Source organism: Sylvia atricapilla, chromosome 6, assembly GCF_009819655.1.
Source record: "Sylvia atricapilla isolate bSylAtr1 chromosome 6, bSylAtr1.pri, whole genome shotgun sequence".
Taxonomy (NCBI): Eukaryota; Metazoa; Chordata; class Aves; order Passeriformes; family Sylviidae; genus Sylvia; species Sylvia atricapilla.
Window position 1 is genome coordinate 9,086,870 of NC_089145.1, and position 68,090 is coordinate 9,154,959.

Below are 68,090 nucleotides of genomic sequence, written 5' to 3' on the forward strand. Positions count from 1 at the left end.
CCCAAAGTGTCCATTCTGTTCCCCACAGGTACCCTGGTGATGCCAGGAAGGTTCCTTTGCCCACAGTGCCTTTCTCCTGCCCTTCTCCAGCCTGAGGCCTCTTCTCCTTCCCTGCCAGCTGCTGCCAAGGAAGGAGGACACAGTGAGTCCTGAGTTTACCTCAAAATAGTCAGTCCCTCACCTGAGATTTTACCCTCAAAATTTCCCTGTCTATCCCCTTCTGATTTCCTCATTTTTCACAAGAAAGCATTTTTTTTCTCCTCTCTGGGGATTACCACAAGCTTTACTCCCAAAATTTTCCCTACCTGTTTACTACCTATTACCTCATTTCCACCTGAATATTTTCACTCTTTACCCTACAGATGCTTTCCATTTTTACCCCCCAAGAACTTCCCTACCTGTCCATAACTGATTACCTCAGTTTGCTCCATGAAGCGCATTCTCTCTGCTACAGATCACCTCAGATTTTACCCCTAAAATTTTCCCTACCTCTCTACCACCAAGTGCCTCATTTTTCACCTCAAAACATTAATTTTCTGCTGTGGAGATTCCCTCAATTTTTACCCCCAGATTTACCCACCCGTCCACAGCAATTCCCTGTTTACCTCAGGATGTTCCTGCTCTCTCCTAGAGATAATCTCACATTTTACCCCCTTAATTTTCCCTAACTGCCCAATACTGATTACCTCATTTCTACCTCAAAATATCCATTGTTTCCTCTACAGATTAACTCAGATTTTATTACCAAAATGTCTCTTTTGTCTCCTGTATACTAACTAGATTTTAAAATTAAAACCATACAGGTTATGTCTCTCATCCCCAAAATGTTCATTCTGTCTTCTACAAATTATGTCAGAATTTTTCCCAAAAACAATTACTGTTCCTACTTAATTACCTCAGGGTTTGCCCCCCAAATTCTACCTAATGCCGACTACTGATCACCTCATTTCTACCTCAATATGTTCATTCTCTGCCCTACAGATCCTCCCAAGTTTTACCCCTAAATTTTCCTTAAATGTCCACAACTTATTACTTCATTTTTACCTAAAAGTATCCATTCTTAACCTTATTATTTCAAGTTTCCCCCTAAATATTCCTCTACCTGTTCACACCTGATTCCCTGATTTTTCCTTCAATATTACTTACTTTCTACCATGTAACTTCTGTCAAGATTTAGCCCCAAAATTTTCCCTACATGCCCACTACTCATCACTTCATTTTCCCTCAAAGTGTTTATTCTCTATGTCTGAGATTTTGTAAAGTTTTGCCTCCAATTTTTTCCTTACTTGTCTACTACTGAGTACCTCATTTTTACTCCAAAATATTCATTCTGTCCCTTACAGATTATATTGAGTTTTACCCCCAACATTTTCCTTCTGGTACAATATTGATCAACTCTTTTCTACTCCAAAAATGTGCATTCTCTCCTCTAAACCTCACCTCAGCTTTTCCCTCAAAAATGCCACCTTGCTCCCCTCAACATCCCCTCACATTTTCCTACACAAACAGTTCTTGTGTCCCCTGTCAATTGCCCCAGGTTTTCAGCTAAAAATGTCACCTCTGTCCCCTCTAAGTTATCCCAGGTTTTCCCTGTTAGGAGCTGCAAGGAATTCAGGCAAACAGCAGCAGGGAACAGCTGTAAATTGAAAGGCAGAAAGAGAAGATCTACCAGCAAAGGGTGAAGGTTTCAGGAAACATTTCTGCAATTAATAATTAATAATTATTCCCCAGTGAGAACTCACAGCCATTCAATCCTGGCAGTCCCCTGCAGAGAGCTCAGTGCACATCCACAGAGGCAATTCCAGCATCTGAAAGAAAGGAAGGAAGAAGAAAAATGGGATTTCTTCTGTTTCAAAGTTATTTCAAGTTCTCAGACCCAAACCAACCTTTGCTCTTGATTGTGGCTGGGTGAATCCTGAGCAGTGGGCACAGGTCCTGTCATTCATGCTGATGTGAGTGATGCTTTCTGGGGAAATCAGCTCATTTCCAAAGTTCCCTGCATGGCCCCTGCCTGAGCTGCACAGGAGAAAACCTCCTCCATGAAGGGATTTTGCTCCATCTAATCCCATCTGCCCAGGCTGCTCCAGGTGGATGGTGCCAGGCTGGGGCAGCACAGGCAGAGGCAGCTCTCAGCACTCTCTGCTCCAAACACAGCTCTGGGCTCCTCTGCAAACTGCCTCTGCCAGGAGGTTTTTCTCCAGGAGAACTCAAGGAATGGCTCATGGAAGGGTGGAGATGAAGTTATCACAAAGGGAAGTAAAGGATAAATATTCCTGTAAGAGCCTTTGGGATCTGCTGGGCTGGACTGGGAAGGGGATTTTCATTCCCTGCAGTACAAATACACAACAACCTCCAACACAAAGCAAACACAGCCAGGTGGGGTCTGAAAGCACCACTTTGACAAACTTCACTGTCATTCTTCTTTTCAGGGACGTTTCCCATCAAACTCCGAGGCTGAGGAGCCCAAAAGCTCTGTCCAGCTGCTCTGGAACAAAAGGACACTCGCAGGGATGAGGCACATTCCCAGCAAACCCTCCCAACAGGGCACAGAGGCACCACTGGAGCACTGTGTGGGGCTGGGCAGGGCTGCAGGAGGACACAGCCCCCAGCTGGGTGACAGTGACAGTGACAACAGCAGTTCCCACGGTCTGATGGCACCACAGAGACAAAGGCCAGCAGTGCCCATGGCAGGGGCAGGTTTAATTCTGCTCCTGCCCTGCCACATCCCAGCAGGAAATCTCCGGGGGGACAGAAACTCTCAGGGGGCACAAAATGCAGCATCTGTCACCCTGATCCTGGGTGAACTCAGCGTGTGGGGCCAATCCCCCCAGGTGAACCCTGACCTGACCTGGGTCAGTCCCAAACACTGCCCCAGGTCTCACCTCCAACCTGCTCCCGGGGCTGCCACCACATTCCTGACCAGGTGCCACAGGCAAAACTTTGCTGACATGAGCACAGGCTCATCACTCCATCCAGTTCCTCCCATTGCTCCAAATCCTCCCAAACCTCCCCCAGGTCTGTCACTGCTCCCAGGCTGCCACCCAGCCCTGCAATCCAGGAAGTTTTAATGCTGCAGTCTGCCACTTTTCCCCTTCGGTATTATTTTCAGGAAGTAAAAACCCATCAAAGTGCAAGGGAAAAAAAAAGGTGTTTTACTCTCACACTCCTCACTTTACCCCTCACAACCACCCAGCATGAAACAGACATTCAGGAATTAGTGTTCAGTAGCTGCCATTGGAATTTTAAGGGATATCAACAAAGCCTTTATAAATACACGGGGAATTGCACAACACATTTTCCTTCTCCATCTGTGTCAGCATCCAGCACAATTCCCTGTTCCTGTTTGGTCCCCAGGAGCTGCCAAAGGAATGTCAGTCATTAGCTTCACCTCCTCGGCGTCGCCTCGTTAGTCCAGGAGATAATTAATTCAAAGAGAAATAATCTGGTCAGTGGCAGATCATCACAGCAAAACACCATCTTTGCCACAGGATATTCTCACTCTTGTAACCTGTTCTCTGACCAAGAACTACTTCCCAAACTCAGTAAGTCCATCTAAACCACAGCAGCACAGTTTGGAGGGACAGAAGTTTTCAGCCTCGTGTGAGGGAAGACAGAAACATCACTGGGAGAAAATCCTGAAGTTTAAAATTCTATTCCTCACTTCTTTGACTAATGAACCTCTTAAAATCCAGTCTGGATTGTGCAGAAAAGTTCCTTGGTCCCACCTAGAAATTCATCTTCCCAAAACATCCACAAAAGGCATTTTTCAGTTATTACAACTGAGTCCATAATTACTACGGAAAAGGGAATACAAATAAATTGGAAAAAAATTTGGTTCAAGTTTTCCTCAGAAATTAATTGGGAGCTCAACAGCAAGGCTTTCCAACAGGCAGAGCTTGTGATATAAAATATATATGTGCATGCATATATATATATATATATAATATAAATATATATATTTATACACACATATATAAAAATATATAATACATATTTATATCACAAAGTATCTCACGTATATCTGCCATATATATATATATACATATAACCACAAATATTTTTATATCACTAACTCTACCTATAAACCCCCACATCCCCCCTTTTGTCAGGAATGTAACATTTTTAGGGATCCTAAAATCAAACACATGCAGTGCTGCACAAAGGTAAATAAACCACGATTTTATCCATTAAGTCCGAAATGTTTTCCTGGATGTGCTGCTGGGTGTTTTTCTGTAAGCTCTTGTTGCTTATCCATGAAGTGTACTTGGAATTGTCAGGATCATGAAATCCATTTGGAATTTTACTGTCTCTGCAAGTGGGATGAGTTTTTCCAAAATTATTCCTCCCAGCTCGAGCGCATCTCCTCAAGTTCCCTCTCACTTTCTGCATCCTGGAAATGCAAAAGGGAAATAGATAAATATATAACTCAATTAAAACAAATACAAAACACCATTTCCCTTCTTTTTCTCCAACCCCAAACCAGCTTTTAAGCTTATCACAGAGTCCTGGCATGGTTTGGGTCGAAAAGGACCTTAAAGCCCATCCAGTTCCTGGGCAGGGACACCTTTCACTAGCCCAGGTTGCTCCAAGCCCCATCTAACCTGGCCTTGAACACTTCCAGGGGTCCAGGGGCAGCCACAGCTGCTCTGAGCAACCTCAGTGCCAGAGCCTCCCCACCCTCAAAGGGAAGAACTTCCTCCTAATACCTGCTCCAAGCATAATCTCTCTCAGTTTGAAGCCATTCCCCCTTTTCCTGTCATTCCAGACCCATGTAAATTGTCTCTCTCCATCTTTCCTGTCACTGGAAGGCCACACTTAGGGCACCACAAAACTTATTGATTGCAGGCTGAACAATCCCAATCCTCTCAGCCTTTCCTCAACTCAGAGGTGCTCCATCCCTCCAACCAACTTGTTGTCCCTCCTCTGGGATCTCACAGGGGCAGAGCAGAGGGGCAGAATCCATTTTTGCTGAGTGTTACCTCTTTGGTGTTCCCTGGCAGCTCCGAGGCGAGGTCCATCCACAGCAACGCCGCCGAGGAATCCCCGAGGTCCCTGTAGCACTGGGAAGGGAAAATGCCAACAGGATATGGGTTAAATGGAAAAAAACAGGCAGCAAATGGAACTGGGAAACTGCTAAAAAGAGCTGTTTCTGCCTTTTAACCTTTTGCACTGGCATTTCCTGCAGTATCCCTCAGCCACAAGGCCTCAGAAGCACCACTGGATCTTAGAATATTAAATATAAATATTTGTCTCCCTTTCATATCGGGCAGGGAGATTGGGTTTTGCCTGAACATCTTAAGGTGTTTCTGTGGTTTTCACCCTTTTCAAAGCTCTACTTTGATTTTCAGTTGCTATTCCCCCTCTTCCTCACACCATTTTCTCCACAAAACCTCTCTCCTGGGAGCACACTGTTCCTCAGCCTGTTGAAAATGTAATAAATATTATCTACAGGAGTCTCAGATCCCAAAACGGGTATGAAATATTCTCCATGTGACGAGCAGCTGAGGCACTGTGATCCCTCTGGGAACAAGAGGATTTTGGGTGCCCATAGAGTCTTGAAGGTATTTGGAGACCATGAAATACACCCAGAAAAACGAAGTGGGTGCTAAAAATGCCTCAGCAAGAGGGCTCAAGTCTCCCCTGCTGGACAGGGAAAGAGAAATACTTTATCCTTTACTTCTCCCCATGATTCCCTGCCTGTATCACCACAGAAGTCATGGTGGGGAAGGATTAAACCTCCAGCCCATGGCTGCCAAGTCACCATTCCTGCTTTATACAAAATCTCATCTGTTAAATACCAGAGATGCTTCACTGGGTGACTCAAAGGCAAACCCTCTGAATTTTAAAGCCTCTGCACAAGGTGATTTGGCCTAGTAAGTTTTAAAATATAAAAGGAAATATTATCATCCTTTAAAGTTTTGCTCCTGCATGGAGTATTTTCTGCCTGGTCAGCACTTCATAGCCAAAGGGGATTTTTAAAACAAGTATTTCTTACCCTCTGAACAAACTAGAAGTGAGTGGTTACCTTGGCAATGTAAACTCTTCCTGCTTTGGAAAATCCTGGGCTCAGCTCCTCGACCTATAGGAAGAGAAGGAGAGAGTGACAAGGAAGAGCAGACATGAGGAAATGCAAGGACACAGTTAATTCTTACATCAGGCTCATGGCAGCTTTTAAAGGAAAAAAACAGATGGCAGGAAGGAGAATCCTAATAAATACATAAAGCACTTTGCCCCTGAAACCTTCAAACAGTTGTCTAGAAAAGTTTGAAATGGAAAAGTCAGCCAGGCTTTAAGTAAAATACTCTCAGGGAGGAGCTCCAAGCTCCCAGACCCTGGAAGCACAGCCCAGATATATCCAGTACTGAGCAAGGAATCGCTGTGCAGCCTTAGAAAGGAAAACCAACCCCCCCAAACCAATTCCCAACACTCTGGGCTGTAATTCTGACATCTTCGACATCTGACATCCCATTCTTTTGTCTGGCTATTCTGGAACTATTCTGGCTTCACAACTTTTCCTCTCACAAGCTTTCCTTCCACCCAGCTCCAGGCCATGGGGAAGCACCAGGGAGGCATCCGAGCACCCCACTGCCATCCCTGTGAGCTGTGCAGGTCAGTGCTGCCCTTCCCTGGCAGATTCCCAGATTTCCTTACCCTCAGGAAGTTCTGGAGCGCGTCCTGCACTGTGGCCGTCGGGGGCACCTCGAACAGCGCTGACACCGTCCTCTTCTCCAGCCAGCCCAGGTGGGCAACCTGCACAGAGAAAAGGGCAACCTGGCCCATCCAGCCGACGCCAGCACAGGAACAAGGGCCTGCCCACTCCCTGGCAGCTGCTCCTGCACCCGGGAAGAAGCCAAACCTCTCGGCAGTCGGAATATTCCAATGGAGTATCCAAGTCCGGCCACAGAACTCAACCTGATCTGCTTTCCTTTGTCCCAAGTCAGCTTTTGCAGTTCCATACATCTGGGATGTGGATGGTCCCAAATCCCAACCTGCCGTACTGCAGCCACACCAGTCTCCACCTGTGCCCTCCCTTCTCCCAGCCTAAACCTTCCACAAGAACCCGCTCCCTCCACCCTGAGATTCCTTGGGAGAGACAGGCTGAAGCCTTCCCACCAGATAATCGTGGGATCGTTTAAGTTGGAAAAGCCCTCCCAGCCCATGGAGACCAACCTGTGACAATCCCCACCTTGTCACCCAGCCCAGAGCACTGACTGCCACCTCCAGGCATTCTCTGAATGCCTCCAGGGATGGAGACTCCACCACCTGCCTCTGACAACACCTTGTTTAATCTTGTATAATTGTAACAATGCAGACTGGGTGAAGCACTACCATATTTCTCCAGCCATGGTTTTATTTCACAGCTTCAGCAGCTCCAGGCTGAGCATGAAGGAAGGCTCATTTCCTACCCAGGAAAAGAGCCAGGAGCTCCCAGCAGATCAGCTCAGGGCTGCTCTGTAATTCCCACTGTCAATTATCCCAGTTACAATCTCTGCACCGTGGCTCTATTCCCAACAAAGTGCTTTCCAATGGCACTAATGGAACAGCAACAGTCACTGCAGGTTTTTATTCCCTTTTTTAGGCTCTAAATCTGATTGATGGCATCTGACTCCAAGCTTTTCCCTGTCAGGAAGCATAAAGCAGCTGGCACGTGCTTCCATGCCTCCAATTCTGTGTGTGGCAGGAGCAGGGGGACACAGGGAACACATCACACACCAATACTGTGAGCAGAAGCTCCTCAGATGGCCTTGACCACATCCCTGTGTGCTCAGAGGACGGAAGGAAGGTTGTTTTTACCCAGAGGGTGGAAGGAAGGTTGTTTTTACCGAGTAAAGCACTGGGAACAGGAAAGGAGTTTGCAGCTCGGGCTCTTCCTGACCCACCCTTTGCCATTTCACCCCCAATGCCACCAGCAGTGACTAAAAATCCAAGGTTGGAGCTCTGAACCCTTCAGAGGCCTGCCCAGGAGGTGAAAACAAACTCTGTTACCTGGTAACACCACCTGCCCAGGAGATAGTAGAGCTGTGGATCCTGTGGCTTCAGGGCAATGGCTTTATCAATGTGTTCCTGTGAGAAAGCATCACCAGCACACGTCACATCTTTGTCAGAAGAAAATAAAATACCCACGAGAGCAGGTGGAGAAAGAGGAAAGGAAGAAATCCACAATTTAAGTGTCACAATCAGTAAAATTACACTTACAGATCCTGAGTTTTCTTAGAGTGGATTCAGTGAGCAAGAAAAAGCAGCATTTCTCCAGCCTCAGGGACAGGAATTACTGCACACACACACACAAAGAAGCTGCCCTGCATTTTATTCCTGCTCCAGGGCTTTGCCATAACCTCACTGATCACATCAAAGGCTGAGGGGGAAACAGTTACCTGTGGCCTGTTCCAGGTACATTGTTTTCCCCTGGAACATCCACAAGGCATCACAATAATAGCAATAATAATAGGAATAAAAAAAGGGAATCTGAGGCAAATGAAGTCTTCTTTGAGCAGTAACTGCTTCCTGGGAGAGTGAGGGTTGTTCACAGGCACGTACTGCAGACAAGCTGGTGCTGTGTCTTGTCACTACATAATAATTCCATGTTTAATAATTCCAAGCTCTAAGTCTCATCCTTTACCTAAATGCATTTGCAAGATTTCTTTTTTTTTTTTCTGCAACTACAGTGTGTAAAACTGCAGAGTCAGCCTGGTCACCCCCAAAAGGCATGGCTGGAATCAGCCTCCTCACCCCAAACCACCCAACTCATGATCTAGTGCTTCCCTAAGAAAAACTGGAGCAAATTTTCCCAATTTCCTGCTGCAGAAATGAGTGTTGTTTGATACTCACACAAAGCCCAGCACCTCCTGGCCACTCACCTTGAAAATATATCCAGCCTGGATGCGCTTGGGAATGCTCTCGTATTCCGACATCTGCCCACAAAGGATGGCAAACCTGCACGGGGAGACACCTGCATGAGCCAGCTGGGATTGAATCCACATTTACCTGCTGTCCATGGCTGCAAAAGGAAGATCTACAAGTGCTCAAAGCCAGGCTGGACAGAGCTTGGAGCAGCCTGGGATAGTGGAAGATGTCCCTGCCCATGGCAGGGGTGGAATGGGATGAGCTTTAAGGTTCCCTCCAACCCAAACCATCCCAGGATTCTGTGAAATGCATTAAAGCTTCACACCTTACTGAGGAAAACAAGGAATACAGCACATCCCTCACAGGGAAGAGACACAAGCAGCAAAAATGCAGCACCCAGGAAGGAATGAGCCTGAAGGATAAGGCAGCTGGAGGGGTTGGGTGTGACACAAACTCACTGCACGGATGGCTAAAAAGCAGGAGCAGTGCACTTCCACACCTGGAATTGCTTCTCTGAGCAGGGAGAACTGTGCCAGGACACAGAGCAGTGCAGAATGAAGTTACTGCAGCAAGAGGCAGACTACCAGCAGCTCTAATGAACTACAGGGCACAGCAACCTCCTAGCTGCAGCACAGAGGGTTCTACTTCCAGGGAAATACTTGGAAAACCTACCTACATCCTGCAGCTGGGAAACAAAATGACACATGTTCAGTGTTGAAAGTGCAAAGCCATTTAGTTTTGTCCAGTAAGAGACCATGAGGTGTGAGCCTGAGAAGCAAGGCCCCAGCAAAAGCAGTTATTGCACGAGCCGTGAAATTCAAGATTAATTCCCTGTGGATTTGCACCCTCTCATCTCACCTCCCTGCATCACAGTGGTTCAAAACCTCCCTCCCTGCATCACTTGCCAAGAAACAACAGCTCAGAGAGCTCTCAAATGGGACAGAACATGCAGATGGAAGTTTGGCCTCTCTTATCCTGCTCAGGAGAGAGCTCTGGGAGTGGAGAACATTTCCATCCCTTCTCCGATGGCTCATAAAATATCAGGTGGAACAGACAGACAAATAACATGGCTCATTCTTGCAAAAACTAAAGCTGAAAAGCAGGAAGATGCAAATAAAAATCCCCATTTCCTACACCCACACCCCAGTACTGCCACAGATACCAACATCAATTTCCCAAAGCATCCTTTGGGATGATTAACCACAGCAGATGTGCAGGAATCTGTCAGGAGACCTTTAAATCTCCAATTACACTTTCCTCAGAGTCACAAAATCCCACAAATCCCCCCACACCTCGCTGCTCCATTTCCAATGTGTAAGTTATAGCACAAAATTACATTTCCTGAACAATTTAGCATTTTGCCTTAAATCTCTTCCTTTAATTTGTTAACTTTCTTGTGGAAAAGCTGCAGATGAGCTCTAAAATACTTATTTTTCGTGGTAATGGCAAGGATTACCAAACCAGTGTATTATGGGACAAAAACCTTTTCCTGCCAGCTGGAAAAACAATCTTCTCCTGCTCCTGGGGCTCCATGGCCCCACTCTTGCGTGCAGATGATGGAGTAAGTGTTTTTAGGATCTTCTTCAGTTTGTTTCCTAACAAACACCAGCCTGGAATAAACATCCCTAACCACAACGTGACAGGGATTGAGAAATACAAGCCAATAAAAAGCTTATTTTCTAAGATCATGAGATAAAATATTCCTAGACAATAACTCACACAGTTGTCTCATGTCAAATATAAATTCCAGGGTTTCTTTAACAGCCTGATGAAAAACCCATAAAAGCAGCAGTAAATTAAATTTCAGTCCTATTTTGGTGTCATGAAGTAAACTAAAAAAATACATATAGGAAGAGATGCCTGATCTGGTTTTTCACTGTGTTCCCAGGAAAGATGATTCTTCCCAGCCCAATCTTTGCTGATCCCAGGTTCAGGGCCACAGGACTCTTGGGGATTTTCACACCCACAGCTCTGCACTTCTGGGATTTTGGGCTCTGCTTTCTGCTGCTCTCTCCCCTGCTTGCTGAGCTTGGCAGGATGGAGTCATTCATTCCAGCTCATTCGATGGGATGCCTCGGGATGAGCATCACCAGAGGCACTGTGGAGGTGCAGGACCAGGAGAGATTAAAAATAATGATTATGGGGATTTTCATCCCCTGTAACCAGTGGGTGCCCTATGCATTACTGCTTAGATCCATCCAGAGCTTTCCTTAGGATATCCCTTGATTAATTAATAGCCAGATTCCTCATTAAGCTGCTGATACACCAGTTCCCACTCTCAGCTCAGGATTTTCCCCATTTATTAGAAAATAAACTCTGTGGAAGCAGGAACCCCCACCTTAGAGAGTCTGATCTTCCAGTTTAAATCCCCAGGCTCAGGACTGTGAAGGACTTCTTGGGTTCTGCACTGTGACTGCCCTGGAAACAGGATTCTGCCATGGAATACAGAGCCCCCAGCACCCCTCCTCCACAGTCAGGGTGCTCTGCTAGCCCAAACACGGCTCTTTTAACCACTTCAAAGACAGTTTTCCCAATATTTTATGAGCATTCCCAGTTTTGCACCTTCCAGTGCATAGGGTAGATGTATGTATACAGAATGCCTGCACTTGAGCAAAGGGACAGGAAATTAACAGGCAGGTATTTAGACTCCAACAATCAAAAATTAAAACAAGAATTTACTTGGGAAGTAGTACTTTGGGAGGGAATTCCCAGTGACCAGCTGATCCTGAGGAGGATGGCAAAAAAAGCTTTGGCTTTTCCAAGAGGAGACAAGATGGAAGGAAAAAGTGGGAAAGGCTGATGTTTCCCTTCCTTAAAGCCCACAAAGATCCATATGGGAGAACTCCTGGATTCTGGACATTCCCATTTCTGAATTCACCTTCCAGGGCAGACAAGTCAGCAAGATACATTCAGACAGCTCTAATTCCGTGCTATTTTCCCTCCACTACATTCTGAGCTATCTCCTAACACCTATTCCTAGAGTGGCTCCAGTCCCATATCACACTGACAGCAAATTCCCTGTTGAATCTGCCTGCAGAACAGAAAATGCTTAGCTCATAAATCCAGAATCCAGCCCAGAATTGGCCAGATCTGGGCAGCGATGCACCAGGAGTTAAATCCTGAAGCACTGCCAGGTGTTAAATTAAAGCCATCTCCCAGGCATCTCCGGAATGCTGTGACTTTTCAAAAATCCAGGATCTGCCCACGGACAGCCAGATGTACGCACGGAACTGAAAAGGGCTGGTGATCAAGGCTGGTGATTTTGTTCCACCAAATTGCCAGACTGTCCTGAAGAAAGGGCACATTTTGGAGACTCATCCAACCCAATCCCACTTCTCCATAACACACAGGATAACTCCAAGGGGGCTGGAGCTTATTATCCCTTCCACAATGACAGCTTTCAGCAGGCAGTGCTTCATTTCCCGGGCAAAATGTTCAACTCAGATTACAGCTCCTGACACAGCACCTGCACTATTTTCCTCGGATTCCTCTGAAATCCCTCTGGTTGCACTTCCAGTATTACTTTTTCCAGGAATGGAAGCCAAGGCAAATCCACAGCTCACTCTCCTTTCCTGACGCCTAGAACTGCTGCCTCAAGCTTGCAGTTGTGCTGCAAACACCCACAGGGAATGAGCTGGGAATTCTAAAAGGCCACAGCTGTTTCTCAATTCATTCCTGAAAGGTCTGTGCAACCACTGATGCTCCATCCATCCATCCATCCTTCCTTCCACTCCTAAGGGCAAGAACAGACTTGGGAACTTGCTCTGTCCTCCTCAAGAGCTGAAATCAGCTCATGGAGAAATCAGTTTAAATGGACAAAATTTCTACCTGCTCAGGGATCTTTGACAATCAAAGCAGAGAATGACTCTGGTGTCTAAATCCAAGGTAAGAACCAGGTAATCGTAAGTGAGGAGCAGAGAGTCTCTAAGACCACTCCCTGTAAATCCCTCACTTCCCATACACAGATCTACTCTTAAAGCACTGAATGCATTTAACACAGCTCCCACATTTCCCAAGGGCAGCAGGGGCAGAGATCAGTCCCTCTGCACAAGGCTGGCTTGTCTGTGCAGCCCTGACCGAATTCCTGCTCCATTGTGCCCAGAGATGGCTCCCTTGGGACCGGCCGGCTTCCAACAGCAGTGACCACAAGGAGAGCTTTGTCCCACCCGCCACGGCCACAACAGAGCCATGAAAGGCCTCTCCTCTGTGCTGGGACAGATCCCAAAGCCAGGCCAGACACAGCTCCACACATTTACTGCTCTCCCTGTCGCTCCTGAGAAACCACTTTTCCTCCTGCTGCCAAATCCTTCCAGCCACTCAACCCCAAAAGGAGCTGCAGCCAGCACTGATTCCCCAGCAGAAATACTTCCCTCCCCCAGTTATTTTCTTTCTTTGTTTCTTTAAAATGTCAATGATGACTGAACAACAACGAGGCACTGAGGGGAGAAAGTTTCCTTGCAATGATAACTGCAGGCAAAGTACCTTTTGTCTTCCTTGCCACCTCAAAAACTAGGAATGACGTGGGCAGCAGGAGGAAATAATCAGCACAAAAGACAATGAATAAGCACCAAAAAACAGCACGATTTCATCTGAAGGAACCCAGAGACTTTTAAGAGGCAACTGATAAAAGAGAAAATCAACAGGAAATGATGCACACACGCACAAAAAACTCAGCCCAGGAGACCTGCACCATCAGGCTTCACACAGCCTGTGTGGAGAGGCAGCAAATAAATGGGAATACTTCTACTAAAATGGCAATTTTGGATGCAGTGGGAAAGAGAAAGATGGTATTGACTGCTGTGTGTAGAAGAAAGAATGCAAAGGACCAGCACACCAGCACAAAGCCCTGCCACTCCCACAGCTTGTGTCCTCCACTGAATTCCACCACTTTTGTCTGAAAAACTATAAGGAAGAGGGAGAAGAATATTGGAAAGACAACATGGGTGATGAGAGACAATAAATTATTCCCCTATGACAGAAGTTAATAAAGGATTAGGGTCTTCAGCAAGGGAATTAGTCACTGGAGAGAAATATGACAGAATAAAACTGTCAAACTGTTAAAAATTTGAATAAATGTGAACAACATTCTCTGATCACTTCTCCCAAGAGCTGGGGCATCAAATCCACCCCCAAAAAAAGCTTTAAAACCTCTGCTGTTTTTTTCTCCCCAGGGTAAATTCAATTAGCATAAAGAAAGACTGCAATTAAGCCAGCTTGTGACCACTTCAGAGCTGGGAAGGGAATAATTTCCTGCTCTATTCATGGCAGAAAATAGTAATTTGTGTGCTGATAAAGGGTGTTACATATTCATTCCCAAGAAACCCCACACCTCCCACATGCTGCTCTGCTGTTTCCTTTCTCCAGCTGCCCAGGAGAATTGGAAGCAAGATGTAGCTGTGCAGGAAGGAGCCTTATCCCTGTTTGGGAAAGGAGTCTGAGGGGGCAAGAATTGTCCCAAACTTGGAATTCCAAGGCAAACCTGTCAATATTTGGACACAGGAGTAGAACCTGGCTTTGTAAAACACAAATTTTAAGATTCACCCTGACAACTAAACCCCATTCATTCAAAGATGTTAAGCCAGCAGAGCAGACAGACACCACAATCTGCTGGAGATTTTCCTACTCCCAAATTCCTCCTTCCTATCAAAGCTTTAACTGAGAGCAGTAATTCATTACCAACAGATGAAATACAGTTTAGGATAATAAAGGCATTTATTCAGATGCCAGTAGTTAAAAACAATCCTTCAAGCAAATTTACTCATTGCAAAAGCACAAATCTTGTTTGGTAAAGACACTCAGCAACCTATTTTCCCAATAATTTTTATTAAAGAAGAAAAAAAAACACCCTTTTATTCTAATTTAAGTGTTATCAGTCCTTCAGGGCAACTGCTGACAAACACCATTCACAAGGGAATTCACTAGAGTCACAGAAAAGCACATTCCCTTATCTCCACAAATATCTGTGCCACTCCACAAACTCTCTTTTGGAGTAATTTTTTTATAAAGGACATTTAAAAATTCCACACACAAGCTGGAAGCACAGCCTGCTCATCCAGGCTGCTGAAGGGAGCAAGGTCCTTTCCCCTCTCCTGCCTCCTTCCTGAAACCCTGTGCAGAAATGTTGCTCACAACTGCTTGGCTGAACTGCAGATCATGTCTCCTTTTAGCACGGAACAAACATAAAAAATATCTTTGTTTAATTAAAAAAGAGCCACGTGCTGCTGTGTCCCTTCATTTCCAAGCCAAGGGCCTTGCAGGGTGATGAGAGCAGAGCCAGCAGTGCTAGAAAACACTTCCAGGAGACTCTAAAAGCCTTTCTGGTAAGAGTGATGGATCTCCTTCCTCCAGAATTAAGTGGAAAATAGGGAATTTGGCACAGCATCAAGCCCACACTCCCAGGCCTGGCTGATGAAGTAAAACGTGGAGCTTGCCTCCAAGCAGCTCCACTTAGGAGCTTTTCCTCCAGAACTCTTCAGAGAGAAATTCATAATTAAATTGGTGTAAGAAACCCAAATTTATTCCTACCATCACAACCAAACCTACTGTCTGTCAAGTTATTCCTTACACCAAGCAAGCAAAGCTGTTAAAAATGGCTTTTTATGGAAAAACACCACCAGTGTGTCACAGAGCATGTAACAGCAAGTAAGTTTGGGGGGGGTTGTATTTATTATTTTTTAACTGCAGCTCAGCTTACAAAATCCTCCAGGTCCTTTTAGGAAGTGTAGGAAAAACAAGAAGTAAAAAGTCACCTACCACTGGTGGCACTCAGCACTTTGGTCCCATTTCTGCAAGGCAAGTTCCAGCTCTTCCTTCCCTGGAACAGAAAAAGTAGTCAAGAGGTAAGAGATTCAGTTGCCTTCTCTCCCAGTTTCTTTCTCTGAGGCTGTCAGAGTAACAGAACAGCATAAAAGTCCTCTATTTGTTAATTTGATAATGCATTTGGCTTGAAAACATCTCATACATCACTGTATCCTCTGGCAGGTTCAAAAAGCTGAAAACCAGGCACTTATTGATGGCCAAAAAGACAACATAAAACACAGAATTCCATGTTTAAGTGGCTCAAATGATTCCCAGAAAAGCGTAATTATATTATCTCCAGTATTAACTAATTCTATTTAGTTATGTGCATAATAAACAAGACAAACTATTTAGATTAGTATCTTTTGTTACACATCTTAACTGTAATAAAATATGATTTTTGTTCTATTCTGACTCACCTAAAACCTTGTAGACACCTCTGAGGTGGTAAAGAAGAAGGAGGGAACAAAATTAAAGTGACTTCCCTAAGCATATTTAAAAATAGGTATTGTTTTTATATCTGCTCGTGCTGGCAACAGAGAAAATCCAATGTGCTACATCCAAAGCTTGTTTATTTTATATTTATTTTATGAGGTTTTTTAGTATCAAAGAGAAATGGATGACAGGCTTGGAAACAACTCTCCCATCTCTAAGTAGGTCTCGGTCTATTTAGACTCTTTTCGAAAGCTCCATTTTTAAACACAAAAATTTCGTTTAAAGCGCTGCTTCCCACTCCCCTAAAAACCAGATTCTAGGGAAAACCAACAAATCCAGGGCCCTGCTGGCAGGTGGAGAGGTTGCAGAGCCGAGTGCCAGCCTTCCTTTGGGAATTCCTTACCCCCAGCGGCGTAGGATCTCCGCTCGTCCGCGTCCTCCGTCAGCTCCCACATGTCGCTGTGTGCCCGCGCCAGGCGCCACAGGAATTCCTGCTGCCCCCCGTACTGCAGGGAACACAGACACACACAGGGAGTCAGCAACAGAGCCTGAGCAGGGCACTCACAGCTCAAGTCATGCAGGGATTTTTCTAAGCCTTAAAAAACGCCCCAGTCCCAAAGGAAATGAAGCGGAACCACAGCGGAGGGAAGTGAGGGCAAGTTTATAACCCAGTGTGGCCACAGGAGTGGGGCAGGGATTGTCCCACTGTCCTGGGAACTGCACGGACACCTCCAGTGCTGTGCCCAGCTCTGGGTTTCTCAAGTCAGGAAAGGCAGTGAGGGAGGGGATGGAGCATGTCCAGGGAAGGGAATGGAATTGGGAGGGGGACTCAGCCTGGAGAAAAGGAGGCTTGGGGGGGACCTTTTCCCTCTCCACAATTCTCTGACAGGAGGGGGCAGCCAGTGGGAACCAGGCTCTGCTCCCAGGGAGCAAGGGATAGACAAGAGAAAATGGCCTCAAGTTGTGCCAGGGCAGGTTCAGGTTGGACACCAGGAGGAATTTCTTCCTGGAAAGGGTGGTCAGGCAATGGAATGGGCTGCCCAGGCAGGTGGTGGAGTCCCTTATCTCTGGAGGTGTCCAAGGAATGACTGGATGTGGCACTAAGTGCTCTGGGCTGGATGACAAGGTGGGGATAAGTCACTGGTTGAACCTGGATTGAAGAAATCCCTCCTGACCCTCCCCCTGGTGCTGGAAAATACAACAAGGCACCTTTACCGCCAGCTTGTTGTTGAGGAGCAGCTGGAACCCCTCTCTCTTGTCCTGCTCATCCCCGCTGTGCAGGCGGTCAGCCTGCTCCAGGAGCTGCCCCAGCCCTTCCTCCAGTGAGGAATCCAGGAGCAGAGGGCTTTCATCCTCCGTGACCAGATCCAGGGAATCCCTGCGCACAGTCTTCACCGTGTCACAGCTCACGTCGTCCTCCCCTTCCTCGCTCTCCCGCTCCGACTCCCGGTCGTAATCGGACTCGGCATTGGCCGTGCTGTAACTTCAGGGGGAAAAGCAAGTTTGAGGAGCTATTCCTCAAGAGAGGAAGAGTATCTTAGCTCACCCCAGAGAAAACTGCACCACCCAAGTGTCTCACGCAACCTTATTTCTTGTATCACCCTCAGAAAGCTGAAGGATGAAGGTGACAACCAAGTTAAGTCCCAAGTCAGTTTGGAGCAATTTGGTCTATGGAAGGTGTCCCTGCCCAGGGCAGGGGGTGGCACTGGATGAGCTCTAAGGTCCCTTCCCACCCAAACCATCCCAGGATTCTAACTGCCCCCACCTCCCTTGCACACCCTGTCTCAGCCCTTCTAACTTCAGGATAATAGAATTAAACAGCTAAAACCAGAGCCAGGACAATGCAGGTAAATATACAGGTGATAAAAGGAAACTTCCACAATCCCTGTGCAAAATATAAGGGTTTTAGCCTGTTCCAGGGAATTTCAGACACAACAGCTGTCCTGGCAACACCTCACACCTCCATCACCCTGAACATTAAACACTACACAGCCCGGTTCCACTGCCACCTGGAAAGCTGCACAACAGCAGGAAAACCACCAGGACCATGTCCCACGAGCAAGGGATCACCACAAGTGCCAAAACCAAGGGAATGATCAGCAGCTGAAGTAGTCCAACAAACCAGGACATGAGGGATTATGGAGATGCTGCTGGGACTCCATGACTTTGGAGGTATCTCCCAACCTCAGTGATCCTGTAAAGCTCAGATCAGAACTCCTGAAAATGGTGAAAATTAAGCTCCTCCAGCAGCCAAGCTGGGAATTTAAAATTTAAACCAGTGTTACACAGTGGTAGCACAGCAGGACGGAGTCTACTTACAGAGCTGATTCCTTTTCAAACAAAACTATCTGTGCCCCTCACTTTTACCTGCAAACTCTTAGCTACAGAACAGGCACAAATCAGCCAGTCATTTCAAAACATGCATTTGAACCCAGGGACTCTGTTGATTTAAGTCAGTAACTGCCCAAGAAAACTTCAGCAGTTCTGCAACTGAGTTGCCTGCACTCTAGGAGCACTGGGTACTTCCAGCTGTCCTTCCTTCTGTTCCTGGCTGATTCCTCCTCCCAAGGACAGCCCTGTGGCCCTGCCTTTGTCTGGGGACACAGATATGTGACCACAGCCCCTATCTGAAGGAGGCAGTGACAGGGCTTTGCCCACACACAGATAACAAGACACGTTTGGCTATCAAAGCTTCCCGAGAACCATCCCTAATTCTCAAAAATTCCCCTCTCTGCTCCCTCACCACAGCCTCCAACCCTCACCCAGGCACCATGTTGTCCTGAAACATTTAAAGGCAAGAAATAAAGCATCAGCCTCACACTGCAATGCCAGGAAAGCAAGGCTGCCATGCCAGAGATGACACTGAATTAATGGATAACACACACTCAAGGGCAGGTGATACTGGAACAGCTGTCCCAGATTAAAACCCTCATTTATTTACATTTCTTAGTATTAATGACATTATTAGCTCTCTTGACCACCTCATTTCCAGTAATTAAACACAAACTCCTTGAATTCCCTGATTTCCCCATCCTAACCCCCAACATTTTACTGGCAGCTGCCAAGATTTCAGTCCTTCAGCTGAAAAAACAACCATGTTTTCTGCCAGACAGCCCCTAGGAGATTCTGCCAGTTCAAAACAACAAGGAAACCCCAAGCTTTCAGGGAGATTAGGGATTTAGGTGCTACCAGCCTGTTTTCCTGAGTTTACAATGATGGAAAGCTCTGGAACACATTAATACGGCAATCCTGAAGGAGAACAAAATCCATGGAAAGAGAACATGAAGAAGTACAAAACCCAAAGCCACACGTGGAAATTAAGCAGCACAACCCCCTGAAAACTCTTGGGAGATTTTTGGGAATTGTGTCTGAAATTGGAGAAGCTGCTCACGCCCCCATGGTTTACAAAATCAAGCTGAAATGGGAGTTCTTGGTTCTGAATTTCACTGAAAGAATTCGGCTGTCAGCAAGGAACGCCCGGCTGAAATCCATCTGTTGGCAGCAGGCCCACTCTTCCTCCCAGTGCCTGCCCCAAAGCTTCCATGGGTTTTTTTCCAAAATTTACATTTCTTGCCCTGAAAATGTTACTTTTCAAGCACAGTTACATCCCTAGCAGACAACACTGCACAGTACATACAGGCAGCTGGTCCTGACCTGACTGATATTTTTATACCTCTGTGTGGGACCAGAGTGAGGCATTACCTGAGATTCCAGTTTTAAATTAGGAGAGCAGCTAATCCACCAATCTCCACACTGATCATTACAGCTAATTACAGATGTTAATTAAATTGTAAGGACTCCACCAACCACCACTGGATTCCCAATAAATTAATGAGGTTTTGCCATAAAGTACACCCCTGCCCCCTCAGGAGGTGCCTTTCTGTAACTCTGAATTCTTGGCCTCTGTCACAATTCCCAATTTTCTGGGATCTGAGGACAGCCAGGGCTGGGATGTGTCAACAAAACTCCCTTTTCCAGCAGCTTTACACAAACCATTGTCCCCCTGGTGACTCAGTGCATCTGTTGTTACCCAAATACCCAAGTGCTGCCTTCAGAACCAACTCCACAGTTCTAAAATCTGTTCTGCAGCCTCATAACCTATTACACCACCGTGAATCACTCCCTCCCTAATTTCCCTCTCATTCCAACACCCACTTGAGCTGAATGAAGCTCTACAACCCCAATGAGATCACAGCAGCTCCCTGCTGCCTCACCAGCTCCAGTTATTAGAGATAAACACGAGTTTAGGGCAGTCACAGATCCCTGTCCTTTGTCCTGGGAGGACAAATCCCTGCTGAAATGCCAGCTGGCACCAGCCCCCACGTCATGTGGCTGCCCAAATTCTCCCTGAAAAGCTCCCACAGCTCTGAAATCCCTCTTTAAATGACATTCCATCCCAGTTGCTCTGGGAAAACATATACAGCAGCACTACCTGGTTTGGGACACACTTCCATACCCCAAAAGCTACAAAAGTGGTCAGATTCAGGCAGAGAAGAGCAGCATTTCCTCAGAAAATTAGCTATCACAGGTACAGGAGAGCTTGTTACCTGTCTAACAAGAATAAACCTGCAGCTATATTGGCTTTTTTTATGATGTTCTTACACCACACACAACTTTTCTGTCAAGTGCAGGGCCAGGAGTTGGACTTGGATGATCCTCCTGAGTCCCTTCTACCTCAGGACATTTGCTGATTCAATGATTTGATCATTTTAATATAATATGCATTTTAATATATTATGTCTGGAAATTTGATTTCCAAACTCTCTCTCCATTGCCAGGCTGAATTCATGCTTCCTTTCCTTCTGCAAGGTTCCCTAATCAAATTATTTCTTTAAAACCCCTCGAGATTTTATTTTTCCTTTCCCTAAAAGTCAGGATCACTTCAGATCTCTCAGTCTGGTCCTGGCAGTAACACACTTACTGCAATAAAAGGAAACTAGAACAGGCTATAAGGGGAAGAAAATTCCCTTCTTTATGTTCTAAACTGCCCAGATGTGGCACCAGATCCCCTTAAACATCTGTCCCAGTGGCTCTGCTTACCCCCCTTCACTCTCTCCATCATCTGTGTTGGCATTCCCTGAGCTGGCTGTGAAGTAAATGGAGCTGGAGCCTGTGGAGTCACTTCTCTCCCTGCAGAAGGGGAACTTTTTCCGGCGAGTCATGCGCTGGGTTTCTTCCAGGTGGGTCCTGGAGGGAAAGGAAGAGAAATAAAGATTTGGTAGTGAAATATCTGCTATTGGCCTTCTCCTGTCCAGCAGACTCTACCCAATTCCCTTAATATCCAAAGAGTTCACAAGGTGGTTTACTCCTGTTTATATGAACTCAAATGGAGCTAATGTTGTATTCTACAGGTAAAGCAAATCCTCCTCCATGGACAAGCCATATAGAATCCATATAGAATCCATAGATATGATGTTCATTCAGCCTCTGCATCAGGAACTGGAGTGACAGAACAGGTTCAGACTGGAAGACGGGAAATTTAGGTTGGGTATAGGGAGTAAATCTTTCCCTGTGAGGGTGCAGCACAGGAATGGATTCCCCAGAGGAGGCTGCCCCATCCCTTAAAAGTGTTCCAGGACAGGCTGAACGGGGCTTGGAGCAACCTGGGATAGTGGAAGGTGTCCCTGCCCATGGGTGGGTAGGCTTTGAGGTCCCTCCTAGCCCAGGCATTCCCAGACCCTGGGATCCTGTGGCTGTTTTCCCATGCCAGGGAGGGCCTGCTCCGAGCCCAGGGGAGAGGGGCAGTACCTGACTTCCCCCACGATCTCCACCGCCAGGTGCTGGAGGCTGTTCCGCAGCTCCTCCACCTCCTTCCTCAGCTCCACCACGTTCCTCACCACAAAGTCCAGGCGTTCCAGCACCTCCAGCTGCTCGTCCTGCCTCAGCAGGAGGCTGGACACGGCTCCATCGCCCGCTTCCGCCGGGAGCAGCGCTCCAGACACAGCCTGAGCTGAACCAGAGCACAACGAGGCAGTCAGATCCCAGTGGGAAAGGATTCCAGGGGGAGGGAAACCTGGCCACAGCTCTGGTGGCAGGGGATATGAGACTTGATCTTGATAGGGACAGCAAGGTGATCAGAGGGATGGAACAGCTGTGCTGCAGGGAAAGGCTGGAAGAATTGGGATTGTTCAGACTGGAAATGTGAAGGCTCTGCGGTGATCCAACTGCCCCTTCCAGGGCCTGAAGGAAAAATGGAAAGAGACTCTTTACAAGAGCCTGGAGTGACAGGCCACAGAGGAATACCTCCATACGAGACAATGGGAGACTTAGATGGGATATTGGCAAGGAATCTTTCCCTGTGAGAGTGGGGAGGCCCTGGCACAGTTTGCCCAGAGAAGCTGTGGCTGCCCCATGCCAGGAAGTGCCCAAGGCCAGTTTGGACGGGGCTTGGAGCAACCTGGGATAGTGGAAGATGTCCTTGTCCAAGGCAGGGAGGAGGACTGGATGAGCTTTAAATTCCCTTCCCACCCAAACCATTCTTGGATTCCGTTATTCCATGACCGTGAAAAACACCGTTTCACTTTCTGTTCCCGAAGTTTTGCACAGACATGGATGAAACCCAGCAAGTTCAGGATTCTGAACCAGCATTTCTAAAAGCCAAACACCCTAAACTCACTTCCCCCTATCCCAGCCCCATTCCCCCATTCCATCCCATTCCCCACATTCAATCCCTATTCTCTCCTACTCCAGCCCCATCTCCCCCATTCTTCTATTTCCAACCTCACTGCCCGCATTAGAACCCCATTCCCCCCGTTCCAACCCCATTCTTCCTACTCCCATCGCGTTTTCCCCTACTCTTCCTATTCCAACCCCATTCCATTTCCTCCATTCCAGCTCCATGCCTCCTTAACCCATTTTCCCCATCCCAGACCCATTCCCTCTATTCCAACGCCAACTCTAGCCACGTTCCTCTCTATTCCAGCCCCACCGCACATATTCCAACCCCACTGTCCCCATCCCCACCAGCTTTCCCCGCCGGCCGATTCCGCTCGTACCGTGGCGCGGCGGCCTCTCCGTCTCCTGGGAGCGGCGGCGCATGGCCCAGAGCACCCCGAGGCAGAGGCCGGCGCCCGCCGCCAGCCCCAGCGCCATCCCCAGGCGGGGCCCGGCCCGGGCCGGCTCCGCCACCGGCAGCGCCATGGCCGCTCCGGGCGCGCGGCACCGCCCGCGGCGCGGCGCGATGACGTCACGGAGAGGCGACAAAAGGCAGGGAAGAGGGTGGGCTATGGGCGTGTGACGTCAGCGGCGCGCGGGCCGGCGGGGCCACGCCCACAGCCGCGCGCTGTGGCGACATCTGGGTGTAGCCGGGGACACGGAGCTGGACCTGGAGCGGTGTCGCCTTCCGCGGGTGTCGCCGCCGGACCGCGGGCGCTGAATCCGCGGAATGTCCCGGGAAAAGCCCTGCAAGGCCGCCGGCTCCGCACCTGCTGTCACACCTCGGTGCCTGTCCCGTGGTGGTGACACCTCGGCCCGGTGTGAGGGGACAGGCCGGGTGTCTCCACACCGCCCGGCGCTCTGTGGGCGCTCCCACACGTGGGAGGAAAGCCCGCTGGGTTTCGTGGTCAGCGTCCAGCAGTGAGGGACAAACGTGGCCAAAAATATGGGAATTTGGGGTGCCCAAGGGAGCTGAGGGGGACAGGGTTACTGTGAGGGAGTTGGGCACGGGGCCGGCTGTGGGATTGTGGGCACAGAGCCACCCGTTTCTGGGATGAGAGAAAGGATTTTAGGTGGAATAGGCAAAGGAGACAGGAATGGCCGAACAATCATCCCAAGCATTTAGGGTTGGAATTCTCCCCTCTACAGGAAATGTGGTGGGCGGTTACATCCCCGGTGGGATGCCCCAGGAAAAACTTCTTTATCTCAGAATCACTGAAACTAGAAAAACCTTTTTCTGGAAGAGCCAAAGGATTCCTTAGGAAAAGGTGCCAGCCAGGAGAGGGAAAACCAAGCCCTTTGTGTGCTCCCGACTCCCAGGGGTTTGGGTGACAGCAGGATTAGGCCAGAGCCAAAGAACCTTTTGCTTCCCTTTATTTGAATTATTGGGAGCAATTCCATGCCAGTCCAGTCCAAGGAGAGCTGGGAGCAGCCAGCTCGGAGCCAGAGGGTGATAAGGTGCTTTGAGATGATGGATGAGATCCATCAGCTGCTGGGCTGCCTCCCAGATATTGGTATCTCCTCAAGAAATTCAATATTAAAATGTTACATATAGCTCTGGTCTCATTTCCCTCTTTTTTCCTTACTATCTTTTTTTCCTCAGGAAAGAGCCACATAAGAGTCAGACCCAGAGCTGGGCAGGCTGCCAGAACCCTGGCTAGTTTTCCTTTAATTTCTGGAAAGGTCTGGATTTCACATCCCTGTTATTCCCTGCGTAACCACAGACCACACGTGCCCAGCAGAGGTTCAAAGAGGTCATGGATCATGGGAATTCTGTCAAAATCCAACCCTACTGGGTGAAATGTGCCCTTGGTTCATTGGGCAACAGGTTTGCACTGGGACAGGAGAGCAATGAACAAACATTCCAGCTGTTCCAGGACTTGGGGAAGAGGCTCTGCTGAGGATGGGGATGATCAAAACAAGCTGATGTTTAACCCATGAGGGGGTGGGTATCCCACAGAGAACTCCAAACGGACACACTGGGATTTGTGGGACATGCTTTAGGAGGAGACCATCAGCCTCTGGGGTTCCTTGTATCTGACTAAACCCAACCAACGGGTCAATGACAATGTCAATAACAACAATTAACAACAATAATAATTATAAATATGACAACAATAGCACATTAATAATAGTGGATATGCAGCTCCTCTGCCGGTCCCAGTCCCAGGAAATGGGACTTCTCAAATTATGAAGGGATTTAAACCCCCCCCGTGCTCCCAGATGATAACAGCCAGTAGAAAAACAGATTGGTTTTACCAACAAAAAAACTTCGGTAATGCTGGACATTCTGTTTCAGGGGAAGGTTTGCTCAGACTGCGGGGTGAGAGTGGGACTGCTCTGCAGGGCCACGGCTCCCCACCTGCCTGGCTCCTGCTCCATCATCTCCCAGTCCTCATCTCCCTGCTGTTATTTCCTGGTCCTTTATCTCCCTGCTTTTAATTTCCGTTTTCTTCATCTCCCTTACCCATCATCTCCCTGTCCATCATCTCCTTGTTCATTGCCTCCCTGCTCCTCATCTCCTGTCCTACATCTCCCTGTCCTCCACGTCCCTGCATCTCATCTCCTGGTCCATCCTTTCCTTGCTCATCATCTCCTGTCCTTTGTTTCCCAGTCCATCATCTCCTGGTCCACCTTTTCCCTGCTCTTCACCTTCTGTCCCCTCCTGCTCCATCACCTTCCAGCCCGTCCCTTGTTGCGACGGCAGCGCCAGGATCCGAGGGATCGCTCGGAGCCGCCCGGCTGCGCCCCGACCCCTTTGGGAGCCTTTTCCCCGCAGTGCCCGGGGCGGTGGTGGCGGGGCGGGACCGGGGGCGGCCCCGGGCACGGTCCCCCTGCAGCGGCGGCGGGAGCGGCGCAGCGGAGATGCCGTACCTGCTCATTAGCACCCAAATCCGCCTGGTGAGTCCCGGCGGGACCCCCGGGGGTGGGGATTCCGGGGGGCGAGCACGGACCGACCGGGGCGAGCGGTGAGACCCGCGGTGCGGCCGTCACCGGTGCCTCCGTGCGACCCCGGGATGGGCTGGCCCTGCTGCGGGGTCGGGGGGCGATGCAGGTTTGGGGGACTCCCCAGCACGGCCAGGCTCTGCCCAGCGGCCGGTGGTCGATGTGGGGTGTCCGGCACAACTCCGTGAGCGCCCCCGGTGCCCCCGCCCCAGCTCTGCTGCCCCCAAACCCTCCCGTCCCAAACGGCGACTCACTCGGGAAACTTGCGGCGGGATCCCACGAACGCCAAAGGCACGGCTCCACTTGTCCTCGCAGCTGGTTTTCCCTCGTCCCCAAACAGCCATTCCAGGGCGGAAAACGCGGCCAGGGGAGTGGGCATGGCTGGGGGTGACAGAAGCCGGGCAGTGGTTGGGATCTCTGTCTGGGATCACCGTCCGGGAACACCGGTGGGATTGCTGGCTGTCACTATCAGATAAAGCCACAAAGCAAACGTTACCCCCCGGCACTGGCAGCACCCACATCCTGCGGGACTCTGTAGGAACTCTGTGTGTTTATCTGGGGTTTCCCTTTTCCCGACAATCATCCTTCCCGAAGCCTGGATCGGCCGGTGTGGTTTGGGGCAGGAAGCAGAACAGTGAAAACAGCAAATGAGCAAAGGGAGGGAGTTGTGATGGACTGCGACTGCTGCCACTGGAGATGTCCCAAAGGAAGCAGCAGTGGATTGGGAATGGGGAGGTGTGGGGATGCTACAGCACTAAAGCATCTGCTGGCAGTGGCATTTGGGATAGTACAAGTTGATTGAGTGATTATGCATGAGGTACATGATCATGGATCATGGCACTGGAGGGAACAGACTGGAGCAGTAGGGTTCAGTCTGCCCTCCAGAGACTTTGGAAACTCTGCTCTTTGCTCAAAGGGGCAAAGCAAACATTTCCAGCATGAAACTTGGCTTCGAGCTGAGGCTGGACACTTCTCATCCCGGCCTTGCACGGGTCAGCAACTGCACCTTCCTGGCAGTGGCTGGGACTGAGAGCCCCTCCCAGGATGGGCTGATGGCAATTCCCTTCCTTAAGGGCTCTCACTGGAGCCGTGCTGGGAACAGGGGGTGCCCATGTCACCACATGTCACTCACTACTCTGTGCTGTCCCACAGGAGGCTGGGCCCACCATGGTGGGTGACGAGAACTCAGATCCCCACCTGATGAGTATCCTGGGGGCCACAAAGAGGAACATGTTGGGGAACAACTTGTAAGTCCTCCTCTCCTTATTTTCCCAAGAAATGCAGAACATTTTCAGTCCTGGAATTCCCCACAGCACTTTCCAGCTGTACAGTTAATCCCGGGACTCGCATGTGTCCTGTTAATGAGGAAATGCTGCCTGATTTTTCACTTGGTTCTTTTTTTTCCCTTGCTCTGTTTTAGCACCCCCTTTTCCTCTCTCTGCCAATGGCCTTTCTTGGTGCAGAAACACCTGGAATGCTCCCCCAGTTCTGTCCATCCTGTCTGTTCCAGCTGCAGTCTGTCTGTCCATCCCATCCTGCTCTCCAGTGCAGCTCGAGGTTTCACCCTTCCCAACAGCTCACAAATCTTTTCCATGAGCAGCTGAGCCCTGAGGTTGGAGGTGCTTTCCCATTGTGTGCCCCTGATTCCAACCCCTCCACTGGCCCATTCCCAAGCCCTGGATATTTGACATTTCTCCATGTCTCCACCTCTGCCTACATCGATTTTGACCCCAGCCTTTGGCCAAGTGCCACTCAGAGATGTGACCAGTGTCTTCCTCATGGTTTGGCCCACTTTTTTTTTCCCCCTATTTTCCTCACTTGATATCCCACTTCTTGGTTTTTGCTGGGGGAAAAAAACAAAACAAAAAACCACAATGGCAAAGCAAAACAAACCCCCAAATGCAAAAGAACTTGACAGAGAGGAGCAGCTCAATTCCTGTTGTATCCCATGTGATGTGGTGTGGAGTATGAGGAGGAAAAGGAGGAGGAGGAGAAGGATGAGACACCAAAACAGAAGGTGAATCTCATCCCAAATGTTCATAAGCTTCCATCCATGGAGCTGGGAAAACCCTCCTACTCAGCATCAGCCTGGCCAACACCAAGGGCTGGATCCTCGGCTGCCGCAGGATTAAAAATCTAAATGGGGTGAGAATTTTAATAGTAAGGAGATAAAATATAAGTATTAAGGGCCTCCCCCCTCCATCCCAGCTGAATTCCTGGGGGGTTCGCCGGGCTGATCCGTCCCGGTGCTGCTATTTCCAAGCCCGTGGGTGGGCAGAGATTGGCAGCAGCGCCAGCGCTGTGCTGCCACCCGCCGTGCGGAGCCCGCAGTTACGCAACGGGATGGGAGACAACAGAGCGGGGAGAAACACAACAGGCTCCGAGGAGGAACTGGATCCTGAGAGATTTGGGCAAGGATCCCTGGGATTCGGGTGGAAAAGGAGTGCAAAGACAGATAAAAGCCTCTGTGGTGCCTACTCCAGCAGGTGGGGGAGCCACAGCACTGTAAGGAACCGAAGTTCCACCTGCTGCTTGTTTTGGCGAAGGGATATGAGCTTCCTGTGGGTTCTCCCTGGTGGATTCACCGCCTTTCTCTCCTCCCTGTGGCCCGGAGCGTTTTGAGCTCCTCTTGCCCCACCTGCTCCTTGGCATGGCCTGTGTCACAGCTGGGAACTCCGCTGTGTCCCTGCGGCACATCCCTGCGGCACAGCACGTCCTCCATGTGTGCCTGAGCAACAGGCAGTGGGGAAAGTCCCCTGGCTGGAATGTGGCTGCCTGAGAGCACAGCCACGTGCCAGTGGGGCAAGCCCACCCACCTCCTCCAGAATCCCAACCAGGGCTGGGAGCTCCAGGATCTGCACTGTGGCCAAGCAGGATTTTCCATTCAAAGTTCCTTCATGAGCAGAGCCTGGCTATGGATGCTGCAAACTGCTTTCCTGTAGCACCCTGGGCCCTAAAACTTTAGCCATGACATTGTAGGGAGCCTGAGGAACACAGACCTGCTAGGAAACTGGGATGTACAGGTGAAGGTGAAATCCCTGTAATGAGGGAGTGAACGGATCCTGTTCCACAGCTCTGCACAGACACATGGCCCCTCATTAAGTCCCACAAGGTGTGGGGAGCAGGGATGTGGTCCCTGCCCTCTTACTCGGGGTCAAAGCCCTTGGGGCAAGGGGTGGGGTGGGGTTTACCTGGAAGAGAAGGCTTGGCAGGTATCTCAGCTTCTCCATCCCAACTGGATGCACACGGAGATGGCAGCATATCCGATAGCCACAGTGTGCAACATTCATTTCCCTCCACACACAGCTGGGATAAAGTCCTGGGAACTCTTCCCTCCTGCTTTTAGCTCAGCTACTCCATTTTTTAGGTTCCTACAAATCCCTGCCTCTGCTACATCCTCTGAATAATGGGAATAATATTTACCAGCTCCACTGTGAATCTGAAGGGTATGTAGCAACCCTCCTGCAGAAAGAACAGACTTCAAAGACACTTATAATAATGCACATTATCTTTACACCACATCTATAATTACAGCCAAGTACTGTCTGTCTTGAGAAACTGGAAAAATCTCTTACATCTTGGGTATTTTGTGCTTTAAAGCACTCCCAGCTTCAGCAGAGCTCCGAAATCCAAGTAGGAGCAGCTTTGGAAAGGCTTTTGGATCTTTTTTTTATTATTATTAGCAGGAAAAGCAGGAGAGGCTTTGTTCAGGTGCCCAAACAGGATCCACAGTGATCCTGCAGCCCATCATTATCCACTTATCCAGCAGTGCCGAGTCAGCTACAGCTGAGCTGCTCTGGGCCTTATCCCAAAAGTCATGTCAAAGGAGAGGCTGGCACATCCAGTGCCAAAGGTCCCACTCACCTCAGCTCAGCTGTCCCCACCCAATTCAGCCCAGCCTGTGCCTGATCCCTTCACTGGGGAGCAGTGTCACAGCTTCTGGGGTCAAGGGGTAGGAAGGTGGGACAGCTTCTGCTCCAAGCATAGGGCCAGCACAAACCAATGGGGAATCAGAGCTGGACAAGGATCCTGGTATCAGCTCCCAGGCTGGAACAGAGAAGCCTGGCCTCCACTTCACCTGGCACCTCCATGCAGGATGGATGACTACTGGCTTTCCAAAGGTCTCCCACCTGGCTGAAAGCAGCACCTTGTTCCAATCCCCAAACTGCAACAATCTCTCAAGTCCACCCATCTCACAGACATGCTCTGACACAGGCAGAATGTTGGGATTTCATTCCTTAGAAACACATGAATCACTCCTCTCCTTCTCCATGTATTCCTAGGCATGTTAAAAACATGCTGTGTGTACCTGTGAACCCTCTGCTGCAGTGTCAGCCCAGTTACCGAGCAGCATGTGGCTCTGGACACCAGCCCCCCTGAGCCCAATTCCCATTCAACCTGATCCTTCCCTCCTGCACAAGATTCCCATGGTTTGGCACCTTGGGCTGTGCCTTCCCTGGGGTTAACCAAGGCCCTGTGTCACACACACCTGTGCCAGGTGTGGCCGCTGGTCTTACAGGGATCAGGAGTGAGGCAGGCTCACTTCCACCGGGAAATTCTCATCTCCTCCTCCCCCAGTTCACCTTATTCCCATCTTTCCCGGGTGCAGCTGTGAGTACTACGTGAACGACGCTCCGCGCGTGGTCCTGGACAAGCTGGAGAGCCTCGGCTACCGCGTGGTCAGCATGACTGGCGTGGGCCAGACCCTGGTCTGGTGCCTCCACAGGGAATAGCCAGGGAGAATCCTGCGTTCCACCCGGACAACATCCTGCTGGAGATCATCTCATAGCACTGGCAGCAAATTTCCCCCCCTTAATTCCTTCCTGTCCCAGACTCCAGGCACTCGGGCAGGAGGAGGAATGGCGCTGAGGCAGAGCTGGACCCAGTGAAATTTTGCCATCCCTGTTCCATTTCCCAAGAGCAGGGGGAGGAAGGTATGCCCAGAATCAGGCAGAGGGAACAGATGGCTCCAGCTCTGCCTTCAGTGGGATGGCAGTCTGGCAAATTCCAGCTTTTACATTTTAATCATGTATTCAGCATGCCCTGCAGGAAGCTCAGTAAGAGCCCTGTTTGCCTCCTCCTCGGGCTGCCCCAGAGAGCTCCGTGCCTTCTCCTGGGCAAGGGGGTTAGGGAGAGACACCAGGCATGGAGACCATCCCATCTCATCCCTGAAATCCAAGGGGGAACCACTAAAACTACTCCAAGTGCTCCGAGAATCCCCTCCCTTGGCAGCCAAGGCCGGTTTCCATCTCAGCAGCACCACCACCAAACTTCCAGATGCCAGACTGCTATCCAAGGCTAGCACGGGGCTCCCAAAACAACACAGAAAGGCCGTGTGACTATTCCAGGTGCAGGCTCTAAATCTCAACACTGCTGGAACGTTTGGAACTATGCACACATCCTGCTGTGGAGGTAACACCAATAAAACATTGCTCCAAAGAGACCAAGGTCAGGTCCTTCTGTGGGTTGTTTAAAGCTGTTGCCAAATCCCTGTGGATGCATGGTCCTGAATGAGTTTTCAGGAATTCAAAGCTCCATGGTTTGGTGTGCTCATGGCGCCTTTCACATCCTGTCCCATGGGATGGGGCAGCTGCTCTGGGCACACACATTGACAGGGCAACACCTGTCTGTGAACCTCAGGCAGCCATTCCTTCCCCAAACCTGGAAAGGGATAAGGGCCACAGTCCCTGGGAGTTTCTATTCCCACAACACCTTTTAAAAAAAGGAGGTTTATTGACTTAAATTAAGAAACCGCTCTGGGGGGACGGAGGGGTGAGGAGAATCCATACTCTGATGTTAAGTGTGGGACTTTTCCTCCTCATCTTCCCGCTGGAGCTGCTGGATGAGCTGCTGCCTCTCGGCTGCCTGGCGCATCCTCATCATCACCAGGCTCTCAAAGTCCCGTTCCGACACCACGGACGCCTGGGAAGGAGCAGGAAACACACACACAACCCGTCAGGGGCAGCACAGACTCCCAGACCTTCCCCAGACGCCCCTCACAAAACCAGTGTTCCAAGCAGGAAGTGGTTTGATCCCACAGAAATTGGGTGAGGTGGGTGAAAACTGCCTGGCTACAGGAAATAACCAGGAATGGTTATTAAAATTATCATTACATATAATCAGCAGTAAGTGTGGTTGATGAGGAAAGCAAAACAGACACAAAGCCAGCATTCCATGAGGCTGGATGGGGCATTACTTTGGATGACAAGGTTGCCCTACACCTACAACGTTGGTGCCCAAGTCCAGCGTACACTTCACCTGTTGTAAAGGTTAATGCCATAAAAAAATCAAACCTTTGTGGATTAGTCATGGAAGTGACTAACTTCCAACCGTCTGACAGTGGTGAGGACACCAGCCCCCCCCTGAGCACAGGTTGCCCAGAGGAGCTGTGGATGCCCCATTCCTGGAAGTGTCCAAGGCCAGGTTGGACAGGGCTTGGAGCAACGTGGGATAGTGGAAGGTGTCCCTGCCCTGGGGTAGAACTGGATGGAGTTTAAGGTCCCTTCCCAGCCAAATCACTTCAGGATTCTAACAGCTGCAATCAATGACTTTAGAGGTCTTTTCCAACACGAACAATTCCATGATTCTAAGCGGCTGCAGAAACAAAACCACCAGGGATGTTCCCAAACATGACACAGGAATAGAACAGTTTTCCAAAGCTCCCAGAGCCTTCCTGCTACGTGTGGCAGCAACTGTCACATCAAGACAGTGATTGCAGACTCTGCCTAATGAACGTGGGCAGCAGATGACAGCTGCTCTGGTGCTTTGGCGCTGCTTCCAAAGCCATTCCACACTAGTAGGTGGCCATGCTATTTTGGATGTATGAAAGCACTGCAAGCCTTGGAAACATCCAGCTCATTCCTTGACAGTTCAGGTGGAAATAAGAGTGTCTTGACAGAAGGTGAAAGGGAAAAAAAACAAAACAAACCCTTCATATTCATTTTTCTAGGAAGTGGGTTAAGTGGTGATCACAGAGAACCATGGAATCCCAGAATGGTTTGGGTGGAAGGGACCTTAAACATCATCTGGTTCCAACCTCATGCCATGGGCAGGGACACTTTCCAAGAGCCCAGGCTGCTCCAACCTGGTTTTGAGCACTTGCAGGGATGGGGCAGCTACAGCTTCTTCGGATATTGAAGGATTTCTTAGTAAGCAGAAGGCATACAAAGGCAATAGAATGAGTAAGTAAGTCTCTGCATGGAAACATGGGCAAGTGCAATTCCTTATGCCATGCCAGCAAAGCGGCTCCTCCGGCTGTGAGGACACAATGAAAGCCCAAAACAGATAAGGAACATCAAGTGGGAAATTAAGAGTCTAATTGGTGTCTTAGGAGCCACCTGAGCAAAATGACCTTTGGGTACTGGCAGCAGCAGTGTCTGAGAAAGCAGCGATGGTATCAGCCCTCAGCCAGGATCCTTCCAAGTCCCATCCACCAACCCCAGGAATTTGCTGGGCTGCATGGAAGAGACTGCCTGAGACTCATGCATATGAATCACCCACACAAACCTGAAGCCCCACCTCGCACTGGGATTGAAATTTAAAACAGCCAGGAGATTATTTGCAGCCTGGGTTGGGAGCTCTGCTGACAAGAGGAGCCCTCGGAGTGGCGGGAGGGAGAACAGCCTGATCCAGGTGGGCTCCAAGCACGTGCTCCCGGGTGCCTGAGCGTGGGCTGAGGCTCTGCCACTCCACACACCTACTTCCTGCAATCCTGGCAATTACCAATCGAGTAAAGCTCAGTTTCTGACGTGGCTGACTCAGCAAGGGCTTGGCTCAAAACAAACACAACCACGCAGGGAGCCGCAGCCCGGGAAGCAGCGGCGGGTGGCACATGAAGGGACGGCGGCGGCAGCGCTGGGGACTTTCTGCATTCTGGGTCCAACCTGGCTGCATTGCTGCACTCCTGCCTGAGCTCTCCCTGGACTTGCTGCTTCATCCTGGTGAGCGCGGCAGGCTCAGTTCTCCGAGTGCTCCAGCAGCTTCTCCTCTCCGCTCCTGGACTCTGGGCTGCTCCAACAGGCCGTAAGTCTCCTCTGCACTCTGTTCTCCCAACGCTGTCTCCTGCACTGTCGCTTTTTACATCCCCCTTCTCCTGTATTCCCTGGGTCCCTTCGGTGGGACTGAGTCACCGTCTCGTTCCCAGCCACCCACGACGCTTTTCCGGCGGTGCCCCTCCGCACAAGGTGCCTGGTTACCATGGCACCCGAGTGCCCTTCTGTTCTAGATGCCAGATTAGATCTGTTCTCATGGTGACTGTGCCTCTGCTGTTCCCCACCAGCCCGGAGCTGCAGCACACGTTTGACGAGCTCACTCACTCACTCACACACCGCCGCTCCTCTCCACTCCAGGGGGAGACTCCTTGCGATCCAAGACAAGCCAAGTGCTCCTTGCCACGGTGTGGAGTTTGCATTTCCTGCACTACCAGCCTCTCTGTTTTCCTTGCAGCTCCCGGAACGGGGCAGGGAGAGGTTGTTCCTGTTGCGTGGCTCTCTGCTGATCCCTTGGCTCCCGCCTGTGAGGAGTCGGCATTCCTGCTCCTTTGCTGCTTTTCCTCACCATGGATACTTGGCGCAGGGGGTCCATCAAGTCCACCACCTTCTTCCGACGCTTCTCCCTCAGGAGGCACAAAAAGCTGGGCAACCAAGTGATCATCCTGAACCAGAACAGCCACACTCTGGACACGGACGGCCAGAAGAGGGAATGCTTGAGGGATCTGAAGGACAAGTCTGAGTACCTGTCCTGTCAGAGCGAGCAGAACCTGGCCAAGGCACAAGCCCCTCCCAAACCTCCCCGGCTGTACCTGGACAGTTCCAGCTGCCCCAACATCATCGATCACACAGACTCCCACTCCGACCTCTCCTTTTCCGACGCTGCTCCGTACCACAAAGCCTCTCCAACGCACAAGGACCAGGCTACAGACCATGGCACCTCAGAGGCAGGTCTCCCAAACAGCACCACTCTTCCTGACCTGGCTGACCCCTTCCTGTCCTTCAAAGTGGATTTGGGGCTATCACTCCTCGAGGATGTGCTGCAGACCCTCAGGAAACAGAACCCGAGGGATTACGCCATTTGAAGGTATTCATTGTCCATCACATCCCAGTTACTAACTGCTGCTGCCAGTTCCTCTAATTCTGGCGGGAGGAAGGATACTGGAGCATGCCTGTTGTGCGTGGCCTGTTTTGTTGTCCTCACCTCACCCACCACAGACCATCCCTGTCCTCGCCAAGGAATCCTCTGGAGCAGAGCTCACAGGCTCCATGCTCAGGTGAGAGCACTGTCTGCTGTCTCGTGGGCAACTTTCCACTCTCAACCCCGGGAATTTCCCACTCTGAACTACTGCGTGTCCCCTCCTCAGGGAAGACTGACATTTTTTGGGAAAGACTTATTTTGGGGATGTGACCCTGTGGGGCAGGGACACAGAGAGATTTGTCATGGATCACTTGTGGAACAGCAGGCAGCCTGCAAGGAGGCAGCAGCACTGCACCCCGACGCCAAAACTTTGAGGGCTGAGAGACGGGAACTGGGGCTTTTACTCCCACCATGTTTGGATGTGAAAGCTCAAAGCTGTTCCTCCGTTTTCTCTCTTCCTCCTTGTGGGTTTCTTTTCCCTTAACTCCAGTGCAGGTGGCACTCCCAGCCTGGAAACAGGTAAGCATCCAAGTAGGCTCCTGATACAGCACCAGCAGTGGATTTATCCTGGCAGGAGAAGAGATGTCTCTGACACTGCTGCCTCACGCATGCACTGAGCTCCCAGCTGTACAGACATAGAAGAATAAATGTATCTGTGACTGGAAGTGTCTGGTTGCCTCATTTCATTGGGAACAAGCCACAGAAATCCCAGGCACCAGGAGCACAGGGTATCTGGAGTGGCCCAGATCCATCCTCCCTGGCACTGCAAATTTTATGATGGGTAGGGGGAACCAGTGTGGCTCTGAGGGAAGGACAGAGCTGCTGGGAATTGATTTTCCCCTGAGGAGAGCTCACACAGCTCAGGGCAAGACAGGAACAGTTCGCCACTCTGAGCTGGACAGTGGGAAAGGCTCTGCCAGGCTGAGAACATTTTGGGCAGCACTAGGACAAACTGTTAAACTACCAGTTCCTACCTTTTTGACTATTAGGGCTCTTTTAAAAAATAACAATAATAAAACCTCCATGCCCCAGATAACCAGGAGCTTTGGACATGGCCACAGCAAAGTGCAGAGACATTCCAGGGAAGGCACAGCTGCCTCTCACCCTGAGAGATTCACCTCCCAAAGACAGATAATAGAAAATAAACCCTCTGAAACCTCTGAAGGAGCTTAGAACAGGTACAAGAACACCAGGCAGGAGGCTTTTCTCACGGCTGAATGGCTGAGGAGCACTGGCAGGGAGATTCCACTGCAGGAGCAGGGAAAATCTTCCCAAAGCTGAGCATTGCATGCTGTTGGAGTGGCAAAACAAGCTCTCTGCAGCCGCTGTGTGCTTTGAACTATCACACAGCCACTGCTCTCAATAGCCCGGAGTAACACTGGCCAAGCCACAGCTTTTGAATTCCAAGGGGAACTGGTGCCTGCTTGGCTCCAGCAGCTCTCCAGGAACTGCTGGGCAACGTGCACCTGTTGCTGTAGGAGACAACAAAGCTGTGGAAGACAAGCAGCCTCCTCACAGCACAGCTTCCACCTGGGAACTGCTTCCAAAGCCCCTGGCTGGGGTCTGCCTGTCCTTTACCCGTGGATTTTGGCACTCAGGTCCTGGCTGGCTCTCCCAGGCAGGGAATACCTGGCTGCCTGTCCCAGACAGGGAGCAGAGGATGAGTAGTGAGGGTGTTGCCATGAGAACGCTGCGGGTTTGGGCTGTTTCCTGAAGCAGAGCAGCAAAGGAGCTGCTTTTGCACAGAGCGGGAACAAAACGGGGGTGGATTCAGACAAAAACAGAGGGGGGAAGTGAATAGGAAGCAAGGACAGCTTAAATCAGAATGAGAGAAGTGCAGCCTGGAAGCAGGAACGTGGAGCCTGGTGGCTGGGTGTGAAGGGAAGAGGCAAAGGGAGCAGGGATCTGGGAGATCACAAGCTAAGTCAGATGGAAGCAGATCAGCCAAGAGGAGCTGTAAACACATTACAGGTTTTAGAAGCATCCTAGTGGATGCACAGGATCATTTGGGGAGGGTCTGGAGTAGGAACAAGGGAAAACAGCAATCAGAGCAGCTTGGAGATGCAAGGCTGCAATGCAATCCCAGAAAGTGCAGCTTCTTACAGCTAAAAGCAGCAGAAAAGGACAGCAAAGCACCAGGTGTGAAACTCCTGGGAAGGACGCAGGTCCCTGACGGCAGCTCCTCAGCATTCCCAGAACCAGGTGGGATTGAGGAGGCTGTGCTGGGCAGAGGTGAGTCACCAGCACCGTGTGCTGCTTTCCTGCTCTCCCTGCTGCCCCACCACACTAATCCTGCACCACAGGCAGACGCTGCACTTCCACACTAACAAGCTCTGGGCATGGAAACAGGCCAAGACAAACTCAGGGATTCGAACCCAGAGAGGCTGGAATCCACTACCAAGCTCCAACTGCACCAGCAACCCCCTTTGGGAGGAATGAGCCAGTTCTCACTCTCTGCTAGTGAGAAATTCTCAAATAACATGCTTTGGATTCTGCTTTTTGCCCCACTTTCCTTTCTAACACTCTGGTGAATCTCCTGTGGCTGAAGAGTCTCCCTGGTCCTACATGGACAGGACAACAATCAGGCATTCTGATCCGTAATTACAAATAATATAAATAAAACACTTAATAAAACATCAAGAGAGTGAATGCACTGAACAATCTCACAAGTTTAAATTATTTAGGGAGTAAACACACAAAAGGGTATTTATTTGATATTGCTGTCTCCTGCCTCCTGCAGACCCTAGGAATACAGGTTTGCTTCCAGCACTGACACTTCCTCCTCCTGCAGTGAGTAACCAAGACTCTCTAAAGGAACCTTTCAGCAACTCTCACTCACAGGATTCCAGCAGTCAAAACATATTAAAAAATCTCGTCAGAATGGCACTGGGGGCTTTGGGCTGAGCAAGGGAATGAGTGAAGATCCAGTCATCCAGATAGCTCCAGTTCCCAGTGTGCTGCTGCTCAGGCAAGAGGTCCTTTAGAAAACCACTGATTCAGCAGAGAAAGGCTGCTGGAAAAGCCAGGCCTGGCCCAGGAGCTTCCATCTCACCACATCAACAGAGCACACTGAGATTTAGGTTGTTACAGCACCAGATTTCATCCCACAGCCCATTCTCCTTACCTGTGATGTCCTGGGCTGGCTGGTGCTGTCAGGGAGGACGGTGCTGGGGTGGCTCCGGGGCTGGCCCTCCAGCCAGGAAATCTTCAGGGGGTTATTTAGTAGGCCAACCTCATTCTTCACAGCCATCTCCTGGCAGGGAAAAGGTCCTTCCATCACCACCTGAATTTCAGACCCCTCTCCCTCACTAAGAATCATGTTCCCATCTCAGAATGGCCTCAAGGCCAAGCAGGGCACAAACAAGACCCATCCCTGGAAGTGTCCAAGGCCAGGCTGGATGGGACTTGGACCAACCTGGGATAGTGGAAGGTGTCCCTGCCCATGGCTGGGGGTATGAAATGGATGGTCTTTTAAGGTCCCTTCAAACCCAAACCATTCTGTGATTCCATTCTGTAGGTTTTAAGGCTCTTTCCAACTCAAACCATTCCCATGACTGTCATATTTCACAGCTGCCCTACAGGAGAAGCACCTTTATGGTCCATACCCCTGCCAGTACTTGCACACAATTCTGAGAGTTTTTATTATCTGGATATGAGTGAAAGAAAAGCTAAAAAGGAAACTCTCATACAGCCCAAGCTGATGGAACTGCTAAAGGGTAGTTTAGGGTAACTGATGACTTCTGCTCCCACAGCCACGTGAATTATTATAATTCACAGTGAGTCAAGGCATTTTGGGTTGTTTTTCACTGCAAATGCCTGGTATCACCTCCAAAACGCACAAGCCAAACTCCAAGGCATTTCACCTTCAGAGAGAGCTGAGTACTTAAGTGCTCAGTGCCTGATTTTTAAGGCAGTGCCTCTTCCCTCAGCCTGCTCCATGCACAACCTGTTTATGTGCCTGAGCTCTGGGTTTGTGCCTCCAGCTGTGCCACTCCCTCCGTGCCTTTAGACTCTCATTACCCTTCTCCACTGCCTTAATGACAGGGCAGTGTCCTGGCTGTCACCTGTCCTGTGCCACCCCCAGCACACCCAGCAGGGGCTCTGCACACTCACAGCTGCCTTCACCGTGGCAAATTCCACCACTGCACTCCCAGTCTTCCTGCTGGAGATCAACAAATTGAGCACATCACCATACTGTGGAAAGAAAGGAAGGAAGGAAAGTTAATTACAGAGCCAGGAGAGATGTCAAGTTCATTTACCAAATGAACACAAAGAGAAAACATGTGTTTTCACAGACATGAGGCTTGAGCTGTCACCATTTCTGTCCTCCTTCCACTGATCCCACCATTTCTGTCCCTCCAGGAAATAATCTGGGAAGGCACGGAGCTACACACTTGGCTCCCAGCAAGCCTCAATACAAGAGGGCTGCTGAGCTCAGAGGGAAAATAAAGATGCCAGGCTGGGATTGATCAGATCAAAGGCTTGTCTGTGCCTGTCTCTGCACTTCCCCCAGCAGGGACGTGGAGTGATTGAAGTGAAGGATGAGTGCACCACAGCCACAGAGCCAGACTAAGTGGGCAGGAAGCATCCAGTGGGAAGAGTCTGCAGTTGCTCTGTTACAGCAAGAGGCCCTGCTGGGAGCCAGGCAGAGCTGTTAGGTGGGAAACAGCTCCCAGCTCAGGGATCAAAGGATCCAACTTGGTTCAAAGGCTGGATTTGATGATTTAAGAGATCTTTTCCAACCATAATCACGCTGATGAGCTCTTGAAAACAGCATGAGAAAGCTGAACAGGGAAATGAGCCACTCCAGTTTATAGCTTACAATGGCACGGAGTGACAGGACAATAGGGGATGGCTTCAAACCAGCTGTTTAGATCAGATTACCTGTTTAGATCAGATTATTAAGGTAAAATTATTCCCTGTGAGGGTGCTGAGATTCCCTGGCAGAGATTGCCCAGAGGGGCAATCTCTGTGTCCAAGGCCAAGTTGGATGGGGCTTGGAGCAACCTGGGATAGTGGATGGTGTCCCTGACTGTGGCAAGGGGTGGAACTGAATAATTTTTAAGGTCCCTTCCAACCCAAACCATTCCATGGTTCTGTGATATGCAGCTTCCCAGAATTCACTGTTCTTACAGCACTGAGAGCAGGGATGACCCAGTAATAAATAGGGAAGAGTGTCAGACAGGACCTTTTGCAGGATCTGCAGCAGCACATCTTTGGAGTATCCCCCTCCCGTCTCATCTTCTTTCCTGCATTTCCACCTGAGCTGGGAAACAAACGGCAGGAGTTAATTCTCGTTTGGATGTGCTGCCTGCTCAAGCAGCTCCCACTCCCCTGCACATTCACCACGTCTGCTATTTCCAGCCACACTCCCAAGCCTGCCAAGACAGTGATCTCAGCATGGGAATGAGCACAGGGAACAAACTGTTTGGGGAACAGGGAGAAACGCTGCTCACTGGAATAAAAAAAGATCGCACTTGAAAGGATGCTAATGGCTCTGCCAGGGTAATTAACAGATGTTTCCCTGTGCTTAAAGCACAGATAACTCAATCCCAGGCTCAGAAATCCGGGGCAAAGAAAAGGTGAGTGAGGAAGGAATTCCAACAGCAAGGACAGGAGCTGTTCACCTGATGATGCATATTCCATGGAGGAATTTCATCTCCAGTAAAAGGATGCACCAGCTCAGCAGGGCTGAAATGTCCCTTCTGTTTTCAACCATGTGCTATCAGTTTTCACCAAAACACAGCTTTTTAAGGATGTCTTACCTTGAGCTTAGGAGTTATTTTGCCTTCTGCTCCATTTCTTTCCTGATTGCCTAAAGAGAGAAAAAAGACAAGACACGGGTGAAAATTCCTCAGCATTTTGCACAGATTTTCTTCCCTGAGAACATACATATGATAAAACACTTTGGGATTTGCACTGGACCCTTCCAGCCCCAAAAATCTCGTGCAACAGGAACTGCAGCACAGACTGAATACTCCATGGGAGTATTTTTCCCTTCTAGGAAGCTCAGACTTGCTGTGATCAAGGCTAGAAACAAGCCAGCAAAAATACAAGCAGGAGACATGTTCTGAGGCATTTTTCCCTGCAAGAAGGTTGTGCTGGGACAGCTGGAAATATTAAGGGTGGACAGCTGCCAACGAGCCCGATGCCACCTGCAGGTGAGGGCTGCAGCCTTCCCCCCGTGCTCACCTCGGCTGTGCTGCTCCCTCTCCAGGCGGATCTGCTCCCTGACCAGCCTCTGCTGCTCCTCCAGCTGCCGGGAGCCCTCCTCACGCAGGCGGATTATCTGCGGCACAGGGAACACAGCACGGGCACCTGAGGCACAGAACCAGGCCTGGAATGTCACCTGGACACTTCCAAGGACAGCCTGGGTCTCACAGCCATCTCCTGGGGCACCCCTCCTGCCAGTTCCCCTGGGAGAGCTCCAAAAGGAGCAGCCTGGTCTGCTGGAAGGGATCCCTGAGCGTGGCAGGGGCTGGAACTGGATGGGATTTAAGGCCCCTTCCAACTCAAACCATTCCAGGATTCTCTGATTCACAGAGCCTTTTAATCCCAAAGGTTGAAGGACTACTCTCCAGAGACTTTTTGCACCTCACCCCATGGATTTCATCCTGAGTGGAAATACTTCCAGCAATTCTTCTCAAAAACAGCAGAGAGAACTAAGAATTTATCCTTACTTCTTCTTCTAATGATCTCGTTATCCTGATCTCCTCCTCTTCATTTTCCTGAGCCTGGGCTTCCCGTTCTCTGGCTTCAAGATCTGCAGAGAAAGAAACAAAATTAAAACAATCCCAAGAGAATCTGAATTTTCCCTGCTGACCAGAGGAAGATGGATGTATCACAAACTTGGCTACAGCCACACCAATTTCCTGATACCTCTGCTGCCTCTCCTCTGGCCCCACACACCAAAGGAGTCTTTAATAGTCCTCAACCCCCTAATTCCCACAGCAGGACCTAATTCCCTCCTTCCCAGAGCAGGACCACCCCAGCTATGGCTGTGGGAGGAGATTACAGGTGGCTCCTGCACTGTACTGGGCACAGAGGTACCAGAGTCAACCCACACGGACTGATCCCTAGAGAATTCCTGTGGAAGGAGAAATGCAAACAGACAACTAAGGGAGGCTTCAGGAGAACGTGAGGGTTTGATGTTTCTCACCAAGCTTTACTTTCTTCCTCTTCTCATCAAGTTTCTGTGTCCTTGCTGCAGCCTCCTTCTTCGCCCTCCTCACCCTGTCATAGGCTGCCTGCCAAGGAACCAGCACAACAGTGGGAAACTACACAAACCAGGGGAGAAACTGGAAAATAGGGAATACAACAACATCAGGGATTGAAACTCTGTCAGCAGGGGTGAAGCACCTTCTGCTTCTTGGATTACAAGCTTTGCCAGTACATGAAAAGAGGAGTTCATGATTTTAGTTTTTATCACCTGGAGTCAACACTTTTCTCTCTCCTGAGCTAAACTGGAGAGAGATCCTTGCTCATTTTTTGTTTTTATTCTTTCCAGAGACATTTCCAGGTTCTTTTAGGCCTTGGGCCTGGGTTCTCAGCCACTTCCTCACAGCTCCAGAAGGATTCAAGCTCTTTTGTGTCCCACAGACAGCAAAGCTTGGAGCCTCAGGAATTGCATCCAGGTATTACTCATTTGTCAGCCCCTGACTCGATGGGAATGGCAGATGCACTGTTACCATGGGAATTCGATGTTCCTGAATCAGGGATGGTTATCTGAGGTGTTATTAAATGGGATATGCCCCAATCCAGCACATTATTAAAGGCACAATCTCAGGGCTGCTCCCAGCAGCAAATCCCAAACACAACATTTCTCCAAGCTTTTACCTGGCACCTGAGATTTGATCTCAGGAAGAACCAGGGGGCATAACTGCTGAGATTTGTATTCGTGGAGTTTCTATTGGAGCAGAGAGCAGGACAGGCAGGAACACAGTTCCCAGCAACACCCCAAAATCCCACCCCTCCCAAGGGAGCATCCTTACCCTGGCTGCTGCATCTGTGAGCACGGCCAAGGCCTGGGACAGCTGGTGGAAGATTTCCGCTGAGAACGAGAAGAAATAAGGGCAAGATGAGGGAAACCAAGTGAAGGACCTGGGGATAGAACCAGGAAAGACAATTCCTGCAGGAAGGTCTCACCAAGAAAGAAAGATCACCTATCCAAGAGATTTGTAAGCCAACCTCTAGCCAGGGCCACCTCAACTCAAATGTGTTACACAAACTTAAGAGTAAATAAAGAAACAAAAAACTGGGATTGTTTCATTTTAAGAGAAATCTTGGAACACACAAACTTAATTTTTTTTACTGATTCTTTTTATTTTTGGGTTGCAATATCTCCTTTATGCCACATTTAGCCGGAGCCTGCAATTTCCTTCTCCCTCTCACTCCTTTTCCTTCAACAAGAAGTCCTGGTCATGTTGTATTGGAAGTTTTTGCATTACAGCCATCTGCCCTTTAAAAGTCTTTCCTCTTGTCCCATTGCAAGCACTAGCAGATTGTATTTATTTTTTATAAAGATGAATTAGCAGTCTTGACACACAAAAGATAAAGTAACTGCTAATTCTACAACCTTCATCCTCAGCTATCACTCCCTGCAGGCAGCTGAAATTCTCCCTTTGCCCTGCCACAGATAATAGTATTTATGGAGAGCTGGTGAAGTTTGGACTGTGAGAGCCACAGATCAAAGCAGTGTCCAAACAGGCAAAGGTTAGGAAGCTTTGGAAGGGGGCAGTTGTAATTCCAGCACTGACTTAATGCTGGTGTCTCTAAACCCAGCAGGGATTGTTCAGCCTTCAAAAGCAGAGTTAACACCAATGGGAGCAACTCCCTGTGACACACCCCCAACCATTCCCTCAGGACTTAGGGAAGCAGAGCCACTTCCAGGAGCCTGGAGAAGTGAAAACTCCAGCAGGAAGAGCTGCCCCATCTCACCTGCCCGGGGGTTGTCGGGGTTCTTGTCTGGGTGGCAGGTCAGGGCCTTCTGCCGGAACGCTGTCTTCACCTGCAGGGACCACAACAGGAGTTACTGCGGGGAAACTGGTTTGTCTCTGCCCAAAAAATGAGACTTGGAAAACCAAAATAATCCTTGTGTTCAAGGGTAACCTGCTGGGCCCAGGACATGGCCGTGACTGGAAGCAGCTGGAGCTTTTAAAAGTTGTTTTTACTTCCAGGGGTTTTGTGTCGCAGCAGTTAAAACCTCAGGTTAAAAAAAACGGGAGTGGGGAAAAAGGGGGAGAGGAAAAAATGTTGAAAGGAGGGAAGGGAAGGGAAGGGAAGGGAAGGGAAGGGAAGGGAAGGGAAGGGAAGGGAAGGGAAGGGAAGGGAAGGGAAGGGAAGGGAAGGGAAGGGAAGGAAGGGAAGGGAAGGGAAGGGAAGGGAAGGGAAGGGAAGGGAAGGGAAGGGAAGGGAAGGGAAGGGAAGGAAGGGAAGGGAAGGGAAGGAAGGGAAGGGAAGGGAAGGGAAGGGAAGGGAAGGGAAGGGAAGGGAAGGGAAGGGAAGGGAAGGGAAGGGGGTGACAAAAAAATGGGGGAAGGGAAAAAACCCAGAAAAAAACCCAAAAATAGGGAAAGGGAAGCAAAAACGGGAAGGGGAAAAAAGAGGGAAAGGAAAACAAATGCGGAAAGGAAGAGAAGAGGGGGGAAAAACAAACAAACAAACAAACAAAAACAAAAACAAAAAAAAAAAAAAAAAAAAAAAGAGGTAAAGAAACGAAAAATGGGGAAATGGAGGGAAAAAAGTGGAAAGGAAAAGAAAAGGGCGGGGGAAGGAAGCCACTCTTCCAACCAATTCCCTACTAAAACAAGTGGGAAAAGTTGTGTCTCGGCCCCACCTGGTGGACAAAGCTGCCGGGATAGGGAATGTGCAGGAAAAGCCCTGCAGATGACCCCACCTCCTGCGTAAGGGTCCAGCGGAGGTGGAGGCGTCTCCTCCATCCTCCAACTTCCCATCTCAGCGAAGGATTCCTTCCCAATGTCCCACCTAACCCTGCTCTCTGGCAGTGGGAAGACATTCCCTCTTTACCCTGTCATTCCAGTCCCTTGTCCAGAGCCCCTCTGCAGTTCTCTCGGAGCTTCCTTCCTGCGTTTAGCACTGACTAACAACTAAATTCAATTAAAAACAGGGAAACATGTAATTCCAACCTCACAAAATTAACTACGTGACTTTCGGGCACTCGGACAAACCTCTAATAACTAGATTTCCGGATCAGCACGGGAATTTCCCTTCTGGAAGCACATAAACAAAGCGAGAACGACAGTGTCCCAGACCAACCCCGCAGTTCTCTCCAAGCCATCTCCTCCTCCAAAGGCAGGTGTCGCCCCGCAGGACTGAGAACGCACAGGGGTGACCTGGGGGAATGACGCCAATTCCAGTACGACCGGGATATGACGCCAACATCAATAAAATCGGGCTTTTTGCGTTTTACAGCCCCTGTCCCGCAGCAGCCCCTCAGCTCAGCCCTGGAGAGCAGCAAGCGCCGAGCCGGGAACGCGCCGCTCCCGAGAACACCGGGACAGGGAGAGAGGGGAGAGGAAAGAAGGAGCCCATCCTGAACCGCCCGCGCCCCTCACCTCCTTCTCGGACGCCTTCTCGCCGATCCCCAGCAGCCCGTAGAGGTCCCGCTCCAGCAGCTCCTTATCCACCGCCATCTTCGCGCTTCCCGCTTCCGCTCCCGGCGCCGCGGTCGCTGGGAAATGAAGTCCCCACACGCCGCCGCGCCGCGCGCCGCCCGCGGAGGTTAGACTACAAGTACCATGATGCACCGCGCGCCCGCAGAGGAAGGGAGCCTCAGGGTGCCCAGCGACGTACTGGGCATGCTGGGTGTTGTAGTTCTTCAGTGGCGGTTGCGGGCAGGGAGAAACGCGAGGAAAACTACAAATCCCGTGGGGCCATGCGCGGGCACCGAGTCCTGAGGAAAAACAGCACGTGGGTCCCGCTGTCCCCCAAGGTCAGCGCCGACCGTGTCCCGAAGTGCCCCGGACAGGTTCACATCTATGCGCTGAATCACTTCAAGGATGGCACTCCACTCTCTCCTCGGGAAGCCTGTGGCAGTGGGGGGATGGTGCGAGCCCAGCTACAGCCTGTTCCCAAAAACGTACTTGTTTTTGTTGTCCCCAAAAAGCTTCCGTTCCGGCCCAAGGCGCAGCTCCTTGGGAAATTCTTGTCTTCTTACTGATCAAAGATACTTTTCCTCCCACTGCTCTGAGAAGGGAGCACTGTAGAAGAAAGCCTGTCTTCTTTTATTATTCCCATACACAGGACACGGAAGTTTTCAGCCCTTAGTCCTTTATTCTAGTAAGATTTGTGTCCTCGTGGCTAAAGGTTACTTAACTTACCTTTGTCAACAATAGCAACAAAGCTGAGATTAACATGAGATCATTAAGAAAATTGGATAGCCATGATTCCAGCAAAATTAATTGTTTCAGAGAGTTGTTTGTAGCCAGCAGTGCAATAAACTGAATTATTCCTGGTCTGTCTCCATGGAGCCTCACCCAAGCAGAGCCTCAGCTCTCAGGGTGCAGACTAAAGTCATCACCAGTGTTGTTCCAAGCCCTGCTCCACTGCCAGCTCCTTCTTGATGAGAATCCTGGAATGGTTTGTGCTCAAGGGGACCTTAAAGCTCATCCAGTTCCACCCCATGCCATGAGCAGGGACACCTTCCACTATCCCAGGTTGCTCCAAGCCCGGTCCAACCCTGCCTGGAACGCTTGCAGGGATAGAGCAGCCACAGTTTCTCTGGGCACCCTGTGCCAGGGCTTCACCACCCACACAGGGAAGAATTTCTTCCCAGTATTCCACCTAAATCTCCCCTTTTCCATTTTGGAGCCAATCCTCTTGTCGACACCCTGCAGTTCTTGATGAGCTGTAGCCCTGAGCATGCCAAGGCCGCCTGTGGCCATCGTGGTGCCACCTCGGGGACCTCCTGTGGCCTCCCCCTGAGGATCCCCTCTGGGTTCCCCCTGTGTGACAACTCCTCGCCCTGCAAGACACAAAATTTATCCGCCGACGCCTGTCCCTAAACCCAAGCACAGCACCTCAGCCCTTTGGGGCTGTCCCATGCCTCAACAGTGGCCCTTTGTGACAGCACCATCAGTGATGTCACAGCAGCCACAGGACATGGGCCGCGTCACAAAAGCAGGACAAGGAGGCACAGAGCCACAATCCCACGGTGAGACCCGTGGGACACAAACTCCATATTCCAGCCCCACCACAGCCCCACTGTTGAGGTGTGGGACTGCCCCAGAGGGACGAGGAGCTGAGGGGTTTTGGGGAGAGATACCTGCAAACAGACTTTGTGCCCCTTGCAGGGAGAGATGTCATCGAGGGAGGACACTCCAGAGCCGGGCACCTCTGCTGCCAGCACCAGCCAGGCTGCCCCAGCCGCGCCGCGGGACGACAACCGGGAGAATGGCGTGTGCCCGGAGTGCCGGGACATCAGCACCGTGTGCTCCAGCTCGTGCCGGCACTGCTTCTGCCGGCTGTGCCTGTGGGACTGGAGCCTGGGCGAGGCCGTGTGCCCGCGGTGCCGGCGGCACATCCGCCACCCCTACCCCCAGCACGTGGCCCTGTACCATGAGGTGCAGGACCAGGTGTACGACAGCAAGCGGAGATGGCGCGGCCACTCCGCACGGCAGCCGCGGAGCTGCTCCGGACACTTGGGACACCGCAGGCCCTGGGAGAGGAGGCCAAGGAGATCCCTTGGGTGGCCCCGCGATGGCCGCTGGCAGTCTCAGCACAGCCGAGGCAGCGACTCCCCGAGGAGGAGGTGGTGGCGGGAGCAGGGAAGGGCTTGGGAGGACACACCTGAAGAGGGACGAACTGCAAGGTTTCAGTGGCCCATCCCGGCCTCCTCACAGCAAAATCGGTCCTGGCACGGGTCCCACAGGTCATGGAGCCATCCGGAACGGTCACGGGGCCACCGCAGGTGGAGCACGGGCTGGGCGCGTTCCCATGGCTGGGACAGGCGGCAGAGCAGGTCCTCCTGGAGTGGCCGGCACACCCAGACGGGCTCCCACCACCACTCCGCAAGGCAGAGGCGCTGGAGGAGCTGGGATGGTGATGACAGACGTGCTCCAAGGCCCCAACACGATGTCCCCACAGAGAGGAGTGAGACACACCGGTGGGAAGACTTTGATTCCTCTAGACAATGGCATACAAGAAGGAGGCAAAATCGGGGCAGATCCCACAGGAGAGGCCAGAACGTCCAGGCAGGCTCCCAAGAAATGGTGTCCCACAACCACTCCACAAACCAGAGGCGCTGGAGGAGCTGGGATGTTGATAACAGACACGCTCCAAGGCCCCAGCGTGACACCCCCTCGAGGAGGAGCAGGAGACACCAGTGGGAAGACTGGGATTCCTCCAGGCAACGGCACACAACAAGGAGCCGAACCCGGGGCAGATCCCACAGGAGAGGCCAGAACTCCCAGACAGCCTCCCAGGGAACGGTGCCCCACTACCACTCCGTAAGGCAGAGGCACTGGAGGAGCTGGAATGCTGACCACAGACAAGCTCCAAGGTCCCAGCGGGACACCCCAGGCTCCTCAGGGAGGCGCCGGCACCGGCGCAGGACCTGGAGCCGTGCCAGGCGCAGGGACACATAGCCCACCCTCCCAAAATGGGAATTGCCACTCTCAGGGCTCAGCCCAGGGTGTCCAGGTGGGCTTTGGTGATCTCCCAGGATGGAGCCACCAGATCCCCCCTGGACATCCTGTTCCAGGGCCCAGGTCACTGCAAATAAACTAATGCCACTTGAGCCAGCACTCCCTTACTTCTTTTTGTGGTTTTGTCACCTCAGGAGCCTCCACAGATATTTAGGAGCATCCCAGGCTCTTGAGTTGCCCTCACAAGCTTCATCCTTTCCCTCTGTGAGCTCTCCCCAGCATCATTAAGTTCCTCTGTGGATCAAGGAAGGAGCTGAGGGGCTCTTCCCCTCTCCATGCCCTGACAGACTTTTCATGGCTGAATCTGACTTGGATTTTGCCTTTGCTTTCCCTTCAGTTTTATCCAGGGAAGCTTTGCTGGGAGAAGGTAGTACCCCTCAGCATTTTTTTTTTTTTCATATTCCTGTACCACAGCTTGGTACAGGAATATTTTCCCAAAAAACCCAAGGTGTGGCTGATCCAATTCAGTGCTGGAGGTGCCCAAGCCCAGCTCCAGGGCCAAAACTTGCCCTAAACTTCCCTCCCAGCTGTCATCCAGCCCCTGTCCCCAAATTCCAGCCTTTGTAGTCACCCCACTAACCTGCAATGTGCCACTGATCTCTAATTTGAGGTATGAGCATAGCTGATCAGCTCCCTAAGTGCATATTCAGCACGTGGGATGTGGATTTTGTCTATGGATACATTCTCTGCTGGATGGAAGGAGGCTGGTCACACTGGATCTCTCTTGCACTGCAAGAAATAATTGGAAAAAAGCCATAAAATGCAAAAAATGGTGAAAAGCAAGAGCCTGGGCACACAAGAGGTGGGTAAGGATCCTTATCATGCTCTGGTAGAGCCACTCCTCTGCTTGATCAAGTTTATTTTCCTTCCACAGAAATCTGCTTCAAATACACCTGGAATTAATTCATTTTTCCAAATCTACTCAAAAGATAGGCTCTTGCTAACTGGAAACCACCCATGGCCTCAGGTGGGAGAAGCATTGCTCAGCACAGGAGGTGGCCACACGCAGCACCAAAATTATCCCTGTCGTTTTCCCCTAGATTTAATTTTTTTCATTAAATACAAAGCTTCCCTTCGGGTATAAGCTGATGCTTGTTTATGTCCTGGAAAATCCTCTCCCTGCCTCTCTGAGCATGGTGCCAGGGGCCTGGAAATGGTGGATATTCCCACCTGAACATACACACACAAACATTTCACCAGGAAAACCCTGGGGAAAAAAAAATGCAGCATTCAGTGTGGGTGGATGTTGGTGGCAGAGCCACTATTTTAGAATAACAAGGAGTAAGAAAATTCAGACAATTTCTGCTGGAAAAAAAAAAAAAAAAAAAAAAAAAAACCAACCAAAAACACTATTAAACAAAAACAAAAGGATCTTGGAAAAGTGCAAAGAGGCTGGAAGTCTGAGGTCTGAGGGGAGAGCGAGTGCCTGTGGCCAGCACTGCCCTTGGAGGTCTCTGTCCCAGAGCTGCCCAGCCTGGATTCAGGAGGTCTTTACAAACACTGGCACCTCGGCCAGGCTGGCAGAGTAATTCCTGAGGGTGGTGCCACCATCAAACACTCGGGCAGTGTTGGTGTCCAGCCAGAGGTGCCCCTCTCCTGGCAGGTAGATATCCCTCCACGTTTGTCCCTTTTCTGTTATTGGAGCAACGAGAACCTGCAGGGAAAAGAAAAAGAAAGGAAAAAGAACTTCAGCAGAGGGAGGATTAGCCGGGATGTATGTGTGGAGATGAAATGGCATTCAGGGAATCCTGGAATAGTTTGGGTGGGAAGGGACCTTAAAAATCATCCAGTGCCACTCCCTGTCATGGGCAGGAGCACCTTCCACTAGCCCAGGTTGCTCCAAGTCATGTCCAACCTGGCCTTGGACACTTCCAGGGATGGAGCAGCCACAGCTTCTCTGGGCAAACTGTGCCAGGGCCTCAGCACCCTCACAGGGAATTCCTTCCCAATCCCATCTATCCCTGCCTACTGTAAGTTTAAAAGCATCAGTGCAGTGCAGTGACATTCCTTTGACTGGGATTGGGATCATCTCTGCCTGCAGCTGCCCCAAGATTCCATCCAGGTTATATTTTCAAAAACCAGAATGCAAAAACCCATCAGAAATGTGTGTTTCTTGCAAAACCTTCTCCCCTGTGATAGAGCCAATGTAATCCCACCTCCAGGAAGTATTTACCCCCCTTGTTTTATGGGAAAAGCAGTTCCCAAAAGCGGTTCCCAACATTCTGAGACTATTTATTCCTGTTAAATCATTTCACTTCCAAAGCTGATTGAGGGTTTCGGGACTGTAAATAAGAGTTTCATGAGGAAAGCCAAGCTTTTCCAAAAAAAGCGAAAACCCCAAACCTACAAAACTCAGCTGCTTTGGCTTGGATTTAAATCTGCTCAAACCCAGTCCCTGGTTTGAACTTGTGCAGAGCTGGATTTACAGGAATAATGCAGAATTCCCACCTCATCCCCAATGAGAAACTCATCCTCTATGGTGAATGCTACTGGATCCGTGGGGCTGAGCCACCAGGTAGGACGGAAGATGGGGTATCCCAAACTCTGCCATTCCTCACTGTATTTTAGGAGCAGTGGCACGACGAAGTCCTGGTGCCTCTGGATGCACTGGCGAGTCAGATTCAGCACCTGCAGGTGAGGGACAAATCCATGAGGAGCCGGACATCCAGGAAACAGCAAAGCAGGCAGGGAAAAGCAAAAAAAAAAAAAAAAAAAAAAAAAAAAAAAAAAAAAAAAAAAATTATTAAAAATTTAAAACCAAAATATATACTCCCTTGGGAAGAGAAATTACTCAGTGGGAATATCCTGAGCAAGTTATGGTGCAAATTGGGTCGATATTGGATAATAATTGATTTGGCTATAAATCCATTGGTAATACACTTAATTCCATTGATAATGGACATAAATCAATTTGCTTTAAATCCACGGGTAATTGTTGTAAGTCCACTGGATTTAAATCTATTGATAAGAGATACAAATACATTGGATTTTAACAGATTTAAATCCACTGTTAATTAATTTAAATCCAGTGGATTTAAATGGGTTTAGGTTCACTGCTAACGGACACAAATCCATTGGATTTTAATGATTTTAAATACATTGATAATGGATATGAATCCCTTTGCTTTAAATGGATTTAAATACATTGATAATCATTATAAATCCATTGCATTTAAATGTATTGATAGTGGTTACAAATGCATTGAATCTAAATGGATTTAACTACCTTCATAATAGATATGAATCCATTAGATTTAAATGTATTTAAATCCATTTATATTGAACATTTATCTAGTGGATGTAAAATGATTTGAGTCTATTGATAATTAATATAAACCCACTGGATTTAAATGGATTTACATCCATTGCAAAAGTATATAAACCCATTGGTTTTAAATAGATTTAAACCAATCGATAATAGATAGGAGTCTATTGGATTTAAGTGAATTTAGCTCCACTGACAATGAATATGAACCCATGCATTTACATCTACTGACAATAGTTATTAATTAATTGGATTTAAATGGATTTATCAATGGACATCCATTGATAAAGGACCTTATTAAATTTGGTTTAAATTCCACTGATAATGCATATGAATCCACTGAATTGAAATATAATTAAATCCATCAGTAACAGATACAAATCCATTGGATTTAAATCCATTGGTACTTGCATCTAAGCCCATAGATAACGTATTTATTCCCACCTCAGTGCAAAGCTGAGGACAGCAGCTGGCAGGAGACTTCCACCAGGCCTTCCACGGCTTTTGGAGGCATTGGCCATGTCAGAATCCTGGTGTCCTCCCATCTGGAGTGTGGGATACGTACCCAGGCGTCACAGCAGAGCCAGGGCGGGGTCCCAAAGGCCATCACGGGCAGGAATGTCACAATCTGCAGCCACCTCACAAACAGCTCCGGGTCCCTCGGGGTGGATCCAGCCACGCTCCCTCCTGCAGGAACATGGGGCTGGAGTGAGGACCTCACATGGCATGAAAAGGTTCTTGGGAAACCTCAGAGCTCCTTCCAGTGCCCAAAGTGCCCCCGGGAGCCATTGCCCTGAAAACCTGGCACAGCTTCCCTGGAAATGGCACAAACCCCACAACGCCAAAGGCTCACCCAGCCAGCCACAAATTCCTGTTTCCTCCAGAGGCTTTTCCCAACTCTTGCAGCTCCCAGGCTGTGGGGACACAACCCCAGACTGCAAACTGCCCAGCTCTCTCTGTGCAGGAGGATCTGCGCGCCCATCCATCCAAGCCAAGTGCTCCAGCACCTCTTTGGGAAGCAAACTCCCATGCTGGGATTGCTTGAGCCTCATTTTCTAAAGAAAATAGGCTAAAAATAGAGGCCAAATTGAAATATTACTCTCAATCCCTATTTCAGGGCTTTTGTTTAGCTCAGCTCTCCATGTTTGACACTTTTGCACAGCCCCTGCACACTCAGGGCATGTTTTAACCACCACTAACTCCACCAGTTCCAAGAAAAAAAGGAAATGGATCCACTTGGACTTGATTGAAGGTTGTTTCTTGCCCTTTTATAATGCTTTTATTTCAGGATTTATGCAGCCATTTTGCTTTGGAGCAGAAATGCAGACTTGAAGCAGAGCTGCTGGAGTTTTAGGAACATCCATCCCCAGCCAGGAGCCTGGGGTACAGATCCTGGCTATGCCAGGTGGTATTTAGCCCAAGCCCTTCAGGGGTGGGCTGTGGGGAAACTCTGGGAAGGGCATCCCCAGAGACCCGGCTGCTGCTGGAGTTGTCTGGCAATATTTACAGCATATTCTTTTGGTTTTAATTCCTCACTTTTTTTTCCCCTGGTAACATTCATCCCAAGCCAGTACAACTGAAAAACCAGGAGCAAAATGCTCCAAGCCTCCTCATAGCACACCTAAGGTGCAAATGTACCACCCGTGCCTGGAAAAAGGCTGCAAAACTCACTGCAGAGAAGCCAGAAATAGCGGGAGGAAATGGAAAATCCTTACCTACTGCATCAGGGATGAAGAAGTTGTAGCCCAGGAGGCTGTAGTGCAGCACGGAGGGGATGAGCCCCTTCAGCCCGGCATGGCTCCAGTCAGAGTGCAGGGGGCTCATCTGGACAAACAGCGGGAGGTGACTGGATCTGGAGAAACAGCACAAACCCTTCAAGGTGCTTAGAGGGCTCACAGGAGCTGAAATTCCATGATGCCCAACTGGCTTGGGACTCACTGGGGCCAGATTATTGTCCCAGAAGGGTTTGGGTGGGAAGGGACATTAAAGCCTATCCAGTCCTAACCCCTGCCATAGGCAGGGACACCTTCCACTATCTCAGGTTTCTCCAAGCCCCATCCAACCTGGCCTTGGACTCTTCCAGGGATGGGGCAGCCACAGCTTCTGTGGGCACCCTGTGCCAGAGCCACACCATCCCCAGATCCCACAAGGATCGTTGTCTCCAACACACTGCCCTAGCCCAACTTCCTCATCGCTTCCCTGGGTGCCAAGAACCATCTTGGAATACCAAGAACGTATTCCAAGCACCAGTTCAACCATCCCCCAAGCTCCTGTGCCCATCAGCTCCAGTGAAGCCTTGCCCTGGTGCCCACCTGGTCCCGGCGCTGATGATGGTGCCGTTGCCCAGCGTCGCCAGTGCTGCCGCCAGCACTTTGGTGTATCCATCACCCTCCAGCTCGGCGGGAGCAGGGACATCCTGCTCCAGGAAGGAATTGCCCTGCACTCCCTCGAAGGCCATGTAGGTGGCCCCCAGTGCCTGCTGCAGGTGCCGGGCACGAGCCAGGTACCAGCGCAGCGCTGCCTCGCTGGTGACGTTCAGGCGGGCACAGAGCTGCCCCTTCCAGGTGGTCAGCAGCGGGATCTGGGGAGGAGGAGGATGCAGATCCTTGTCAGATCCATGCGATAGCCTGCTGATTCTGGGGTGTAAGGCTGGGAGATGTCATGCTGCCCCCATCCCACCCTGCACTGTCATGGTGCAGCACATCAAGGTGTAAACTCTACCTCAACTCCCCGTCCCCCCCAAAATCCCTGAGCGGGTGGCAAAGGGATCATTAAAACGACCACACAAAGCAGAGCTGGGGAATCTTCTGAACACTGGAAGTGGAAATTCTAAAGCTGCTTCCTAGGGATGAGGAGAGATGCTGTGTCCCAGGTCAGTGGGATCGGGCTGTGTCCCTTGATAAATAATAACCCTGAGGAGGTTTATTCAGCTTTAATTTTGGTTTGGGGGCTGAGGGGGGTCCTGTACCGAGCTGCCCCAGGGTCGGGGCTGGCGGCTGAGCCAGTATCCCGCTGCCTCGCCGCCGTGCAGGGAGCGCAGGAAGAGCGGGGAGGTGACACTGGCGTATGGGGACAGCGTGATGGAGAGCTCCAGAGGTTCCACCAGGGCCGGGGCCTGCCTCTTCCTGCGCCCCGAGGGCACGAGGTCCTGCGGGCAGGAAAGGCAGGAATAAGGGGTTTGTGGGAGAGGAGCACCACACTCCCCATGTGCCCAGAGGGTGGCAAAGCCGTACTGTGGCGGCGAGGATGGCGGTGCCGCGCTCCCCCAGGGCCACGACGCCCTCCTGGAGGCGATGCCGCTTCAGCCTCCTGACCAGCGACCTCAGCCCTCGCTTGATTTTGGCAGCAGAACCCTCCGGGCCGTGGTACCGCCAGATGGGAGACCTGCAGGGTGGGAAATTCCTCATGAGATGCTTGTGGCGGGACATTCGGGAGGGTTCCCACCATCGGGGGAAGGAGTGCTCACCCCAGGAGTGCCGTGTCCGGCAGTGTCCGAGCCGCTCCGGCCGGGGCGTTGGCCGTGTGCCGGCGGGCGGCCGCCACGTCGGTGCTGACACACACCTGGTACCGCAGGGGCTCCATTCGTCCTGCTGGGGTCTCCAGGCAGAACTGCCTGTGGCTCTCCAGAGACAGCAGCAGGGACACGTCCTCAGCCACTGTCACTGTCACTCCTTTGGGGGAAAAGTGGGAAAACGCTGTCTCAGCAAGCACCTGGTTGCTCCCAGTCCAGAGAGCCACAGGGATGAGCAGGGAAGGTGCCAAGTCCTCCTGGCTTGATCCCACCACATATCCAGCTGTGCCAACCATCCCCACTCTGCTCCTGCTATTCTCTTGTGGAGTCCAAAATGCCTTTCAAGGGCTGGATTTCTCCTTTTCCTGGTCTTTTTACTCAGCATTCAGCAGCCTGAGCAGGGCAGCTGCAGGTCAACTGGATTAATTTGGGGTAATACCTGAAATTTAATGTTCTGCGGAATAATCCAAATATACCGCAGAAAATGACACCAGCAGCAGAATTCCTGCCTGGATCCAGCATCCCACAGTGGCATCAAGGAGCCACTTGAGTGGAGCTGGGGATGCAGCAATGAGCACAGATCTGGGCTTAGAAACAAACCAGGGACACCAAGAGCACGGGGTGTCCATGGAGTGACTTGGTGTCACCCCATCCTCAGGCACTCAGCTTCAGTATATCACAGCCTTTCCCACAGGGATGAGGCGGTGTGGGATCCATCCCGTGTGCCCAGTTGCCGCTACATTTGCAGGATATTTTACACCCGGAAACATCAACGCTGCTCTTAAACCAGCTGCTTTAGAGGTGAGGAGAGGGGCAGGGGATTGAAGCTGTTGGTCACTGGGCAGGGAAGGAGCTGGTTACCTGTGGATCCCAGGAAGTACCTCTCCAGGACAGGCCCAAAGCCGTCGGGGTTTGTGCTGAGGTCGCCGCTGACCAAAGGCTGCGCGGGGCTCTCAGCATCATTGAGGGGCCAGCGCTGGGCAAGGATGCTCGGCCCTCCATACCAGGAGACATTCGCCATGGAAAAACAATCCTGCAGCCAGGAAAGCATCGTCAAAGAGCAAGGAATACTCAGGGGGAGCAGGAAGGCCAGGCTTGGAGCGAACTGTGCTAGTGGAAGGCGCCCCTTTTACAGCGTAAAATCATGGTTTTGTTTAAAAATAAAAAAGGAGAAGCAAGACATGCTTCTCAAATCCTGCCAGTTTTTGCTGGAGGAGCAGAAATGAAATCAAACTGCCACGGCAATCGCACCTCTGCACCCCATCACAGTTATCAAACACCTCGGAGTTTCAGGTGAAAAGATGCTGCAAAGGGGTTTGAGCAAAGAGACTCCTGCAGGTGTGAGTGGCTGTGGGACAGGAAAATGGAGGGGGAAATTCAAGGACACAGCTTTAAAATGCACTGAGGGCACTTTTGGAAACCCAGCTGAAAAATCTATGTATTTTGGTTTGTTGCCTTGTTTGGGGTTTCTTTGTTTGTTTGGGGTTTTTTTTTTTGGTTTTTTTTTTTTTTTTTTTGGTTTGGTCAGAATTTTTGTTTGGTTGGTATTTTTCATTCAGTTTTTTTTTCTTTTTTTTTTCTTTTTTTTTTTTTCTCTGTTTTACTTAAAAAACACATTAAGCTCTCCTGCTGCCTCCCCCAGAGTTTCTGCAGTGAATCTGCAAGTGCAGATTCCCCCACCAGAGCTCTCATAGAGGGCTTTTAGCCCCATCTTGAGCCCTCTCCTTGATGGCACCAGTGTCCTGAGGGCAACACATCCTTTCTCCCGAGATACAGCTTCCCAAGGGCTGATAACAAGAATTTCCCTCAAGAGGCTCAGTTTGGAGATTTGGGGCACTTTTTGTAGGCCTGACAGGGCCCTGGGATGGGGGACATCTCCATCCTTGACCAGCCTCCTGCCAGAAATTATCAGTTTCCACTTCAAAGCTTCTCAAACTTGCCCCTTCCTGCCAAATCGAGGGATCAGCAGGACTTAACGTCCTCGTGACTTCCCAGGCAGGATGGGCTTCCCCGAAAGCCCAGAGATCTGGGGCCGTGAAGGGGGCTGGGATGGCAGAGGGGGACCCAGAGATCCCTCACTCAACCCACCCTGTGTTTATTCCCAATCCCAAGACTTCAGAGCCTCCTGGAGTCCTGGCTTCGGGGGCACAGAGAGGTTAAGTCTCTCCAAGGGGTGGGGAGAGGAGATGTAAATTATTAAAGTGGAAACCCTGGAGGCTCGGAATAGCTGTACCAGGTGTCAGCTGAACTCGTTACACCAGCTGGGAAAGAGGGAAAACAGTCTGTTCTTAACTCAGATTTCGCTGGATCATATTTTCCAATGGTTTGGGGTTGTTTTTTTTTTTAAAGTGGGGGAAAGCGTATTCTGCCTCACTCATCCTCTCAAACAACTCACACCAATGTCAGTGGAGGAGACCCAGGGTTTGTGCTCAGGCAACAGGTTCCACCCACCCAAAACAGTGCCAGCAGGTGATTTATGGCTAAAGGGGAACAATCCTCCATCCCAGAGAATCCCATCCCGCTTCTCTCCCTGTTCTGAGGGCTCCCCACAACCGGACCCCCTGCTCTGACAGTGTTTCTCCTTCCCCTCCTAAGGCTCCTTCCCAGAGTCTGCTTCTATTTAACTGAGGGAGAAAACAGGGAATGATACCAAAAATGTTTGCAGCGGCGGACACGGATTATTCCCATCCCGCGGGAGCTGCCCATTGTGTCTGTGCTGGAAGAGACCTTGCCGAGGTTCTCGCCAGCATTGTCATCTCCAGTGGCTATTTACTCCGTCTCCATATAAACACAGCTCTCCCACCCGGGGTCACCAACGTGGCACCACCACGGGATTTGGGGGCTCAGCTTCAGAGCGCGATGCTTCCAAAAGGTTTTTCCCACCCGGCCGTGGAAGGCAGGGAGCCGCGGCCACCGTGCGACCCCATAACTGAGCTGGAAGATTTTGGTCAAGCCAAACCCTCCCTTGCTGGATGCCGAAGGATTTGGAGCCGGACAGAGGGGTCCCCGTTACCTTCAGGGTCACGTCGGGGCGCAGCGGGGTCCAGCGGACGCCGTAGCACTCGGTTCCGGGGGCTGCCGGCGGCTCCAGGGAGAGCCGGAGCTCGGCGTCCTCCTCCCAGGAATAGCAGAACTGGCCGCCGTCGTGCCAGCAGCGGTCCCGGGGCGGCGGGGGCTCGGTGGCCGGCACGCTGCCCACGGCGATGGCCAGCACGGGCCGGCCGGCCGGCAGCGCCCGCAGCAGCAGCGCCCCGCGGCCGCGCTCCCACAGCATCCCCGCGGCCCGGCCCCGCAGCACCCACTCCTCCGGGGGCTGCTCCAGCGCCTGCCACGAGATGATGCCGATGGTCATGGCGAAGAAGACGGCCACGCCGAGGCAGCCCACGGCGCCTTTCCAGGGCTCCGTCATCTCCCTGAGGCCCAAGGTCCAGGTGGACTCCGGGAGTTGGCCGGTGTGCCGGGAGAGGGGCATGGTGCGGTCGCAGGGATGCCGCGGCTCCGCCGCTCTCCCCTCCTGCAGCAGCACAGGAAAGAAAATCCTCTGGGATAGCTCCAGAAAACCCTCTGGGATAGCTCCAGAAAACCCTCTGGGATAGCTCCAAAAGCATGCACAAAAAAAAAACCCTAATTAAATAAAACTGCAGTTTAAAAGGACGAAAGCTGCAACTCTGCTCTCTCTGCACTGGTCCCGAGGTAAGGGGAGTCCTTTCCACAGCCTCCTGCACAGCAAATCCCACTGCTGGGCTCGGTGGCGGTGGCTCAGCCCCCAAACCCAGGGGCTCGGCCCCTTGGCACAGCCGGCAGCACCCAGTGACACCGAGGAGGAGGAGGACACACGCGGCCCGGAGCCCGGCAGGGAGATGGGGACAATGGGAATCGGGGCCGCACTCCAGCCTCCGCTGCTCCGTGGGCTTTGGCATCGCTTCCCTGCTCGGTTTGGAAGCAGCAGCAAATAGCCAGAGGTGCAGGAAAACATCCTAGGGTGAGTCTAGGATGTTTTCCTAGACAGAAAGGAGGGGATGCAGCATCCTCTTTCCATCTCCTCTCTCTCTTCCCTGGAAGAGCGTTTGGATAATGCACAGAGCAAAGCCGCCTGTGGGCAGGGTCTGGGCGCTGGCCGAGCCCAAAGGAACCGGCCCATAGTGTACCTCCAGGTGAGTGGTCACCTGTGGTGACAGCTTCATGGGGTGGCACTGGCTTGTCCCTGTATCCCAGGCTCCATCTCACTGCCCGCTGGCAGGCTGGGAATGCTGCCACCTCTTCTGGCACAGCACAGCAACCCCTGCTCCCCTCGTCAGCCCCTTACCTAAAAACAGGTTTGGAGATGCTGTCACAGCCCCCGAAGTGTCCTCGATGGTTTTTCCCAGTGGTTTTCTCACCAGCAGCAGGTTTTTCTCCTCTTTCCCAGGACAGTTTTCCCTCCTGGCCGCGTCTGAGAGCCGTGGAGCCGAAGGAACTTGATCCAGACTAACCCAGGAGCGTTACTTAAGCCAAGCTCCCTCCCTCCCGCTCCCCTGCAGCCCTCACGTAGCCACAGGTGGCTGAGTCCCCAGCAGGGGCAGGACACGAAAAATATTAATTTTTAAAGGCTTTTATCTATAAAAGGATAACTTTAAAGGGTTTTTTGGTTTGGGGTTGTTTTTTTGTTTGTTTTTTTTTGTTTTGTTTTGTTTTTTGTTTTTTTGTTTTTTTGTTGGTTTTTTTTTTTTTTTTTTTTTTTTTTGCCAGTTTGCTGAGGTGGTTCTGGTTGAGTCTTTACTCCACACCTGTGAATCCACACATGAAGCCCTGGGAGTGCTGAGCCTCCTCCGTCTCCTGCTTTGGCTTTTTTGGTTGTTATTATGCAAAATTGGGGGATTTCGTCCCGTTCCTGCTTCACATTAGCCAGTGGACCCTCCCTTGGATTAACTCCAGGGCTGCTGCAGCTGAAGGTGCTGTCTGTGCCCAAAACCACAGGGAAACCACTTCCCAGGACACTTGCAAAAACTCTGGAAATCTCAGATTTCCACTGACTTTTCCATGCTCCAGTCCCCATTCACACTCATCTCACCCTGTCTGCAGGTGATCAGAGAAGATCTGGATTTTCCAAGCTATATTGCAACCCTTTGGCTGCCAAGATATAAAAAAGTTGAGATTTAAAAGTGTTTCCCTATCCTGCATCCAGGCAAAAACCTCAGCAATCTCAAGACCAAAGCCCTGCTCACCCCGGGCTTCAGGAGAGCCCCAGGACAGCCAAATCCACCAGGAAAATTCTCATCAGTGGCCCAAATAAGCCCCTGGATGGGGCCTTTCCTTTCCAGGATTAATTTTTCATTGCAGGTGGGGCAATATCCAGTGTTGGATGGAGGGGAAAATGGTGGACCACATCAGGATGAAAAAAAGAAACCATGAAAAAAGCTTGGATATGAGCTAGGAGACTGTGATGTCCATCCCAAAGTGGATGGGGATCCCCTTGGGACACAGTCAGGAGAGGTTTATTGCAAAACTGTAGGTGATGGACCCATGAGACCCCAAATATAGGTAAAATAAAAGGAAAAAATTAAAAAAAAATAAGGAAGAAGGGGTGTTCCTTCCACCAGGGATGTTACAGACATTTAAGTGCCCAGCACTCCCCATGACCTGGAAAAGGGGAACAAGTAGAAGTGAATGAACCCTGTGGTGATTTAGAACTGTTCACCCACGGCGTCAGCTGGAGCAAATGGAATTACTTGTGAGGCTTTATAGATCCATGTGCCTCAGGGAGAGCTCTGCAAAACCTGCAGAAACAGGGCAGAGGAGAGAAAAAAAAAGGGATCTTTGGGATGATCTGGGATCCTGGTACACCAGGAAGGTTTAATCCTCTGTCCAAGGGAGACAAAGGGACGTGGCAGCAGCACCTAAAAGCCACAAATGCTGCCCAGGGGTTGGCAATTCCCTGTTTCCCACCAGAAAATGGGCTGGGAGAGGGGCAGCTGATGAGATTGTTTGGCTGCAGCAGCTGAAGGCAAAGCTCTGTCACAAGGCACAAGATTAAATCCCACCCATGGAATGGCAGAGAGGCCCCCAAAGGTGGGATTAGGGAAACCCCGGGATGGCGCGTCCAGTGGTGCGGATGCAGCGGGATAAGCAGGGATAAGAGGCCGTGCCTAGGAGGGACACCAGGAAATGGGGATGGTTTTAAAACCCTTTTCTTAAAAAGCAGCTCAAATCCCAGGGAAAAAGCCTGCTGGAGCTTTTAACAACTCAATATTTGGCCAAGTTTGGGCCCCTCAAACTCTGCACATGACCTGGGGTTTGGGCTGAGCCCTCTCCCACCCTCCCAGAACTCTTGGTTTTTGGGAGGAGGAATGGATCTATGACTTTCCTGCCCATCAAAAATCTCAGCATGAACTGGCTCCCACAAGCAGAGTGAAACCTCCCTTCATCTTCCTCTCAATGCCAACAAAAACCACTTAGTCTTGACTAGCCACAGGGAAAAAAAATATTTCGGGGTGGTTCCCTGGATTCCAGAAGGGTGTCCTGCCCCTCTGCTTCCAGAGGGGTTTTTTTAATACATTTTAAAATCTCCTCCTATACAAAATGGAGCATCATTTCCCTCTTCATGACTTTTGAAAAGACTTTGATGTTTCTTTTATATATCCAGTAGGGCTTTCCAAGCTCCAGGATTGCTGAGGGACCTTGATCAGGTGGCAGGTGTCCCTTCTCATGGCAGGTGTCCCTTCCCATTGCACAGAGTTGGAACTGGACAGGCTTTAAGGTCCCTTCCAACCCAAACCATTCCAGGATTCTGGGATTTGCCAACCCTCCAGGTTCTCTGGGCTATGCAGGATGTGGCACTTGTGGGTGCACAGAACCCAGGGAGGAGATGGAGTGAGAGGCTGGAAACACATTTAACTCATCAGCATCCATAAGCAGAGTTTGACAATCTGAGCTTTTTGGTGAAACACCCAGAAAACAGGGACCAAGGGTTATTCCCACTGGGATTTAGGATTACTGTCCCCTAAGAGAGGCTTCCATCACTGCACACCCCGTGGATCACGCTCCTTTCCAGAGTTCTGTCATCACCTTTCAGGCTAGCTGGAAGAAGGGAGAGCACAGAGAGCCACAAGGATTTTCCACTTTTGTGGGGTTGCACTTGGGAAGGCCCAGCCCTTTCCATCAATATTTTCCTACAGCCTTTAAGCACCAGCAATTACAGCTGCAGCTTCCCAGCCAGACCCTCCTGGGGTTTCTGGTTTGGGGTTTCTTAAATATTATGATTTAAAAAAAAATACAGAAAAGCTGTGTGGGTTGGCCAAGAGCAAAGGGAAACTGGTGGGAGCAGCAAAGTGCCTCCAGGACTTGGCATTTCTCCTCCATTCTCCCCAATGGGGAGCAGCCTCATCCCAAAACTCTCCCCATGGGGGTGGATCCCACAGTCCCTCAAAAGCCTACACCAAACTCTCATTTTTATCCTTTTATCCATGATATCTATAAGCTGGGAGACACAGTGATGAACCAGAGTGGACTCTCTGAAGCTGGCAGCATGGATGGACATGGATATCCCATCTTCCTGCCCTCCCAGAGTTTATCCAAAGGGAAAATATGCCATCAGAATCCATCCCGGGAATAAACCAGCCAATGTGCCGTGGTGGGCGTTCTCTTTAGATTTTCCTTCCCCTTGCAGTTCCCAGCCTTGCCTTTCAGGGCCAGCAAAAGCCTTTGGCTGTGCTGGAATTCTCCGTGCCTTAGAGAGCTTTGGGATCCTTGTTGGAGCTGAACTACTGCTCAGGAGAAGAGAAGAGAAGAGAAGAGAAGAGAAGAGAAGAGAAGAGAAGAGAAGAGAAGAGAAGAGAAGAGAAGAGAAGAGAAGAGAAGAGAAGAGAAGAGAAGAGAAGAGAAGAGAAGAGAAGAGAAGAGAAGAAAAGAAAAGAACAACAACAAGGGTGAGATGCTTCCTAAATCCCCAAATCTCAGCCCAGATTTCCTCCTGGAAAGCAATCCCAGATTTCCATGAACTCCACAGCTATTTATAAAGCAAAAAAAGAGCAGCAGGGCTTGCTTTATACAACGTGGCTTTATAGACAGGAGCAGCCCTTGGAGGCGACCATTGTCCCTTCCCATCCCAGCTGTGTCTCCTGAACCAGAATTGCCTGGATTTGGGAGCAATTTGAGTCCATCCACAGCCCATCTGGGCTTTCAGGAGGATCTTATGTCAAGCAGCAGATTTTGGGCAGAAAGTGGGCTGAGGAACAGCCTGGGGCACCTGAAACAATCCATGGATGGATAATTTTCTACTGGAAAGTCGCCAGCTCCAGCTGCGGGTGTTGGCTGGTACCGATGGGATGGAAACAGCCCCTGTGTCCCCCTTTTCCCTTCAGGCAAAGCCTGATATCCCGGGGACACCAAATCCAAGTTCTATAAAATTTGTAATCTGGTGAGAGAGGAGCTCTCTGTGCTGAGGAAATCCCCCTTCATGGGGAACTCACCCCTCTGCACCTCCAAACCCAGTCCAGGTACCTTAAATCCAGGGAATGCTGCAGCAGCTGGACACCCTCAAGGTTCCTGCTCCGAGCTCAAATCCCTCAGAGGGGGATGAGGGGGCTGATTTGGAATATCCAAAGGCAGCACCTGCTTGGAAAGGGCTGTTGGCAATTCCACTCTCCCCACCACTCCCAGGAACAGGACTGCAGTGAGGCCAGATCCAGGTGCTGCTCCTCCAGGAGAAGCCTTCAAAAAGCCCCAAGCCTCTCTTTTTAAAATTAAAACAAGGCACAACTGATGATAAAAGCTGTGGCTGTGAAGAGAGAGCAGCTGCACCCCATGATTTTGGTTTTCCAGGAAATCCCTTGGCAGAAGGGACAAAGGGGGACAATTGGGGGGCTTGGCATGCCAGGGAGCTGCTGGGGGTGAGCACAGTGAGGGAGCTCTTGGAAAAGACTTTCCGCTTCATCTGCCTCTCCCAAGCTTCCCAGAAATCTGGTGAGCAGATTTGCAGCCTGCCTGCTGCCAAATTCAATCCTGACCCTAGAGATGCTGTTTGGATAACGATGAGACCAAAATTCTTCAGCTTCTTTCCGTGGAGCTGAGCCACCACAGGCTGGAGAGGTGCAGGACAACCTTTAGGACACCCACCTGTCCCCGGAGAGGTGGCACTTCCCAGCTACACACAGGAACATGCACCCAAGGGATCAGCCCAGGATATCCCAGCTCCATCCATCCCTGTCCCCTGGAGTTCTTAGCAGGCCTGGTGCTCCCCAAGGACAGTTGTGGCTCTTTTGGGAGGGCTCCAAGGCAAACCAAACCGTAGCCCTCATTCCTGGCTTCCATTCCCAAACCCCCCTGGAGTGTGATTTTAGTGGCGTTGCCCAGCAGGTCCCACATCCCCATGGAACCACATTTGCCTCCAAGGGGCTCCAAAGAGGCTCTGGGCATCTCCTTTCCAGGGACCTGGCTTGGACTCACCTGCCTGGGGTTCTGAAACTCCAGGCTCTGCTCCAAATAAGGTATAGACCTTCCTCTTCCTCCTCATCTTCTTCCTCTTCTTTTTATTCTTGTTTTTGTTCTTCCTCCTTCTCCTTCTCCCTTGCCCAACTCCTGCAGACCTCTCACCACAGGAATTTAGGATTTACGTCCCCCAGAATTCCCCCCTCCCCAAACCTCTCCCCACCCCAATGAATGCTGCATCCTCAAGACCTTCCTTTATAAGGAAGAGGAAACTGCCCCTGGAGAGCCATTAGAGGCTTCCACTAATTAGCAATTACCAGTCCTGAAGAGCTGCCTCTGCCTCTCCTAATGAGGTTTGGTGCTAATTATAGCAGGCAGGGCCAAGAGCCCTGGTGAGGGGCTGAGGCAGCGACCACACGGAGCCTTGGGATATAAAAAAGGGCTGGGGTTACTCCAGGACAGCGATCCCGGCCGTGCCGAGTGCTCCTCCACTGCCAGGAGCACTGGGGATGCTGTTCCAGCGCTGGCCTGGCTTCCTGCTCATGAGCTGGTCCTGTCTCATCCATCACTTGGAATAATTCCTGCTGAATATTGCAGGATTCCGCCATGCCCGGCTCCAGCCAGCAGCTAAATCCATCCCCTTGGACAAGCCCTGGGGAGATCTGGGAACTGAGCAACGTGGAGTGAGAGCACCCGAATCCTTCATTTGACAGGCTCAAGTGTGTGTTCAGTGTCTCAGTGGAGTTCAATCCCTCCTGAGCTCTTCTCTCCCCATCCCAGCACTTCCCAAACTGGTTCTTCTCCAGCCAGGGCAGCAACATCCACCCCAGCAGCTGGATCACAAACCCCCAACACAGCTCCCAGTGTTCAGCTCCCTTAGGAATGCCTTAAACCCCCTAAAAATAAACACCTCCCCCCTTGTCCAGCCCCCTGAGGCATTTTAGCCCGATTTGGGCTCTGCCCATACGCACAGCCCTGAGCGAATTTTAATTTACTAAATTAAATTAAATTAAATAAAACTGGGATTTTAATGAAGGTGCTGAGCAGGAGGAGCCCCAAATTGCTTTCTCAGCCCAGCTCCTTGATGGGGCTCATTTTCCCTCCCACAGGGGAATGTGGGTGTATGAAAAGAAATGGAATACAATGAATCCCCTTCCTTGAAGGGAAACCCTGGGACAGACACAAGCAGCACCAGGAAACACCTCTGGGAGCTGTATGAGGGAGAAAGATGCCTGAGTGGGTTCTGAAGCAGGATGGGGAGATGGGATAAGTGGCTTCCCAGGCTGTGATCCTCCACGGAAGCCTTTTAGGGGTGGAGTGAGCCAGGAGGGTGCATGGTGCCAGGGCTCAGGGGGAGGATAAGGGAGATGCCCAGCCCTAATTTAAGGGTCACCCCACACCGTGCACTCCTTTCCTTAAGCTCCCAAAAATAACCTATCCCGGGAGTGCCACAGGCAGTTGGGAACTCGATTTTTATTGTCACAGGACATGGCAGCAGACAATGAGGTCGGTCACAATAGGGGGGACAGGGGAGTCACACCGCAGGGTCCCAGCACAGCCACACAGACCCCAACCCAGAGGGAGGGAAGGAATATGAGCCATGAGCCCAGCTCCTCCCCACGCCTTTCCCGCCCCATCCCTGTGCTGAACAAGTCCTCAGCCCACGGTGATTTTCCCTCTGGGAACAGGGCATTGGATGAGCAGACCCAGGGGCACCTGCAAACAGCTTCTGGAATTGGCTCCGTTGTGTCCATGCTACTGAGCACAGCCTGGATGGGCTGGAAGGGTTTGAGGATCCAGGGGGTTTTACTCACCAGCCACAGCAAGGCTCCATTCCCAGGGAATGGCTGGTGCCAGCCCAGGAGCCAGCACAGCCCTCGGGGTATCCCAGCATGGTGGGTGCTGGATCTGGGGTACAGACACACCCAACCAGCTCAGGGCAGGGGGAAAGCCCCCCGAGACGTGTCTATGCTGGGTGTGAGCCCCACCAAAACACAGCTGAGCCTCCCTCCAAGGGTTGTCCCAACACCACTGGAGTTACCAGGGCCACCTCGGCTACACCGCAGCCGTGCCGGAGGGGGAGGAGGGAACAAAGGGATCAGATGGATGAAGAAAACCTTCCCTGCTGGCACAAAGTCCCTTGTAGGAAGAACCCACAGGCTTCCAGTGCCACCCTCTCCACTCCTGACCTTCCCCTCCAGAGAGCTGGCACAGCCCCAGCAGCCGCCCCCATCCCAGGCTGGAGCCCGGCCGCTCACTCGGGAATGTAGTCCCTGAAGGAGTTAAAACTGAGGCTCCGGCCCGTGGAGTTCAGGGTGGAGCTGGCTTGCATCTTGGGAATCTTTTCCATGAGCTTGGACACTGTCCTCCTCTTGAAGGAGCCCGGGGAGAAGTGCCCCTGCCTGAGCAGCTCCTGGTAGAGGCTGCTGAACACCGCCACCGGCTCCTCGTAGCTGTCCCGGGTGGAGATCTCGTAGAAGGGAATCTTGAGGGCTTTGGAGAGGTTCTCCCCGTCCTCGGTGGACACCATCCTGTCGAACTGCAGGTCCTTCTTGTTGCCCACGATGACGACGGGCGGCTGCTCGGCGGCGCCGCTGCGCTTGGGGCTGGCGTGCAGGTGGTTGATGAGGAAGCAGAGCCGCATCACCTCGTCGAAGCTGCAGCGGTCGGTCACCGAGTACACCACGGCAAAGCCATCGCCCCACTTGATCTTCTCCTCGATCTGCAGGGAGTCCTCCTCCTGCCGGGCCACACAGGCTGCTGTTAGCACTGCTGGAATGCCAGCACTGCTGGATGGAACCCCAGAACACCTCCCCAGGGCGCAGTGCCGTCTCCAGAAAGGGTTTGGGGACAGCAGTGGTAACACCAGCGGCCCAGGGCAGGGATGGGGTGGCTTAGGCAGTGTGGCAGGTGGGGACAGCCATTGGCCCTGTCCTGGTGTGGATAGTGGTGGAATCAGTGCTCCCTTGAGCTGCCAGGTTGCTCCACTGGCACAGGAAGCAGAGCTATGCCCTGCACAGGAATGGGGGAATACTTACCTGAAGCCACGCTGTAACTGAGGTTAGACATAAATTCACCAAAAAACACACTTTTCTCCTGAGGTAAGCACCATGATGTAGCAGACACCAGGAATTAGGGCAGTAGAAGAGCAGAGACTGCCTTCCCTGGCAGGACACTCTGCTCTGATGGTGTTTTCCTGGCTGAGCTCACCTGTCCGGCCGTGTCGAGGATCTCGAAGTGCACCATCTCCCCATCGATGACAGCCACGTGCCTGTAGATCATTTCTGGGCAGGACACACAGGGAAGGTGTGTGAGAGAACCCCCAGGGAGCAGCCACAGCCCAGGTGGCCTCAGTCACCTTGGTGGCTGCGAGGGCAGCAGTGACCAAAGTGTGGGGGCAGCAAGGGAGGGAGAGGGGCTCCACAGGAGAGTCGGAGTA

At 50.8% G+C, this 68,090-nt stretch overlaps 6 protein-coding genes across 10 annotated transcripts in view; 2 read left to right on the forward strand and 4 right to left on the reverse strand.

Moving 5' to 3' along the window:
- Positions 1 to 3,214: 3,214 nt before the first annotated feature.
- Positions 3,215 to 23,262, reverse strand: RMDN3 (regulator of microtubule dynamics 3). Of its 3 annotated transcripts, none has more exons than XM_066320586.1 (12): positions 23,073 to 23,261; positions 21,826 to 22,027; positions 21,118 to 21,264; positions 17,293 to 17,560; positions 16,481 to 16,583; positions 15,598 to 15,658; positions 8,859 to 8,934; positions 7,987 to 8,064; positions 6,652 to 6,750; positions 6,026 to 6,079; positions 4,980 to 5,060; positions 3,215 to 4,390 (listed from the first exon to the last, which is right to left on the reverse strand). In XM_066320586.1, the coding sequence occupies exons 1-12, from the start codon at positions 23,215 to 23,217 to the stop codon at positions 4,337 to 4,339; spliced, it is 1,368 nt and encodes a 455-aa protein (XP_066176683.1). In that variant the 5' UTR covers positions 23,218 to 23,261; the 3' UTR covers positions 3,215 to 4,336. The 3 variants fall into 3 exon arrangements, 2 of the variants coding, with proteins under 2 accessions (XP_066176683.1, XP_066176682.1); XM_066320585.1 differs by having other exon boundaries at positions 17,287 to 17,560; XR_010743757.1 differs by having other exon boundaries at positions 4,288 to 4,390; positions 5,996 to 6,079; positions 17,287 to 17,560; positions 23,073 to 23,262.
- A 1,820-nt stretch (positions 23,263 to 25,082) lies between these two features.
- Positions 25,083 to 31,120, forward strand: GCHFR (GTP cyclohydrolase I feedback regulator). Its single transcript, XM_066320595.1, has 3 exons — positions 25,083 to 25,632; positions 26,830 to 26,924; positions 30,287 to 31,120. The coding sequence occupies exons 1-3, from the start codon at positions 25,597 to 25,599 to the stop codon at positions 30,408 to 30,410; spliced, it is 255 nt and encodes an 84-aa protein (XP_066176692.1). The 5' UTR covers positions 25,083 to 25,596; the 3' UTR covers positions 30,411 to 31,120.
- Positions 31,121 to 31,390: 270 nt separating this feature from the next.
- Positions 31,391 to 45,531, reverse strand: DNAJC17 (DnaJ heat shock protein family (Hsp40) member C17). Of its 3 annotated transcripts, XR_010743758.1 has the most exons (12): positions 45,381 to 45,531; positions 43,744 to 43,813; positions 42,798 to 42,856; positions 41,966 to 42,053; positions 41,487 to 41,569; positions 40,999 to 41,095; positions 40,572 to 40,621; positions 39,995 to 40,072; positions 38,920 to 39,000; positions 37,931 to 38,059; positions 35,217 to 35,373; positions 31,391 to 31,599 (listed from the first exon to the last, which is right to left on the reverse strand). XR_010743758.1 is itself a non-coding variant. In XM_066320587.1 (11 exons), exons 1-11 carry the CDS (start codon positions 45,456 to 45,458, stop codon positions 31,474 to 31,476), a joined length of 939 nt encoding a protein of 312 aa, XP_066176684.1. In that variant the 5' UTR covers positions 45,459 to 45,531; the 3' UTR covers positions 31,391 to 31,473. The 3 variants fall into 3 exon arrangements, 2 of the variants coding, with proteins under 2 accessions (XP_066176684.1, XP_066176685.1); XM_066320587.1 differs by lacking the exon at positions 35,217 to 35,373; XM_066320588.1 differs by lacking the exon at positions 31,391 to 31,599 and having other exon boundaries at positions 35,304 to 35,431.
- C6H15orf62 (chromosome 6 C15orf62 homolog) lies at positions 33,598 to 35,222 on the forward strand. The gene has a single exon (XM_066320594.1). The coding sequence runs from the start codon at positions 34,235 to 34,237 to the stop codon at positions 34,748 to 34,750; it is 516 nt and encodes a 171-aa protein (XP_066176691.1). The 5' UTR covers positions 33,598 to 34,234; the 3' UTR covers positions 34,751 to 35,222.
- Positions 45,532 to 49,799: 4,268 nt separating the features above from the next.
- LOC136363158 (SITS-binding protein-like) lies at positions 49,800 to 58,718 on the reverse strand. The gene is made up of 10 exons (XM_066322242.1): positions 58,260 to 58,718; positions 56,108 to 56,279; positions 55,202 to 55,406; positions 54,969 to 55,119; positions 54,704 to 54,883; positions 54,048 to 54,316; positions 53,451 to 53,587; positions 52,301 to 52,422; positions 50,919 to 51,098; positions 49,800 to 50,124 (listed from the first exon to the last, which is right to left on the reverse strand). The coding sequence occupies exons 1-10, from the start codon at positions 58,716 to 58,718 to the stop codon at positions 49,951 to 49,953; spliced, it is 2,049 nt and encodes a 682-aa protein (XP_066178339.1). The 3' UTR covers positions 49,800 to 49,950.
- Positions 58,719 to 66,821: 8,103 nt separating this feature from the next.
- Positions 66,822 to 68,090, reverse strand: part of LOC136362233 (ras-related and estrogen-regulated growth inhibitor-like) — a 5,582-nt gene continuing 4,313 nt past the window's right edge. The window contains exons 3-4 of the mRNA XM_066320596.1: positions 67,862 to 67,935; positions 66,822 to 67,391 (exon numbers count right to left, since the gene is read on the reverse strand). Coding sequence (XP_066176693.1) covers positions 66,906 to 67,391; positions 67,862 to 67,935 — 560 coding nt within the window. The 3' untranslated portion in view covers positions 66,822 to 66,905. The remainder of the gene's footprint in view (positions 67,392 to 67,861; positions 67,936 to 68,090) is intronic.

Bases quoted from the DNA above. Each gene is read 5' to 3' on its own strand.
- LOC136363158 (XM_066322242.1), bottom strand. From the start codon at position 58,718: ATGCCCCTCTCCCGGCACACCGGCCAACTCCCGGAGTCCACCTGGACC. The intron at 55,407-56,107 runs GTAACCAGCTCC...TTTCCCCCAAAG, and splicing joins GTACTTCCTGGGATCCACAG to GAGTGACAGTGACAGTGGCT. The intron at 50,125-50,918 runs GTGGGAATTCTG...TTTTCCCTGCAG, and splicing joins AGTTTCTCATTGGGGATGAG to GTTCTCGTTGCTCCAATAAC.
- C6H15orf62 (XM_066320594.1), top strand. From the start codon at position 34,235: ATGGATACTTGGCGCAGGGGGTCCATCAAGTCCACCACCTTCTTCCGA.
- DNAJC17 (XM_066320587.1), bottom strand. From the start codon at position 45,458: ATGGCGGTGGATAAGGAGCTGCTGGAGCGGGACCTCTACGGGCTGCTG. The intron at 41,570-41,965 runs GTGAGAAACATC...CTTTCTCTGCAG, and splicing joins GAGGAAGAAAGTAAAGCTTG to ATCTTGAAGCCAGAGAACGG. The intron at 40,073-40,571 runs GTAAGACATCCT...TTTGTTTCCCAG, and splicing joins AAATAACTCCTAAGCTCAAG to CTCAGGTGGAAATGCAGGAA.
- RMDN3 (XM_066320585.1), bottom strand. From the start codon at position 23,217: ATGGCGCTGCCGGTGGCGGAGCCGGCCCGGGCCGGGCCCCGCCTGGGG. The intron at 22,028-23,072 runs GTACGAGCGGAA...GCTCTGGTTCAG, and splicing joins GGAGAGGCCGCCGCGCCACG to CTCAGGCTGTGTCTGGAGCG. The intron at 16,584-17,286 runs GTGCCTTGTTGT...TGTTCCCTGCAG, and splicing joins ACAACAAGCTGGCGGTAAAG to TACGGGGGGCAGCAGGAATT.
- GCHFR (XM_066320595.1), top strand. From the start codon at position 25,597: ATGCCGTACCTGCTCATTAGCACCCAAATCCGCCTG. The intron at 25,633-26,829 runs GTGAGTCCCGGC...GCTGTCCCACAG, and splicing joins TTAGCACCCAAATCCGCCTG to GAGGCTGGGCCCACCATGGT. The intron at 26,925-30,286 runs GTAAGTCCTCCT...TCCCGGGTGCAG, and splicing joins AACATGTTGGGGAACAACTT to CTGTGAGTACTACGTGAACG.